The 72,089-nt window shown below is 35.6% G+C and overlaps 4 protein-coding genes across 5 annotated transcripts; all 4 read left to right on the top strand.

The window, feature by feature from the left end:
• Nucleotides 1-42,533: 42,533 nt before the first annotated feature.
• On the top strand, nucleotides 42,534-48,551 carry LOC145587392 (centromere/kinetochore protein zw10 homolog). Its single transcript, XM_081644129.1, has 14 exons — nucleotides 42,534-43,207; nucleotides 43,346-43,483; nucleotides 43,758-43,931; nucleotides 44,564-44,725; nucleotides 44,830-45,063; nucleotides 45,137-45,274; nucleotides 45,661-45,753; nucleotides 46,555-46,650; nucleotides 46,874-47,002; nucleotides 47,110-47,187; nucleotides 47,276-47,434; nucleotides 47,543-47,693; nucleotides 48,004-48,086; nucleotides 48,173-48,551. The coding sequence occupies exons 1-14, from the start codon at nucleotides 42,647-42,649 to the stop codon at nucleotides 48,254-48,256; spliced, it is 2,280 nt and encodes a 759-aa protein (XP_081500255.1). The 5' UTR covers nucleotides 42,534-42,646; the 3' UTR covers nucleotides 48,257-48,551.
• A 1,653-nt stretch (nucleotides 48,552-50,204) lies between these two features.
• Nucleotides 50,205-54,911, top strand: LOC145587391 (protein disulfide isomerase-like 2-3). Its single transcript, XM_081644128.1, has 9 exons — nucleotides 50,205-50,419; nucleotides 50,774-50,932; nucleotides 51,288-51,401; nucleotides 52,253-52,410; nucleotides 52,817-52,916; nucleotides 53,637-53,813; nucleotides 53,914-54,059; nucleotides 54,317-54,463; nucleotides 54,571-54,911. Exons 1-9 carry the CDS (start codon nucleotides 50,303-50,305, stop codon nucleotides 54,725-54,727), a joined length of 1,275 nt encoding a protein of 424 aa, XP_081500254.1. The 5' UTR covers nucleotides 50,205-50,302; the 3' UTR covers nucleotides 54,728-54,911.
• Nucleotides 54,912-56,335: 1,424 nt separating this feature from the next.
• Nucleotides 56,336-60,772, top strand: LOC145587390 (ribosome biogenesis protein BRX1 homolog 1-like). Of its 2 annotated transcripts, XM_081644125.1 has the most exons (8): nucleotides 56,336-56,709; nucleotides 56,824-56,965; nucleotides 58,244-58,322; nucleotides 58,408-58,532; nucleotides 59,190-59,291; nucleotides 59,874-59,942; nucleotides 60,025-60,123; nucleotides 60,292-60,772. In XM_081644125.1, exons 1-8 carry the CDS (start codon nucleotides 56,471-56,473, stop codon nucleotides 60,421-60,423), a joined length of 987 nt encoding a protein of 328 aa, XP_081500251.1. In that variant the 5' UTR covers nucleotides 56,336-56,470; the 3' UTR covers nucleotides 60,424-60,772. The 2 variants fall into 2 exon arrangements, with proteins under 2 accessions (XP_081500251.1, XP_081500252.1); XM_081644126.1 differs by lacking the exon at nucleotides 59,190-59,291.
• A 5,438-nt stretch (nucleotides 60,773-66,210) lies between these two features.
• LOC145589384 (protein SEEDLING PLASTID DEVELOPMENT 1-like) lies at nucleotides 66,211-70,396 on the top strand. Its single transcript, XM_081645926.1, has 9 exons — nucleotides 66,211-66,852; nucleotides 67,236-67,450; nucleotides 67,809-67,959; nucleotides 68,063-68,254; nucleotides 68,362-68,524; nucleotides 68,617-68,852; nucleotides 69,235-69,411; nucleotides 69,494-69,655; nucleotides 69,985-70,396. The coding sequence occupies exons 1-9, from the start codon at nucleotides 66,337-66,339 to the stop codon at nucleotides 70,285-70,287; spliced, it is 2,115 nt and encodes a 704-aa protein (XP_081502052.1). The 5' UTR covers nucleotides 66,211-66,336; the 3' UTR covers nucleotides 70,288-70,396.
• The last annotated feature ends 1,693 nt before the right edge of the window (nucleotides 70,397-72,089 follow it).

Below are 72,089 nucleotides of genomic sequence, written 5' to 3'. Positions count from 1 at the left end.
ACTACCTTATACTCCTTGCATATACTTTGATTATCAAAGCCAATAAGGTAGTTTTTTAATAAGTACTTAGGGCTAGTTTAATTCACCTTATTTTCGTTTAACTGAACTTATCTGATCTGGTCTGATTTGGTTTAATCTTATCCGATCTACTCTGATCTGATCAAATTTGATCTAATCTGACTGTCTGATTTGACCAAATATTGACTCTAAGTGTACGATAATCTATAAGGAAAAAAACATTTCAAGTGGGATCTTGTTAGATTCGCAATAATGTGTGTTTTATTAATATGTAACTAGATTAGTCTCGTGCGATGCACGATTCAAACAAATAAAATATTTTAAATTTGGTCAATTTCTTACATCATAATTAAAAAAAATCCCAAATTAATAATACATACATCAAATATTTTTTTAAAACATATAGAGCTTATAGAAAAATTGAATGATGAAAGGGTTATTAAGGAAGAGAAATTAAATTATTTAGATTGATTTTAATATACTGATACTAATAATAATAATAAATATATAGCTAATAAAAATTTTAATTAAATAAAATAAAATTTATAAAATAATGTGATCATGTATAATTTTGGAGGAAAAAAATTTAATAACAACTTGATATGTGTCTAGAAAGATGTCAACGGTTGTTATTTTAGTATTAATTATAGATAGATTATAGATTTTCATATTTTTTTTCATTACGAAATTAAAGGTTACCCATCCCAAGAGTACTCCCATCCAAGCACGCTTAACTGTGGAGTATCTTAGCAAATGAGCTCCCTAAAAGGAAGATGCACATTGTTGATATGAGTAGTATATCAAACTCCTTTAAAGCAATCATGAGGGGTATTACATACACCCCCACTTGAGAACGGCAACGCCCTCGTTGCGCCTGGAAGCTTGAGGACTCCAGTATTACGCCTAATGACAACTGGGTAGCCAAAGTGTTACATCCAGTCAAAAACTTCCCTGGAAATTACCCATCCCAAGACCACTCCCATCCAAGCACGCTTAACTGTTTGGCAAATGAGCTCCCTAAAAAGAAGATGCACCTTGTTGATATGAGTAGTATATCAAACTCCGTAAAACAATCATGAAGGGTATTACATTAGCGATAAAAAACTGCACATGAAACGATGATTTGATATAAACTTATTTGAAATTATTTTTTTTCTGATTTGATCTGATATGAACTTATTTTTTCTAAAATAAGTTGAACTAAACAAGATCTTAGTATCTACATACTATAATTAATTTTTTATATATAAAAAATACAAACATTAATTAAAGCGGTATATCCATATATATATATGTGTGTGTGTGTGTGTGAGATTCCATGTTATTTTTTTTACTTGCAACCACACTTCCCATAATATATATGCTTACTGTACTGTCAATGGATTTTTTTTTTAATTATTATTTTTTTTACATCAACAAATTTTCAGAGAGATTGTTATATATATCCGCGTGTACGATGCATCAAAGGTATTTATTTGTTTATTTGATAATAAAATAAGCAATAATCATCGAAATGAGCAAACGATACCCTTAGGTACACCAAGCACCCGGGTGTATACAATAATTTCTAGAATTTTTATTACTTATATCTCTTAATACTCCATTTGTTACAGAATCAATGTTTATTTCAATTTGACTTTTGCACTTTTCACGTATAATCTCTTAGACCTTCATTGGTGCTTTATACATAAGATCAAGCATAGTTGGACATATGGGTACATATATTAATTAGAATCGTCTCAATATATATATAGTATTTTAATATCAAGTTTTTATAATTTATATCTATTGACATTCACTGGTATAATGGGTCAAAGTTTCATGTTGAATTGGTAAATGTGTCCGTCAAATTAAATTGAGGGAGTATTATCAATGGTTAAAAAAAAAATTAATACTTAATATATATTACAAAAGTATAAATCAAGGTGAATCTAACAAAACCTTATCAAATGAGTATTTTTTTTCTTACCTATAAATCATTAAAGATAGTCAAAGTAACATATATATGTGAAAAATGTTAAATTCAAAGTGTAGAAAGCAACACTAGTAGAAATTTATAAATGGGTACCGAGTAATGTCCACCGGTTTTAAAAAACTGGTGGGGAAAAATGGGTGGGATTGGGTAAGAGCTAATTGGCACCGGTTCAAACAAAACCGTTGCCATATTCATTAAAGGCCACCGGTTCAAACCGGTGGCAATTCAAAAAAAAAAAACAAAAACAACCCCGCCCTTAGCTTCTCCCCCCTTTCCTTCCTTGTCTTCGTTCGTTCCCCATTTTCATTTTCATTTCTTTCCCTCCTTCGACCTTTCACCACTGCCCTCCTTTATTCCACCACTGACGTCGACCCTTCACCGGCGGCCACCCTCCTTCTATTTCTCTTTCACTTTATTTGGTGTTGAAAACACCATCCAGTAGGCCCCTCCACCACTGTGCGCGAGTTCAGTAGCCTCCGCCACCTGCACAGCCGCGTCGACGACTGAGCGCAAATACAGACGCCTCCACCACTCCGCCACTTGTCCAGCAATCCTCCGCGTCCTCTGCCCTCCAACTCTCTACCACTTTCACCTCTAATTTCAGTGCTCTTCCATGTAGGGTTAGTGTTAAATTTTGTAGGCATTTTGAACAATTATTTTGAATTCTATACCTATATTTTAATTTGCATTTTGAACAATTATTTTGAATTCTATACCTATATTTTAATTTGCATTTTGAACAATTATTGGGCATATATGAGTAAACTAAAGTTAGCTAGGGTTTGAATATAATTTAACCTCAATTTTGATTTTTGGCTGTAAATTGTCTAAATTGTGTGTGTGTGTGTGTTTTTTTTTTTTTTTTTTTTTTTTTTTTTTTTTTTTTTTTGGTGAATTTTAGGTGGTTTTAATGGGAATTTTTTTTTAAAAAAAATTAGAGATTAGTAGGCTTGTTAGTTAGTTGAATTTTGGTACTTAAAATATATTGTGGTTGAATCAGTGATTAGCAAAGGTGTTATAAATTAGTGAATAAATATACTTGAGCAATGTATGTGATTTCATTTGATAAGGATTAGGAAATGTGTTATAAAATTTGGTAGTTAGAGATTAGTGGTTGAATTTTGGTAAATTAGTGAATAAATATACTTGAGAAATGTATGTGTTATAAATTAGTGAATAAATATACTTGAGCAATGTATGTCATATAGGCCTTATTTGAGCTATTTAGGATAAAAATACTCCAAACTTAATAAAATGCTCTTTTGATGTGATTTTAAGCCTTAGACACCTAAGACTAGGTAATATTGACATGTTATGAGAAAAAAAATAGTTCATTTGATAAAAAATATAGAAAATGGGCAAAGTAGAAGTCATATAGGCCATATTTGGGCCATTTTGGATAAAATGCATCCTAAAACTTAATAAAATGCTATTTTGATGTCATTTCAAGCCTTAGACACTTAAGACTAGGTAATATTGACATGTTATGAGAAAGAACGAAGGTGTCTAAGGCTTGAGATTAGTGGTTGAATTTTGGTTGAATTAGAGATTAGTGGTTGAATTAGTGATTAGTGGTTGAATTTTGGTAGTTAGAGATTAGTGGTTTAATTAGTGGTTGTGTTTTGGTAATTAGAGATTAGTGGTAGAATTAATGATTAGCAATGTATGTAGGTATTAGATAATTACTAACTTTTAATTTTTTTTTTGTTTTATTTTTTTTATTTTTATAGATTCATATGTATTGAAGCACGAGTTTAGCTTGAAGACTACATATTTAGCTCAAGTGGGAAGTTCAAAAGTGTACATCCATTGTACTTGCTTTATTGGTTTGAATTATAAACTTTACTAAGCAATATTTCTTTCTATTTATCCATTTAATAAAAGTTTTTTCATGATATTACAACTTGTGTATTATTGTTTAATTACAAATATCTACAACAATATATAGAATGCTTGCATCATCATATGCCTAGATACCCGTTCAAGGCTTCCTCATTAGGAGAAAGTCTTGAATAGTGTCTTGAATAGTCCCCGGTTGGGATTGTTCTTGAATGTTTACTCTCACTTAGGTGGTGAATGTATGTCTTCTTTTTGATTTTAAGGAACATCTTGGCTTACCATTTCCTCACCATGTTCTCTGGGTACATATGTGGGTAAGTAATTATCTACATTGTGTACTTGGAGAACTAGGGGGAAATGCTGCCGGATTTTCCTTAAAACTGGAAAGTTGATATACATTCACTAGTTACAGAAGACATTCAAGGATGGGTTAGGTTGGAGTGATAAGGACCCTATGGAAACATGCATTTTTTCACTATATGAATGGTATATTCACGATGTGTACTTGAATTTGATTTACATAAAAAATGTAGCAATTACACATTATTCATAATATGTTGCTATATATATGTTTAGAGACAATTTACTAAATGGAGAAGGATCGTGGTTGGATGTATGGTAGACGTGATACATTGGAATTCTTTAATGGGGTTCAAGAGTTTTGCAAGAGGGCTTTATCTTATCAGCGCAAAATGGGTGTCGATTGCCTTTACTGTCCTTGTGTTGATTATAATGATGTGAAGGTCGTCAATAGTGGGGATCTTGATGGGAATGATTTACATGATAGAAGCAATGAGATTCATGTGGACGAGGAATACGAGAATGATGAATATATTATTGATAATGGTGAGGATGGAGCTGAAGATAATCAGGTGGATGAGGTTGAGGATGAAGACGTGGATGAGATGTTGCATATTGTTGAAGGTGGCGTGTTTGAGTTATTATTGGAGGCTTCCAAAAATCTTTTGTATCCTGGGTGCAAAAAATACTCCAAAATATCAGCCGTACTAACACTTTTTAATATTAAGTCGAAGTAGGGGTGGACAGACATTAGTTTTACTTCTTTGTTGACCGCATTAAGTGAGATGTAGCCTAATGGGAATGAAATTCCTAAGTCTTACTATTATGCAAAGAAGTTGATGTGTCCATTTGGTTTGGAGTATAAAAAGATACATGCATGTCCTAATGATTGTATTCTTTATCAAAATGAGTATGAGAAATTGAAGGAGTGTCCACGATGTAAGTGGTTGCGCTACAATGAGTTGCAATCTTGGTACGGAGGGACCTCCGGCTAAGATATTGTGGTATCTTCCTATTATTCCAAGGTTTAAGCGTCTATTCTCAACACCAAAAGACGCTAAATACTTGAGGTGACATGCAGAGGGAAGAAAGAAAAACAGAATGCTGAAGCATCCAGTTGACTCCTCACAATGGAAGAACATTGATTTGAAGTTTGGGAAATTTGGTGATGAAGTCAGAAATTTAAGGCTTGGGTTGTGCGATCAATCCATTTGGCACTCTTAGTACCCAACACAGCACATGGCCAATACTTTTAGTGATCTACAATTTGCCTCCTTAGTTGTGCATGAAACGTAAGTATGTAACGCTTTCACTGCTAATAACAGGGCCTAGGCAACCTGAAAACGACATAGATGTTTACCTTGCGCCACTTATTGACGATTTGAGAAAGATGTGGGACGAAGGGGTTTCTGTTTTTGATGCTCATAAGAACGAGATGTTCACATTGCGTGCAACCCTTATGTGGACCATGAATGACTTCCCTGCATATGGAACCTTGTGTGGGTACAAGGTAAAAGGAAAAAAAGCATGCCCCATATGTATTGATGACACATCAAGCATATACCTTAAGAATTCTCGCAAATACGTCTACGTGCGGACTTGAAGGTTCCTTAGGCGTGATCACCTGTATCGTAGGCATAAAAGGCTTTCGATGGGACAGTGGAAGAGGAGACTGCGCCTAGGCCATTGACCGGTGAGGAGGTTTATGCTCGAGTTAAGGGTATACGAACGGTGTTTGGAAAATCAGAAAAAGTTACAGTCTCAACTGCTCTCTTTAAAAAAGAATCAATCTTTTGGAAGCTTCCGTACTGGAAAGAACATGACGTTAGGCACTGTCTTGATGTGATGCATATAGGGAGGAATTTGTGTGATGCTCTTGTGGGAACGCTGATGGAAAGGGTGCACAGTTATATTTGCAAGAGATGGGGGTTCGTCCAGAATTGTGGCCTTAGGATAAGGTTAGAAAGGGAAAGGAACCGGAAAAGGAAAATATAAATGTTTCGAAAAAAGTAAAGGGGAAGAGCAAGGGAAAGGGAAAGGCCACAGATGTGTCAAAGAAGAAAGATGAGGGTAAAGGCAAGGATGAAAAGACTTATTTACCACCGAATTGCTACACATTGTCAAGGGTAGAAAAACGGATGTTTTGTGCATGTCTGTACGGCATTAAGGTTCTATCAGGGTACGCATCTAACATGAAAAGATTTGTATCCTTAAATGAAGAATTGAAGCTGACAAGTATGAAATCCCATGATTGTCACATTATGATGCAAGTATTCCTACTGATTGCAATACGTGGCATTTTACCGAAGCACGTGAGGGAAGCTATTACAAGCCTTTGTTCGTTTTTCAATACAATATGCAGTAAAGTGCTTAATCCTTGTACACTTGATGCTTTGCAAATGGATGTGGTTGTGACTTTGTGCAAATTTGAGATGTATTTCCCGCCCTCATTTTTTGACATAATGGTGCATCTAATTCTTCATTTGGTGTGCGAGATTAAGTTGTGCGGTCCAGTGTTCATGAGGTGGTGATATCCTTTTGAAAGACACATGGGCAGCTTACAAGATAAAGTAAGGAACCCGGCTCACCCGGAAGGAAGTATGATTCAAGGGACCGTGAGTGAGGAGATTTGTAATTTTGTGGCTGACTATATAGCTGTTGCTAAACCTATTGGTTTCTACTTCTCGACATGAAGGGAGACTTGATGGTCATGGCACAATTGGGTCGAAACGAATGTCACCCGACCGAGATCAGTTCTTACAAGCACACCTTTATGTGTTGCACCATGTTGCAGATGTTCACCCATATTTAGACGAGCACATGGCTAGTTTGCGTGATTAATTTCCATCGAAAGGTGAAAGGGCACTGATGCAGTTGCATAATAAGAGGTTTGTTAGTTGGTGTAGACACCTAAAAATGTCTCCCTAAAACCAAACCCGATGATGAACAACCTTTCACCGTCATTATTGGTCGGGCTGAGTATTTAACCTTTAGAGTGCTTAAATCCATATTCATTCCCAATACATTTCATGAACCAACCCAATTTTTAGCCCATTTCTCCAAACCATAACTCACTTTCCACTTTTGGTGTACACATCACAAAACTGAGCTGAACTGATTGTGTGGCCCTATAATTTTGATCCAATTATTATTTCTTTGGATAGGCCTTGAAATAAGCTTTCCAACGATATATCATAAGCCCAATTCTGATTTAAAACGAAGAAGATATGAGCAAAATACAAAACTCGGCCCAAAACCGACACCCTTTCACTAAAACGGAAATATATTAAAATCTACAAATGATTTTGACCTGATTACAATTGGGTTGTAAAGTAGACTTGATAAGCTTTCCAATTATATATTATATGCCTTATTCCGAGCTATGGATCAAAAGTTATCATAGTTTTAAAAACGCGTAATAAACTGGAATTACCGCGCAATAACTAAATTGCCGCGTCACGGCAATTTCTGACGTGTCATGGTGCTTGCTACCGTGACACGGTGCTTTCCCGTGTCTATTCCGCATTTTTTATCACGCGTTTATGAATCTGGACGTAATTTTAGGTAGGCTGTGCACCATGACACGGCGCCACAGTGGACATTGTCGCGTCGCGACATCCTTTGCCGTGTCACGGTACACATACCGTGACACGGGATTTTTTTGTGTCTTCTCAGCATACACAACTGCACAACCTTATCATTTTGGGGAAAATTCTACACCGTGCCACGGTGTAACATACCGTGTCACGACATCCTGTGACCGTGTCACGGCAGACACTGATCGTGTCACGTTACCCCAGATTAGGGTTTTTATCTTTTCTAGGGTTCCGTGTGATCCCCTACTCATTTCCTCTATACATACCCCCCTCCTTTCTGTAGTTCGGGGCACCAAATCATTCTCTCTTCCTCTCTTCTACACCAAAAATCATTTTCTTCTCTCTCTCTCATATTCTAAGCCTTAAACCTGTAATCCTAATTACATCATTTCTTCCTTAAGCACTCTAAGGAGTCCATACTTGACCCGAGGTTCCGTCCTTAAAGTAAGGCGTGAACGGTAGAATTAACTGAGGGTTTGGACCAAATCAAATCTACTTTTTAATTTAATTGTTTCAATTTAATTTTTATTATTTATTAAAGTTACTAACAGTTTATTCATGATGTAGCAATTCAAGGAAACGCAAAAAGTGAGTAATTAATTCACTTAAGTACTCTTATTATTTTTATTGCTAGCATCATGATTAGGTTTATTTATATTTGATTTGACTAACAATTTATTGTTGAATCGCTTCCTATATTAATGTTGATTTTTACTATTTTTGTTAATCACTATATTGCATGTTTCAAGGGAATATGTAATCGAAAATCACGTCTAATAAGATAATTTGGACAACCGATTTAGGTTCCTTTTTAATCTTGTTATTTAATTAAGTGATCACAAAAATTTTAGAATTATGTGTGTGCATTAATATTCAACCAATTTAGCATAATTATAGTTTGGAGCAAATTGAATCTTTGTTTGCATGCCTTTGAGATCGCAGGAATCACTTTTTGTTATAAGAATTGAGTAGAGGCCAATACGTGCGAATTTGACTCCATGACTCACTTCATACCATCATCTCCAATCCTCCTTTCGTGGCTCCGAACCATGTGGAGTTAGTAATCTCATGGATTATGAATGGGGTGTAACCTTCACGGGTCAATTGTTGTCCCTTAATCGTGGTTGCCTTAAATGATCCGTGAACGGTTTACAAGTTCCTTAAAAACTTGTTGGCGGCTCCCTACTTTCCTCGTCCCTAATCGTATATGTCAATTCCCACTTCCTAAGAGTGCCAAACATATTCACAACATTTTTAACGTAGGCGCGCTTCAAACGACACCTACAGTTGGTTTCGTGATCGAGTGATGGGTCGATTGGATGATAGTGTCACCGATACAGTAAGGTGGCTTGCTTATGGTCCTAGGGACGATGTTCGCTCATTTGAGGGATATGACATCAATGGGTACATGTTTTGGATAGAGGGTCGGGATTTGAAATCTTCCTCAACCCAAAACAATGGTGTAACGCTTGTGGCATCGTCAAGGGAGTTTGCAAGTGCTAAGGATAAATCACCTGTCGATGCAAAGTTGTGATACTACGGTTGAATTCAAGAAATATGGAAGCTTGATTATTGTAACTTCACAGTTGCTCTTTTCAAGTGTAAGTGGGTTGATAATATCAGGCGTAACGTCAAATATGATGACTTTACTCTTGTAGATCTTGGTCACTTGAATGATAGTGCAGAACCATTCATCCTAGCATCTCAAGCTAAGCAAGTGGTCTATGTAACCGACCCAATCGATTCAAAATGGTCTATTGTGCTAGCCGGCAAAAGAAGAATCCTAGGCATTGGAGATGTTGAGGATGAGGACTGTAGACACCCAAACGTGTCTCCCCAAAACCAAACCCAGTGATGAATACCTTTTGCGTCGAATGATTATCGAATGAGGTAAAAGTGTGAAAGGTCAAGTGTTGCGGTTAGTTTTTATTAAATTCTTTCTTCCTGTTTTCGAAAACAACTCTATTTTATGAAAACAGCCAATCCAGTTTAGTTTGGTCCACGACAAGGGTCCAATAATAGTGTAGTTGGATGGGTCTTTCAAAGAGCTTTCCAACGATATATTATAAACCCAATTCCGATGAATAATGACGAAATTATGGCCAAAATACTAAACTGGGCCCAGTTTGATCTTTACATGCGGCCCGATGATCCAGGGGAGGGCCCAATGTTAATTATTTTTCCTAAAGTTATTAGAATTGATTATAGTCTTCTAGATTTCTTTAGAAGGTTCTCTTTAAATTCTAATAGAATTAGAATTAATAATTATATTTTGATAAGTTTTATTTGGAATAAAATATTATTTTATGAAAAATACGATTTCAGTTTTCATACGGACTTTACGAATCGATTTTGATTGATAAGTGGACTCCGTGTTTGAAAGCGCGTAGGAATCCAGGCTGTCGCCACGCGACACATCCTTTCGCCACGCAACAAGGTCGGTTTTGCATCGACAGAGTGGAGTTTTATTCCTTATCAAATTCTACCTATTTCCGGACTGTTTTCTTATAGATAGGGTCCTGAACCTCCGTTTTCATCAACGATCAACATCCATCATCAATCATCAATTCTCATCTATTCTCTAAATCCTCTCTAAGCTCTCATCTCTTTAGCTTTTCACAAACAAAATTCCGCATACACGAGATCTAGATACACCTAGCCGAGTTCGAAGTTGCCTTCGCCCTAGACGTGAAAGGTTATAATTTCTGAGGGTTTAGTCCCAAATCTCTACTTCAATTATTTGATTTAATTGTCTTGTTTTATATTTTCCTTGAAGTTACTAACACGTGTATTTTGTTATTAGAAAGAGGTACGAGGCATCAAAGTATGTAATCTTATTGCTCTATTCTTGTAGAAAGCATGTTTAAATTTGTTTAATTCCTAGTATCATGTTAGGATGTCTTTATTGCTTTCTAGTATCATGTTTAGGGTGCCTTTTACTCTTTTCTAATATCATGTTAGTATCATGCTAGGTCTAAAGCTTTGATCTTTATTGCTTAGTGACATGCTAGGGTTTGTTATTAATCATGTTAGTATCATGCCTAGGATCTTGCTATTATATTTAAGCTTTATTATTAACATGATTATTATTGTTATAATTATTGTTATGATTATTATGATGATTATTATGTTGCTTGATATATATTATTGTTATTGCTTGATCACACCTTTTATGCATGTTTAAAGGGAATTTGTACTTGTAATCACGCTTAATAAGATAATTAATAATCTTATTTAGGGCTAATATGATTATAATTCAAGTGATCACCAATAATAGTTTTATTTGTGCATTAATATTCAACCAACATAGATAAACAGGTTTAGGGTTAATCTGTTGTTTGCATGCTAGTCAGAAAGCGCACATGAATACGAGAAGAATGAAGTAGAGGCCTATTATTAGGGCAGGTTCAATCTCTTTTAGGTTGGATTTGTACCTTCATCCCCGAACCCTATTTGGTTCAAGACCTTTTGGAGTTAACGATCTCCTGGATCATTAAGGGGTGTAATCTTCACCTTGTGAACGGTTTACAAGTTCCTAAAACTTGTTGGCGACTCTTTTGCTCTAGCTTCCTTCCCTTTGGACGCCACCATGCTTAAGTGTATGATCACAGTGGGGTTCAAGTTTGGGGTAATGCTTGAAATATTCCCTACAATTTTTGGCGACTCCACTGGGGAGGATTTCTATTTTAATTCCTGAAATTTATTTCGGCAATGATTTAGAATGAGTGGATGAGACTCGAAAAGTTCTAAGTATTTCATGTGCGTAATTTTGATTAGCATTATTGTCATATGCATAAAAAAGGTCCTCATTGGATAGACCATCCGAAATGAGTCAAACATAGGATTTTTACACGTAGGAAACTTGAGAAATATCTTTCACAACTAGAATTGAAATAATACTGCGAAATCTGGAAAATTCTAAGAACGTAGATACCTGCTGAGGCATGTAAGAACTAGCGCCTAGAAAACAGGGCTTGTCGCCTGTAAAGTGCTTCTGTCGCCTGGCGACAGTTCTGTTGCTTAGCGACAGGGGCACTTTTGCGGCGACAGTCCCTGTAGTCTGGCGCCAAGTTCTTCCAATACCGAGCTAGAACTCTGCCTTCTTGTTTTGACCATTTCTAGCATTGTTGGCTCGATTCTACTTCCTGATTGAGTTTTTCTCACTTTTCTAAAACCCATATGTGTTCTACATATGGACATAACCCTCTGGGGGTTCACGCTCCATCTACCCAATCGAACGCTCCTGGCAACGACGGGTACATCCGAGTTTGTGAATCTACCAAACCGTGGAAGCAAGTTTTTAACTTGCGGGGTCCCATCCACTCGCGCCAACCCTTCCAAAGGTAAGGCTTCCGCGCGGTGCATTCGGACTCATAACCATGGACCCTCTTTGACTAACCTATATCCTTGAACTTTAGAGAACTAGAGCCATGGTTAGGTTGCAAACTCATTGCATCATGTTGTGACTACTTGACTATTTGTGCATTCTTTGCTTGTGTATACTTTATATGTGCTAACCGTTTGTTTGACTTGTGTTTAAGTCTAAATAAACTAATTAATGACTAAAAAGGACTTTGTCTAATTAATTAATTAATTTGACTAATTAAAGACTAATAAAGTAATTAATCTGACTTAGTACGACTTTAGGCATGTCCCCTTAAAGTAAGCTTACTGGAAACAGTCCCATATTAATGTTCCAGCAATGGTGCAGGAGTTTGGGCTGTGGCGCCAGAGTTTACTGCCTGTCGCCTGGCGACAAGCTTTAAACTATGGCGACAGTTCTGTTGTTTCGGCGACAGTCCAAATTCTTACTCGAGTCATCACGACGAGTCTAATTAAACAGTCTGCTAATCAGTTTAACCAATTTATTAATGGCTTTAGCCATGTCTAAGTCCTTAATTGAGTCTAGGCACTTAGTCCCATGGTCATACACAAGAGTCAAAGCATGTCACGTACACTCGCTAGTGTTAGCACTCACTTTATATAGTCACCATGACCATGTCTTAGGTTCATGCATGAGTCGGTTTTTTCCGTCATTTGAGTTGGGGGTACCTTCTATTCCTAATTTTTTCATATCTCTCCATCCACATCATCTTTCCATTCTCTACATGCTTTCCCCATATCACAATATTCATTCTTCCTACCTCCTTCCATCTACTGCATGTTGAATAGAGTTGAGTCGAATAATTGACAATGAATATCCCTTAATTTCCCTTTCCACAGTACTTGGTCAAGGAGAGAAGGACGATTAATCAAAGACAACACCTTTATTAAAATTCAACTTTTTGATAAGCCAATCGGTCGAAAAAGGAAAGCTAAGAAGATAATGGCAAGTCAGGAAGAAGTCAACGAACTCAAGGGACAAGTGGCTAACATTGCTGAAATGTTGAAGAATTTGACTCTTCAAATCAATGACCCTGTGAGACAGCAGCAAATGGAGCTCATCCAGGAAAATTTGAGCAAATTATCCAATGACTATAGATTCCAGGGCATTAGCTCACAAGGGGTCTCGGTGGACAAGGATCTTCTTCCGCAGAAGTTCAATGCCAACGACATCCCGAAATTCAAGACAATGGATAACCCTTATTTTCATTTAAGAGCCTTTGAAACTGTAGTGAATATTAAGGGAATAGATAAGAAAGCTTTTCATTCTGTGTTTTCTCTATCTTTAGAAACCGTTTGTCAGCAATGGTACTTTTCTCTCGATAAAGAGAAAACCTCTACTTGGGATGCTATTGTAAACGCTTTCATTGATAGATATAAATGTAATATTCAAGTCGAAACCGATTATAGACAACTTGAGATGCTAAGACAAAAAGAGAATGAAGGCTTTACTTCTTTGTTTAATAAGTGGAGGGAAACTTCCTCTAAGATGATTGAGGTGCCCTCCGAAAAAGAATCTGTGAGGATGTTGATCAAGAACCTCCAAGAGAAGTATTCAAAACATTTAAAGTATCAACATAATTTGAATACTTTCAAGGCCGTCTATGATATCGGTATTGAAATCGAAGATGACCTCGCAAAGCAAAAAGCTACTAACGATAGTAACCACAGTGGCTGGAAAGGAAAGAAGAACGACAATCCTTCTTCTTCTGGAAACGCCCACTCTAGTAACAATGTTAGCACATTTGACAATAACGGTGTCTTAGCTACGGATAATCAAGGATATAAAAAGAAATCCAGGAGAGAGATCACACCCATTGGAGTGACCTACGATGCTGCTTTCGATCGTCTCTACGATCGAGGATTAATCAAACCCATTGGCCCTACCGAGGATCCAACGCCAGAAAAGCGATCTTCAAGATGGGATCCCAATTCCTATTGCAAGTACCATCAAGGAAATGGTCATACCACTGATGAATGCTACAGGTTTCAAAATCTCATTCAAGATCTCATAGAAGCAAACAAGATCCCATTGCCTCTAGTTAGCGAAAAGACTGGGTGATGATTGAAGCAAACGACACAAGACAAGAGGCGGGCGTCAACGACAAGATTTCATGACCTCTTTTTCTATTTCTTTTTCATTTTTCCTTTCTCTAATAAGTCTAGCAATAGGTAGGGGTCCGACAACAAGTTTTAAGAAACCTACCGGTCCCATGGTCCTAGAGTATGAAAACAGAGGCCAACCTACGGGCAAATGGCTTCGGCAATATGGAAACCAAGTTGGCATGTGTGCGCGCAAAACCCCCATTACACTTGGTTGGCGGCTAGTACCTCCAGGCTTGATTGAAACATCTTGGGATGTGTAGGGAATATTTCAAACATCCCACACTTGGGCCCCACTATGATCATACACTTAAGCATGGTGGCGTCCAAAGGGAAGGAAGCTAGAGTAAAAGAGTCGCCAACAAGTTTTAGGAACTTGTAAACTGTTCACAGGGTGAACGTTACACCCTTCACGATCCATGAGATCGCTAACTCCGCAGTGGTCTGGAACCATGACTGGATATTCGGGGATGAAGGTACAAATCCAACCTAAAAGAGATTGAACCTGCCCTAAAAATAGGCCTTTACTTTATTCTTCTCATATTCATGTGCGCTTTCTGACTAACATACAATCAATATATTGCCCTAAACCTGTTTAATCTATGTTGGTTGAATATTAATGCACAAACAAAACTATTATTAGCGATCACTTGAATTAAAATCACATTAGCCTAAACAAGATTATTAATTATCTTATTAAGCGTGATTTCAAGTACAAATTCCTTTTAAACATGCATAAAAGGCGTGATCAAGCAATAACAATAAAAATATATAATATCAAGCAACAATAAATAATCATCATCATAATATTCAATAAAGCATAATAATATTAGCAAGATCCTAGGCATGATACTAACAAGATTAATAACAAATCCTAGCATGTCACTAAACAATAAAAATCAAAGCTTTATCCCTAACATGATACTAACATGATAGAAGAAATAGGAAGCAACCTAAACATGATACTAGAAAACATACATGATATTAGAAATCTTAGTTAATACCCTAAACATGATACTAGGAATCATAAAGACATCCTAACATGATACTAGGAATTAAAATAATTAAAGCATGATTTCAATATCAAAAGAATAACAAAGTAATTAAATTACTTACTTGGATGCCTCGTATCTCTTTCTAATAACAAAATACACACGTTAGTAACTTCAAGGAAAATATTAAATCAAAAAATTAATTTAAATAATTGAAATAGAGATTTGGAACCAAACCCTCAGAAATAATCAACCTTTCATGTCTAGGCTGAAGGCAACTTCGAACTTGGCTAGGTGTGTCTAGAACTTGTGAGTGTGAAATTTTGTAAAAGGGGAGGTTTAGAAAGAGGGAGAAAGAATAAGCTTCTAGATTTTAGAAAGAGAAAGAATAAAATTAGATCGATGTGAATGAATAAAAACGGGGAAATACGACCCCTATTTATAAGAAAATAGTCCGGAATCAATAGAAACAAATCAAAATTTGAATCGGAATAAAATTGACCCCTGTCGCCAGCGACTGATCCTAGCGCGAAACGACAAGGATCACGCATGGAAATAGGCCCTGTCGTTTGGCGCCGGTTCAAGATAAAACGCGCTTTTGTACGGAATCCTCTTCTTAATATAATTAAGCAATTAAAACTCCGCTTTAATTAATTTTAAATCAGGTTTTATCATAATAAAACACTTGTTTAATTTCAAATCAAAATCTTTATTTTTCTAAAAAATAATTATCAATCCTAATGCCATAAAAACTCAAAATAACCTTCTAGACTATTCTAGAAAATTAGAATCAACCCTGATAATTTTAGGAATAATAATTAATGGACCCTCCACTAGATCATTGGGCCATAAAACCATTTCAGATCCAATTTAGTATTTGGACCACAAATTCCTCATTATTCATCAGAATTGGGCTTATAATATATCATTGGAAAGCTCTTTACAAGCTCGACCCAACTACACTATTATTGGACCCTTGTCACGGACCAAGCTAAATTGGACTAGCTATTTTCATAAAATGGGGAAGTTTTCGAAAACAGAAAGAAAGATTTTATTAAAACAACCGCATCACAAGACTTTTCACATTTTCACTCCATTCGAAAATTAAGCGACGTGAAATAGTATTCATCACTGGGTTTGGTTTTTAGGGAGACACATTTGGGTGTCTACAGGATGACACAAGGGCAAGTGTTTTATTGGCACATTTACACAATTATAAATACCTTCACCTTAGGGTTGTTTGTAAGGAGAAACTAATAATCACTTTTATTTGTGCTTACAGAAGCTGTTTAATATTCCTAATGATGACGCCAAGAAAAGGGTATTTGAATCTTTAGTAGCAGAAAGATTAAGAGGCTTCAAGACCTTATTAGTTAACAGATGGATCCATAAGAAGAAGAAACCAAATAAGAAGAAAGCTTGCAAGGGAAAGGATAATGAAGGTGGAAATGACGAAGCTGTTGAGAAAGACCAACTCCCATGGCAAAAATGGCCAAGCGTGACGGAGGATCAGTGGAAATTTTTCGTTGTTCAAAAAAGTCAGCCAGAAGCAATTGTAAGTTTGGGTAAATGTATTGACAATTGTATAATATATTGACTCTTTTTGAAGTAATGATACTAACATTTCTATTTATGTAGGAACTTCGAGAGCAAAATACAAAAAATGCATTGCAGAAGGAGTATACCCATCGTATGGGGGCCAAGACATTTGGTGAATGGAGGGAAACTTGGGTCAAGGAGGGAGTATACCCCACTTCGCTTCTAGAGTCATCCAAAGAACCCTCTAACTCCACGATCACTACGTTGGTGAGTCGTGCTGGCGATTTCTTTTGTTCTCTCCATGCATTTGATAAGGAAACCAGAAAATGGGTCATCAAGGGTTCGGAAACCAAAAACATGGCAGATAAACTTGTAAGCTAACTCTGAACTTGTGAACTTTATGAAGCTTTTGCATAATTATCACTATACAAAAACATTAACTATATTCATGTTACCTTTTTCTTTTTGCTACAGCTTGAGTACACTGCAGAACTTGTTGAAGGCAAGCTGGTCCCAAATGTAGAGAAAGACCCTTTCACCCTTGCTTTGGGAAAGCCCTACCATCCAGGATGGGTAGTAGGTTCGAGAGGGACATTTCTAGGATGGAAAAAGGTGATGGGCCCGGAATACACAAAATCAAGAAGATCTCGAGCAAGTGTTAACTCACCGGATGACTTAGATGCCAAGGTGGCATCAATTAAGGAACAAGTACGCAACAAGATAGTAAGTGAATTCAATGCTTGGGCAAAGCAGATGAACTTACCGAGCTTGTCGTTCCCCTCAACTACACCGGTCGACTCATGTAGTCACCCACAAGGACAAGGAGAAGATGAGAGACATGGAGAAGATGAGATACATGGAGAAGATGTGATACATGAGGTAGTTTTAAATCTATTAGTTTTGAAATATTGAGTTACGTGAGATCTAAGGTGGCATTATTGATTAACTATTGCAGGTTGCTACTCCTACACATACGGACTTGAGGGAGCTTGAAAATCTAACACCGCATGAATTTCCAGATTTACAGGTGATTTGTTTGGTTCTAGCGTATTGAATTTTGTTATATTATCAATTGTGTAGAAAAAAAACCTCTTTTGATAAGTTCTGTTTTTACAAATGAATTTCGTTATTGCTGTAGGAAGACACCCGGTGTGCACTTCTAGGCCCCGGGCTATCAAATAGTGGAGAATTGCATTTGGTAGCGTATGGTAGTGCACAAACGACGACAAGTGACACGGTCCATTTTCGATCGCTGAGGCCACAACATTACTTGGTTGGGATCAATTTTGTGATTGCGGGGTTCGAAGACATCCCACTACCGGTGCCCATAGAGGAGGTTGGGATAACTAAACTTTGGCAAGCACAAGGTAGCTTTGTGGAATGGCCACGTGCTTGGGTAAGATTAATCAACGAGGTAATTTTTTTTGTGTTAAATAACCAATCTGCACTAACTCACTTGTTCTCTTAAAAAAAAATCCAAAACAACACTCACTCATGACTCCCCGGCCCCCATCTCCGCTGCCAAGGCTGCGGCGGCAGCTGCCCTGGGCTGCTGCGGCCTGGACAACTCCTGCCTCAGCTGCTGAGGCCTGGGTAGGTGCTGCCTGGGCTGCAGTAGCCTCGGAAGGTGCTGCCTCGGCAGATGCTGCTTGGGCAGGTGCTGCCGTGGCTGCTGTGGCCTGGGCAGCTGCTGCCTGGGTTGTTGCGGCCTTAGCAGCTGCTGCCTCGGCTGCTACGGCCTTGGCAGCTGCTTCCTGATGGTTTTTTTTTTTTTTTTTTCACTCACTTGTGAATGTTTTATCAGATTTTGAATAAAAGCCAAACTTTAAAGAAAAGGCGGGTGGAGAAGCCTAAAAGCATTGATCAACCTACAAAGAAGATGAGTGAACAACGGTCCATGAGTGAACAAGCATCGAAGAAGAACTCGTCGAGAGGTTCACCCATGCAACCTACTTCACTTGTTGAAGACATTGTACTTCAATCGCTCTCTAAGGATTTAACATTTTTACACAATCGTGTTAGTCATTTGGTCGATCCCATTGATGTTGCACTTCCTAAGGCAATGTTCCAATGTGATGAGGATGCAGTAACATGGATTAACAAAGAAGATGTGAAGGAATTTCTATGTGGTTCAATGCTTAAGATTTCCCTCATTCAAACATTCATGAGGTACTTCAATGCTACTTAAATTATATTATTTAGATTAGTGGTTATTATCCTTCATATTTCCATTAATTTTTTAATGTTCATGCACGCAGAGCACTACATGAGCACTTAAGTGACACTGATTCTCCTTGTAAAGTTGGGTGGTTATACCTCGAGCAAATATCCACTACTAGAATCTTAGGCAACCACCTTGACGTGATGTATTATGTTGAACAGAGTATCAAGGAATCAGTGCGTGCGGGAGACAAGTTCATATTCGCCCCATGTTATTTTGAGTACGTCTAACCATGTCAAATTTAATCGTTTCCCCTTATTATATGTTGACTCCTAATTATTGATTTGTTTGTGTATTGTGAATTTATGTAGGTTGCATTGGACCCTCATGGTGATTTGTTTTTCCAATAACACAATCTTTCACCTTAATTCAGCTCGATCAACAAAGAATTTGCTCGTGAAGGCTATACTGCAAAATTAAATATAGTTACCTAGTGTTGATTATCATTACCCAACTCATTTAGACGTCAGACAACTAATCAAATTTGAATTTACTTTCCTACAGTGTTATGAAGAAGCTACATTATCGTGCTCCTCAGGGTCCTACATGGAAATCACCGATGGTAATGCCACACGATATTGTGATTATCTTAATAAACATTGTGTAAATTATTGCTAATTTTCTATGCATGTTTGAATCATGTGATTTGTTCCTATGCTAGTGCTCACAACAAGATAATGGAGTTGATTGTGGCCTGTATGTGATGAGATTCACGCTTGACATAGTGACTCATTGTACGGATAGTCTACATCTTGATGAGGTACGTCTTAAAAATTATTTGGGCCATTTTGGATAATGAAATAGTTCATTTGATAAGAAATGTAGAAAATGGGCAAAGTAGAAGTCATATAGGCCATATTTAGGCCATTTTGGATAAAATGCATCCTAAAACTTAGTATAATGCTATTTTGATGTCATTTCAAGCCTTAGACACCTAAGACTAGGTAAAATTGACATTTTATGAGAAAAAAATAGTTCATTTGATAAGAAATGTAGAAAATGGGCAAAGTAGAAGTCATATAGGCCATATTTGGGCCATTTTTTATAAAATGCGTCTTAAAACTTAATCAAATGCTCTTTTGATGTGATTTCAAGCCTTAGACACCTAAGACTAGGTAAAATTGACATTTTATGAGAAAAAAATAGTTCATTTGATAAGAAATGTAGAAAATGGGCAAAGTAGAAGTCATATAGGCCATATTTGGGCCATTTTGGATAAAATGCATCCTAAAACTTAGTAAAATGCTCTTTTGGTGTCATTTCAAGACTTAGACACCTAATACTAGGTAATATTGACATGTTATGAGAAGCAAATAGTTCATTTGATAAGAAATATAGAAATCATTTATTACATTATTTAGAAAATGAGCAGAAGTGAAAGCGAGAGAGAAAAAAGTTTATCGAGCGAAGAAAACAATCTCCTCTAGAGATCGAATAAAAAATATAAACATAATCAACCAGATGCATCTCAGGTGCTTATTGGTGCTTCTATGGAAAATGGGGATGATGCAATGATGGAAGAGGTATCCTTCGTTGCCGAGACTGATGGTATAAGGCTTTGAAATTCAATAGGATTGTCTTATAGCCTAACGGCTCAAGGATTTGAGAAGAAGGCAAACCCTCTTTATGAGGGTATGGTTGAGGATGAAGATCCTGCCTCTGATGATGATATTTCGTTGGATTGTGAGTCAGATGATGAAAGCTTCCCAATAATCTATCTTACGAAAGAGGAAAAGAGAAGGCTACGCAATCCTTGGAAGTCAGCCCTGATAATTAAGCTATTTGATAAGAGGTTGAGTTATGAAGTTCTTATCAAGAGACTAAGGGTTAAATGGAGTTTGGAAGGAGAAATTGCTCTTACTGATGTACGACATGCGTATTATGTGGCCAGGTTTAATAATTGTGAAGATTATGAGTATGTCTTGATAGAGGGGCCTTGGATGATAGGGGATATGTAGGGAATATTTCAAGCATCCCACACTTGAGCCCCACTGTGATCATACACTTAAGTATGGTGGCGTCCAAAGGGAAGGAAGCTAGAGCAAAAGAGTCGCCAACAAGTTTTAGGAACTTGTAAACCGTTAACAGGGTGAAGGTTACACCCCTTAACAATCCATGAGATCATTAACTCCAATAGGTCTGGAACCATGACTGGAAGTTCGGGGGAAGGTACAAATCCAACCTAAAAGAGATTGAACCTACCCTAAATAGGCCTCTACTTTATTCTTCTCGTATTCATGTGCGCTTTCTGACTAACATGAAACCAATAAATTAACCCTAAACCTGTTTAACTATGTTAGTTGAATTTAATGCACAAACAAAACTATTATTGGCGATCACTTGAATTATAATCAAATTAGCCTAAACAAATTCCCTTTAATCCTGCAAGAGAGGCGTGATCAAGCAATAACAATAAAAATAATATATATCAAGCAACAATAATAATCATCATCATAATCAAAGCTTAATAATAATAGCAAGATCCTAACAAGATTAATAACAAACCCTAGCATGTCATTAAACATTAAAGATCCAATCTTCATCCCTAACATGATACTAACATGATATTAGGAAAGAAATAGGAAGCATCATAGAAACATGCATGATATCAAAAATATTAGTTAACCCTAAACGTGATAATACGAAGCAATAAAACATCCTAACATGATACTAGGAATTAACAAAATAATCTAAGCATGATTTCTATATCAAAAGAATAACATTAAAACAATTAAAGTACTTACTTGGATGCCTCGTACCTCTTTCTAATAACAAAATACACACGTTAGTAACTTCAAGGAAAAATAATAAAATCAAACAATTAAATTAAATATTTGAAATAAAGATTTGGGACCAAACCCTCAAAATTATTAAACCTTTCACGTCTAGGGCGAAGGCAACTTCGAACTTGGCTAGGTGTGTCTAGAGCTAATGTATGTGGAATTTTGTAAAAGGGAAGGTTTAAAAAAAGAATAGAGAGAAAGCTTCTAACTTTTTTAGAGAGAGAATAGAGAGAGATGATTGTTGTGAATGATTATTGATAGATGAAAACAGGGAAATTTGACCCCTATTTATAGGAAAGCACGGGATCAAAGAAAATCATATTCGGAATAAAATACCTCCTGTCGCCAACGACGGGAGTCAGCGCCAGACGACAAGCTCGTCGCCAGGCAACGAAGGTCAGCGCTAGGCGGCGACTCTGTCATCTCGCGCTGGTTCAAAAATACAATGGGCTTTTACACGTGGAATCACCTTTTAAACCGGTTACAGGTAATTCTACGTCCAAACAGATTTAAAATCAGATTTGATATATTTTATTCGAAATAAAACATCTTTTTTAAAAAAATATAATTATCAATCTTAATCTTATTAGAATTAAAGAGAACCTTCTAGATATTCCTAAAAGATCAAAATCAATCCTAATTACTTTAAGAATAATAATTAATAGACCCTCCTCTAGATCATTGGGCCACATTTAAAATCATTAGGCCCCTAATTTAATTTAATCCATAACTTCCTCATAATTCATCGAAATTGGGCTTATAATATATCATTGGAAAGCTCTTTTCAAGCCCAATCCAACTACACTATTATTGGACCCTTATCATGAACCAAACCAAATTGGACTGGCTATTTTTATATAAATAGAGTAAGAAAAGTAATATTTTTGAAAACAGAAAGAGAAATATTTTAATAAAAACATCCTCATCACTAGACTTTCCACACTTTCACTTCGTTCGATAATCAAATGACGTGAAAGGTATTCATCACTAGGTTTGGTTTTGGGGAGACACATTTGGGTGTCTACAGGATAGAGCTACTTGACAATTAGAAAATGGGTTCCTAATTTTGTCTCGGATGAAGAACCTATCAAAAAATTAACAGCTTGGGTTAGGATCCCACAACTTTCTGTAGAATACTTTGATAAAGAATTCTTGTTCAAGGTGGGATCGAGAATTGGTAAAGTCATAAAGATTGATCAAAATACTGAGTCCAAAGATCGAGGCCAATATGTTCGATTTTGTATTGAAGTGGATCTCACCAAACCTTTGTTATCTAAATTTAGGATGAATGATAGGTGTAGGGAATATTTCAAGCATTACCCCAAACTTGAACCCCACTGTGATCATACACTTAAGTATGGTGGCGTCCAAAGGGAAGGAAGCTGGAGCAAAAGAGTCGCCAACAAGTTTTAGGAACTTGTAAACCGTTCACAGGGTGAAGGTTACACCCCTTAACGATCCAGGAGATCGTCAACTCCAAAAGGTCTTGAACCAAATAAGGTTCGGGGATGAAGGTACAAATCCAACCTAAAAGAGATTGAACCTGCCCTAATAATAGGCCTCTACTTCATTCTTCTCGTATTCATGTGCGCTTTCTGACTAACATGCAAATAATAGATTAACCCTAAACCTGTTTATCTATGTTGGTTGAATTTAATACACAAGCAAAACTATTATTGGCGATCACTTGAATTATAATCATATTAGCCTAAACAAGATTATTAATTATCTTATTAAGCGTGATTTCAAGTACAAATTCCCTTTAAACATGCATAAAAGGCGTGATCAAGCAACAACAAATAATAATATATATCAAGCAACATAATAAAAATAAAAATAATAATCATTATAACAATCATAATAATCATAATTATCATAATCATGTTAAAGCATAATATTAATAGCAAGATCCTAGGCGTGATACTAACAAGATTAATAACAAACCCTAGCATGTCACTAAACAATAAAAATCAAAGCTTTAGCCCTAACATGATATTGATATGATATTAGAAAGCATAGGAAGCACCCTAAACATGATACTAGAAAGCAATAATAACATCCTAAGCATGATGCTAGGAATTAATAAATAATAAACATGCTTTCTACAAGAATAGAGCAATAAGACTACATACTTTGATGCCTCGTGCCTCTTTCTAATAACAAAATACACGCGTTAGTAACTTCAAGGAATATAAAATCAAACAATCAAATTAAATAATGGAAATAGAGAGATTAGGGACCAAGCCCTCAGAAATTATAACCTTTCACGTCTAGGGCGAAGGCAACTTCGAATTTGGCTAGGGGTTTCTAGATCTCGTGTATGCAGAATTTTGTTTGCGAAAAGCTAGAGAGATGAGAGCTTAGAGAGAATTTAGAGAATAGATGAGAATTGATGATTGATTATTGATGATTGATGATTAAGGTTCAAGACCCTATTTATAAGAAAACAGTCCGGAAATAGGTAGAATTTGATAAGGAATAAAACTCCACACTGTCGCCGCAAAACCAAACTTGTCGCTTGGCGACAAGGTCTGTCGCGTGGCGACAAGACTTGTCGCGTAGCGACAGGCCTGTCGTTTGGCGACAGCCTGGATTCCTACGCGCTTTCAAACACGGAGTCCACTTATCAATCAAAATTGACTTGTAAAGTCCGTATGATAACTGAAATCGTATTTTTCATAAAATAATATTTTATTCCAAGTAAAACTTATCAAAATATAATTATTAATTCTAATTTTATTAGGACTTAAAAGAACCTTCTAGAGAATTCTAGAAGAATATAATTAATTCTAATAACTTTAGGAATAATAATTAACATTGAGCCCTCCCCTAGATCATTGGGCCGCATGTAAAGATCAAACCGGGCCTAGTTTAGTATTTTGGCCATAACTTCCTCATTATTCATCGGAAATGGGCTTATAATATATCGTTGGAAAGGTCTTTGCAAGACCCATCCAACTACACTATTATTGGCCCCTTGTCGTGGACAAAACTAAACTGGATTGGCTGTTTTCATAAAATAGAGTTGTTTTTCGAAAACAGAAAGAAAGAATTTTAAAACTAACCGCAACACCTGACCTTTCACACTTTCACCTCGTTCGATAATCATTCGACGCAAAAGGCATTCATCACTGGGTTTGGTTTTGGGGAGACACAAATGGGTTTCTACAGTAGGGTATGGCGAATACAATACGAAGGATTGAGAATGATTTGCTTCAAATGTGGGAAATTAGGACATAAAGATCAAGATTTTCTAACATTTAGTACAGAGAATTAAGAGGACAGAGCTTCCATTGAAGCTAATAGAGTTGATCGTGGTATTTTTGAAAAAAGTCAAGCCAATACTCGGGTGGATAGACCAGAGGTCAAAGACAAATATGGGTCTTGGATGCTGGTTCAAAAACCAACTAGGAAATACTCTCCTAAGACTAAACAAGAGATGAACAAGAAACAACAGGGTGTTAACCAGGGTAAGCAAGCTCAAGTTGCTAAGACCCCATGAGGTGATAAACACGTAGGGAGACAGGGATCGTAGAGTGCTAGCTCGAGTGGTTCAAGATTTGCCATTCTTACTAATGATGAGGACCAAGGTGAACCAGTATGTGAAGACTTGGACCAGAATGCTGTTAAGAAAGGAAGCGCGGGTCAAGATGAACAAGGACATATGCCAACTGGCAGTAGGGACAAATTAAGGAAGGGAACACGACTTGAGGAAGGAGCTATTGTAGCTAAGGAAGTTAGTCGAATGGAAGAGGATATTGTGGAAGAAAATATTCCCAGAATGAATTTGGAAGATAATAATATGGAAGGAGATAATGATATGGAAGGAAATCAGCTTGATTCAAGGATCGATTTAATAAACAAGGAAAATCATATTGATTTAGTTAAGGATAGAATTTTAAGTAACAATAAGATCTTGGAAGTTATTTCCCAAAGTCAACCAAAAAATAATTCCCTACCTATTTCTAGTGGGAATAATCTTGGAAAAATTACTAGATCTCCTTTAACTGCTAAAAATAGAAATTATTCTGTTTTAAAGGGGTCTAGTAGAAAAGAGAATAGATTGCAGACAAAGTTGGTGTCCTCTGGGAGTGTCCATCATGAATCCGAATCAGATCCCAATCACAATGGAATTGAAGATTCCTCCAAGCTTTAAGATGTTTGTGGATTATCCGACGGAGGGGCCATACCAAATTATAGTGCATCCCTTATCGAAGAGGGCAGTGATCGAGTTCAACACATATATCCAGCCAGAACACAATCCCCCTTGTATGTTGGTGAACTTCTCCCTGCCAATGGAAATAAGGGGGTCGATGACAACCCTTCGTCAGCCTTCCTAAGCTTGATGCTTGTGGTTCAGTTGAACCATCAAGATAGTTATCCCAATTTCCCGATGTTTAATATGTTAATAAAGTTTTTTGTTTGGAATGTTCAGGGTGTTGGAAATAAGATGGAGATTATTAAGGAGCTTGTGCGCATTAATGATCCCATTATCTTAGTCTTAGTTGAAACTCACATGAGTGGTGTTCAAGCTGATCAAATTTGTAACAAAATAAATTTCACGGGACAATGATGAGTTGAAGCCCAAGGATTTAGTGGTGGCATTTGGATGTTCTGGAGAACAAAACAAGTTTGTGTGACTGTGTATGACGAACACATACAACATCTTACTGTAGAGATAAATAGAGGTGGTGAAGATCCGTGGCTCTTCTCTGCTATATATGCTAGTCCTAACAGCAATTTGAGAAGAAAACTTTGGGAGGAGTTAGAAAAAATCAAAGATTCTTACTCTGGCCCATGGCTCTTAGTAGGAGATTTCAATGATACCATGAGTATGGAGGAAAGAAATGGCAATGGAGGCTCGGAGATGCAACGAAGGTGTAGAGAGTTCTCTAATTGGATCGAAAATAACGATTTAATTGACTTAGGGTGTTCAGGGCCTGCTCACACATGGTTTAGAGGCTTAACTCCATCTACTTTCAAGTTGGCTAGGCTGGATAGGGGGTTAGCTAATGATGCTTGGCGCCTAAATTTCGAAGAGGGGGCAGTGAGAAACTTACCAAAGTCAATTTCTGACCACTGTCCTATTCTAAAAAGCTGCTCTGGTTTTGCTCCAATTCCATCAAGCATTAAACCTTTTCTCTTTAAAGCGACCTGGTTGACTCACCTAAAATTTGAGAGTTTTGTCCACTCGAATTGGAGGTGTGATGTCCCTGTGGTGCCTTTCCTCAAAGAGTTTGCGGAAAAATTAAAGATGTGGAATAGAGAAGAGTTTTACAATATATTCAGAAAGAAATCAGAGTTATGGGGTAGATTGGAAGGTATCCAAGTTGAATTGTCAAAGGGTATCCAGCCTCACCTGCTGAAATTAGAGGCTAAACTTCGAAAACATATGGAGGATGTACTCAATGCTGAAGAGTTATTATGGTTTCAAAAATCCAGAATGGCGGTTATTTGTGATGGTGATCGTAATCCTCATTATTTCCATTTGTCTACGTTTATAAGGAGAAAACAAAATCACATCGAGACGCTGAAAAATAATCAAGGAGAGTGGGTTTGTGAACCGAATGAAGTCCAATGCTTAGTACTTGATTACTGGAAATCCCTTTTCCAGGAGGAAGGATCTACTCATGATAATTATTCACTCTTAAAAGACTATTTCCCTGAAAATTCTAGGAATGATTTGGAGAGATTATCGAGACCTTTTGGTAGCAGCGAAGTTTAGGTGGCACTTAAGAGTATGCAACCATATAAGGCTCCAGGGCCCGATGGGTTCCAACCACTATTTTTTCAAAAAATTTGGGAGCTTGTCAATCCGAGTCTGGGGTGAGTATGGTGAAGGATGTATTGGAGGGCAGAGATTTTCCAAAAGGCTTAAATGATGCTTTTCTTGTTCTCATACCAAAGGTAGATACGCCAAAGAAAGCTAATCAGTTTCGACCGATTGGTATATGCAACATAGTCTATAAGATTGTAACAAAGGTGATTGTAAATCGACTAAAACCTGTGTTACCTTCTTTGATATCTCCAACCCAATGTAGCTTCGTGCTGAAATGTCAAATCACAAATAATGTGATAATAGTCCAAGAGATGCTACACATTATGAGAAGCAAGCAAGGAAAAACGGGAATCATAGCTATTAAAATTGATTTCAAAAGAGCCTATGATAGGCGTAGATGGAAGTTTATTAGAGATTCACTCATGAAGTTGCGTGTTCCACAGAATATGGTTGAATTAGTCATGCAATGTATTGCATCAGAAAAGCTAAAGGTTTTGTGGAATGGTAAACTGATGGAAGTTTTCTCCCCAACAAGAGGAATTAGACAAGGAGACCCTCTTTCTCCTTATATTTATGTAATTTGTATGGAAATATTGGCCCATTTGATTGATTGAGAGGTGAAATTGGGGGATGGAAACCTGTGAGAGCCAGCCGAAATGGTCCAGCCATATCAAATCTTGCGTTCGCGGATGATCTCATTCTTTTTAGTGAAGCTTCGGAAGATCAAGCTAACTTGATAAACCATTGCTTGAAGCAATTTTGTGATGCCTTGGGTAGCAAGGTTAATGTGGAAAAATCGAAAGTTTATTTTTCAAGCAACACCAACTTAGAAAATAGAGAAAGAATCTATCAATGCTTGAGAATGGAACAAACTGACGATTTTGAAAAATACTTGGGTGTTTCTACCATCAATGGTCGTACCTCAAAAAGAGAGTACCAATACTTTGTGGAGAAAGTGAATGGAAAACTTGCTGGTTGGAAGACCAAAACTCTTTCGATGGCCAGTAGAGCGACTCTCATTCAATCGACCCTAAGTACGATCCCGGCTTACACTATGCAATCCACAAAACTTCCTCGATCAACTTGTGACGAAATTGATAGAATAAATAGGAAGTTTATGTGGGGTGAAAGTGAAGGTAAAAGAAAAATTCATTCGGTCTCTTGGTAAAATATCACCAGGCCTAAAGAAAAAGGGGGACTTGGGTTTAACTCTATGAGAGATGCGAACAAAGCTTTTCTTGAAAAATTAGGGTGGAGGCTACTAGCCGAACCTACTGCTTTGCGGTCTCGACTATTAAGAGCCAAATATTGTGATAGTAGATGTGACTTAGACATGTTTCAAGGGAAACATAACATGTCAAGTACTTGGAGAGGTATACTAAGCAACATCGACATTGTAAGGAAAGGAATCAATATGGCCGTAGGAAATGGATCTCGCACCTTTTTCTGGCATCGTAGATGGGCAACTGATCAGCCACTTATTTCTCTAGCGAATAGAGAACCTCCGATCCAAGTACAAGATATGACAATCAAAGAGATGTGGGATCATAATGTAGGCTGGAAACTCGAGCTGTTTGTTGATTACTTCTCTAAGCAAGTTCTGGGAGAGATTGCATCACATTATGTGATTGAGGATGAGGATACAGTGGATGAAGTGTATTGGAAGGGAATATTTCAAGCATCCCACACTTGAGACCCACTGTGATCATACACTTAAGCATGTTGGCGTCCAAAGGGAAGGAAGCTAGAGCAAAAGAGTCGCCAACAAGTTTTAGGAACTTGTAAACCGTTAACAGGGTGAAGGTTACAGCCCTTCATGATCTATGAGATCGCTAATTCCATAGTGGTCCGGAACCATGACTGGATATTCGGGATGAAGGTACAATCTAACTTAAAAGAGATTGAACCTGCCCTAAATAGGCCTCTACTTTATTCTTCTCGTATTCATGTGTGCTTTCTGACTAACATACAATCAATATATTAATCCTAAACCTGTTTAATCTATGTTGGTTGAATATTAATGCACAAACTAATCTATTATTGGCGATCACTTGAATTAAAATCATATTAGCCTAAATAAAATATTTAATTATCTTATTAAGCGTGATTTCAAGTACAAATTCCCTTTAAACCTACAAGAGAGGGCGTGATTAAGCAATAACAATTATATCAAGCAACATATAAATTATTAATATAACAAATCATCATCACCATAAAAAATCTCAATAAAGCATAATAATATTATCAGCAAGATCCTAGGCATTATACTAATAAGATTAATAACAAATCTTAGCATGTCACTATACAATAAAATCAAAGCTTTAGCTCTAACATGATACTAACATGATAGAAGAAATAGGAAGCAACCTAAACATGATACTAGAAAGAAATAAAAGCATCCTAACATGATACTAGAAATCAAAAAGATATCCTAACATGATACTAGAAATTAAAATAATCTAAACATGCTTTCTAAAGAAATAGAGCAATAAAACAACTTACTTTGTTGCCTCGTACCTCTTTCTATCAAAACAATACATACGTTAGTAACTTCAATAAAAATATTAAATTAAACAATTAATTTAAATAATTGAAATAGAGATTTGGGACCAAACCCTCAGAAATTATCAACCTTTCACGTCTAAGGTGAAGGCAACTTCGAGCTTGGCTATGTGTATCTAAGTCTCGTGAATGCGGTATTGTATTTCAAAAAGGTAAGGCTTAGAAAGAGGGAGAAAGAACAAGCTTCTAGCTTTGAAAAGAGAAAGAGAATAGAATTAGATGTTTGTTGATGATTGAAAACGGGGAAATAATGCCCCTATTTATAGAGAAACATCCGGAACTCTTCGAAAAGAGTCAGAATTTGACTTGAAGTAAAACAGACCTTATCGCGACGCGATAGGCTCTCCGCAGAGCGGTGACTTGATCAGGATAAAAATCCCGTACGGAGTCCTTTCCTAATATAATTAGGTAATTAGACTCCGTAATTATCTTAATTAAAATCAGTTTTATCTTTTAAAACACTTGTTTTATTTCAAATTGAATTTTTCATCTTTTTTAAATAATATAAAAATATAATTATTAATCCTAACTCTATTAGAATTTAAAATAACCTTCTAGATTTCTCTTGAAAATTAAAGTAATTCCTTATAACTTTAGGAATGATAAATAATGAGCCCTCCACTTGATCATTGGGCCATGTAAAACCATTTTGGGCCTAATTTAGTATTTTGGCCATAACTTCCTCATTATTCATCGGAATTTGGCTTATAATATATCGTTGGAAATCTCTTTTCAAACCTCATCCAACTACACAATTATTGTACCCCTATCATGGACCAAACTAAATTGGACTGGACATTTTCCATAAATAAGGTACGAAAAGAAATATTTTCGAAAACAGAAATAAGTATTCTTATTAAAAACAGACGCATCACGAGACTCTTTCACATTTCACCTCGTTCGATAATCAATGATGTGAAAGATATTCATCACTGGTTTTGGTTTTTGGGGAGACACAATCAGGTGTCTACAGGAAGGGTACACCTTCAAGAGGTTTTACAATCAAGTCGGCAATTTCAATCTTGAAGGAAGAAGAGAGCCCTGCGCCTACTGTGTTTCAAGATTGGAAGGTGGTATAGAGACTTCCTGTCCCGCAAAGAATTCGATTCTTTCTATAGTTAGCAATTCAAGAACGCCTCATGTCAAACAAGAATAGATTTATTCAAAATCTGACAGAGGATCCTCGATGTGAAGCATGTGGTGCTGTTGAAGAGACGGTTGTTCATATTTTAAAGGATTGTCTTGTTTCTTTGGATATATGGAAAAGGTTAGGAGTAAGATCAGATCCTCGTTTTGTGAATTTCTCTTTATAGGAATGGGTTTGGGATAATATTATAGGTGGAGATGCTACTAGAGGAGAGGAATGGCCTGGGGTGTTTGTGGTTTATTGTTGGTGGCTGTGGAGATGGCGCAACGAGAGGGCATTTAATGCTGATTCGAGAATTCCTATTGATCAGATTAACTTCATCTTCGCAAGAGTTGGTCTAATCAAGCTAGCAATGGAAAGGGATGTTCTGTTTCTGCAGCAGGGAGGCAAAAGAAAAAGAGAAGAGATTTATATCAGGTGGATTCAACTTATCATTGGCTGGGTGAAACTAAACACCGACGGTGCAGCAAAAGGAAACCCTAGCAGAGTAGGGGATGGTGGCTTGATTAGAGGTAGCAGTGGAGAAGTGTTTGAATGCTTTGCTATGAAGTGCGGGATTTGTTCTTGTACAAGGGCTAAGTTATTGGCTGTCATGAGGGGACTGATGGTGGCTTGGGAGGGTGGACATCGCAAAATTCAACTCGCCATTGACTCTGAAGTGGTGGCTCATATGTTAGTGGATGACATTCCCACTAACTCTCCTTATATTCATGTGTTACGAAAATGCAAGGTGCAGATCAGTGAGAGAGATTGGGAGGTTGAGATTTCGCATTGTTACCGGGAAGCAAATCGGGTTGCCGATTGGCTTGCCAACTATGGAGTAACGGCGGAACAAAATCTTGTCTTGTTTGAGGCGATCCCGAGGGATCGTCATGTAGTTTTATTGGAGGACTTGGGGGGAGTGGCTCTTCTTCGTCGTGTGCCGACTAATAAGCTAGTCTAGCTCTGTGCCTCTATGACATTTTTTTAGTTTTTTATTTTATCTATTTGTTTTCTTAGCATTTTGTTTTCCAGCTTTTATTTTATTTTGTTCTGTTTCTAGGGGCTTGCCCCTCTCCTTCACCAAAAAAAAAAAAAGAAAGAAATGTAGAAAATGGGTAAAGTAGAAGTCATATAAGCCATATTTTGGCCATTTTTGATAAATTAAAACTTAGTAAAATGCTCTGTTGATGTGATTTCAAGCCTTAGACATCTAAGACTAGGTAACATTGACATGTTATGAGAAAGAAATAGCTCATACATAATGTTTAACCTAATTAATTAATTCTAACATAATTTTTATGTATTCCAAGTTTTGCAAGGTACAAAAGGAAGGTCCGTTGACAAGTAAGGAACTTAATGAAGTTCGAGACATGTTGGCGTCTTTCATCACCTTTAATTTGTAAATGTCACTTCTGTTTGAATTTATATTTTGTTAACTTTTTAACTACATTATTAAATAATTAGTATTGTTTGTATATATGTATATGACACTTTTTATTTATTGTATTGCATTTGAGATTATTAATATCTATATATATATATATATATATATATATATATATATATATATATATATATATATATATATATATGTATATGTATTATTGTTCTTATTTCAATTTAGAAATTATTCTTATTATAATTATTATTAATTACAATTAATTATAGTTAATTATAATTATTATTAATAATTATATAATGGTGGAATTAATATCAATATTAATGGAAAAATTAATATCCGATTTACAGGGTTTTTATTATTATTATTATTATTATTATTATTATTATTATTATTGAAGGAAAAAAATACATGTAATGGCACCGGTTAACCGGTCCTAATTAAATTTAATACCAAAAAAATACCCGAGAAGATTTTTGCCATCGGTTAACCAGGCAATGTAATTTATTCCCACCGGTTAACCGGTGGCAATGTGTGTTAATGCCACCGATTTTGAACTGATGGCTTTTTATTGAAGAATTGCCATCCTTCAAATGCTCAACGGTTCAAAACCGGTGGCATTGAGGGGTTTTGAACCGGTGTCAATCTTCTTTTTTCTACTAGTGTAAAGAATAGATTGAAGTAGTTTATACAATTGATATTAATGAATTGATAATTAAAAAAAATACAACTGATACCAACGTGAAACTTTGACCAATTATACTAGTAAAGGAAGAGAAGAAATGGAAGGCTGGGGAATTGCCACCCCGAGTAACCCTTTGTTTAGTTCACTTTATTTTTGCTTATCTGAATTATCTGATCTAGTCTGATCTGATATGATCTTATTGTCTGATTTGACCAAACTTTGACCTTAAGTGTACGATAATATGTAAGGAAAAAAAATATCAAGTGAGATCTTGTTAGATTCGTAATAATGTGTATTTTATTAATGTAATTTTCATAATTTTTTTCATTACAAAATTAAGATATATAGTGATAAAAAATTGCATATAAAACGATGATCTAGTTTGAACTTCTTTTTTCTGTTCTGAACTGAATTTTTTTTTTTTCTGAAATAAGTAAAAATAAGGTGAACTAAATAAGGCCTAAGTATAATACTCATTTTTTTTTTTTTGTTTATGTTTATACTATAATTATTGATAAATATACTATTGTTGTTGGTATGAACCACACCTGATAGTGGTCCATCACGCCTCACCTTATAAAGTGTTTAACTTTTTTTTCTTTTGTCAATGTGAATTACTTACATGTGTTGTTAGGAAAGTTTATACTGTTGGAAGTTCTTGAAGTAAAACCAAGAAAGTTACAATGTTTATTCTTTTGACGGTTGGGATTTAATGGCTATTGGAATCCCTTAATTTTAGCTTCCTTTTATTGCTAATTTAATGGGCATTATTGCTGATTAATGTTGTTACTTAAAGACTAGCCGTTACCCTTTTAATGTTGATTAAAGGTAGCTCTTATTGGGGATTAATGGGTGGATGTTACACCACTTGATTGATGACCATTTCCCCTTAATTGCTGGTTGTTTTTACTCCCTCCATTGTCTTATAAATCAACATTATTCACCTCCGAAAGATATGACAAAAAAAACCATCCATCTTTAACTTCTTACCTTCTCTTAAAAATATATCCCTTCGGTTTTTGGGCAAGTATTCTGAATTCCAGTCGGGTTTGTGAGTGCACACAAATTCCGGCGTCGTGCTTATCCTGGAGGGCGACCGCTTGATGTCTACTGCACCGGGGTAGCGCGGAATCGTCTTTTAGGTCAGTGGTTTACCACGACGCGGCAATTGTCAATTGGTCTACACAACATTGAGATAAGTATTTTCGTTTAATTTGCTTATCTACTAACATATACTTCAACAAACACTTATTTCATTAAAACTAGTCTTTTGACCCGTCCAACATACGAGTTTTTTATGGAAATAATTTCAATAGATATGTATGTTTTTGAACATTGAGTATAATGAAAATGATAGAGTACGTAAGACACTTAGATGGATTAAGGAAAATGGTAATAATATTCACTCCTTATGTTCTATTGTTAAATAGTAGTATGAACATATATGGTTGAGTATTGGTCAATAGTTAGTTTGTGAGTAAGAATAATTTCACCCCTCCTACAATTGATCAGTATTGAATTCTAAATGATTAAAAAAGTTATTTTTTGAAATATTAAGTTTACATAAGGCTATTAATGATGGGAGAAGAAGATTGACAGACTAAAATTGAAAGCTAAATGGGCAATTAATTTGATTAAAGGTTGAATTGATGAAGAGGGGGAGATGAAGGTGAACTATATGTGATAAATGAAAAGTTTAGGAACCATAATGAAACAGTTAAGAAAATTAAGAAGCTTAGCCACGTGGCTTTTTTAGGTTGAAAAAGTGATCTGAAGATGCGGAAGTGACAAAATGATGCCACGTGTAATTTATGGTTTGAGTTTTTAAATATTAGGTATAGATAGATTATATTTTGAGTATTAATTATACTATGTTGCAATAGCAATTATGAAGAAAAAGGGTAGCAATGAAAGTATAAAAGAAGGGAAATTAATTAAAGAAATGAAGGGGATACGGATAGAACTTCCATATTTCAATGTAGGAAAGATTTGAGTTATCATAGAAGCAGGAGAATTAATAGATATTTTAATTTTGTCTCATCCCCTCTTTTCATATGTTATCCAACTATTAGATATGGGTCTATACTTTTTCTTATAAGGCTAAGAGGCTATTCCTCTTTTTGCCTTATAGTTTTTGGATATAATCTCTTTTGGACTTATGAAGAGGGCTCTCTCTCTCTCTCTCTAAGTTGCGGGTGCGGCTCAAAATTGTATTAAACAAATAGAAAATGATTTTATCACTATAAAAATCGATTTCACTCATCTATTATTAATATTTTTTGGGTGTTTAGAGAGCCACAAGAACGGGTGATGAGAATCGATTCCAAAATATCATGAAATCGGGAGAGGAGCAGTGAGCGCTAATCACTTGAATTATACCTCACTCTCATTTCACACCTTTATTATGATCTGAAAACACAATATAGTTTTTATTTTTTTTATTTTTTTGTAAGAAAGATAAGTGAGTAAGCTAGCTAGTGTGTCATCACACTAAGTTTCATGAGTTAGAAGTGAATTATTGTTGATTTAGTTGAGCCAATTGAGCATCACAATCAAGCCAAGGCCGAGAATGCAATGTCAAGGCACTGTAACCTCGCTTTGCCACGTGAATACGTGATCTCCCATCTCCCATGCATGCTAGTTAGACTCAGAAAACAATGTCCAACTTTTAGTCAGTAGCTCTACATTTATTTGTTTTGTTTTTTAGTTTAAATGACTTTGAATTTAACTCAACCAATATCTTGTTTTAGAAGACAAACCATGTCCATATATTATAAAATACTTGGTACATCGTATGTGTATCTATATACTACTGTAATTATTCTATAGTCATCCTCAAAATATGTAAGATATTATTTAAGTTGTTAAATAATAAAATGAACCGTGAAAGCCTTTATATTTTATAAACATGTCACTTGATATGATAACTTTATTTTTTAAATTTAATGTCTCGGTCATTATATACATAGACATGTCGTATATATTGGATTGAATCTAAGCTACTTCAATTCTCTAAAAGTAATTTAATTGTTTTATACTTTTTTTCTTTCGTTTTATTCAATTTATGTATCTTAGCTCTAATAAATGAGCAAGCTCCAATGTACCACTTCGATAAACTAAAATTGCTAATCAAATGGACTATCTTGTAAATAAGTCAGCAAATTAAAATACCTGATTTGTATGACAATTTTTGTTATTAAATCAACAAGTGTAAGCCTTACAAGTTACACCCACACCTTACCTTTAGTGAAAATTTGTTGATTCTTTTACAGGATTGTAATTTGATTTGTGTTTTAAGTTGCAAGGTGATAAATAGAATTTTGTCTCAAAAAAGTGTACAAATTATGGGTGCTGTTTGAGACTTCAAGTTTGTTTCCATTACAGTATTATCCCATACAATTTTAGTTCTACCCCATACAATTTTCAATTGGTATTACATACATCATGGTGCACCTAGAAATAGGTGCACCAGGCCCAATACGCGCCCAGTCCAGAAGAATCCGCGCCCAACATAAAGAAGCCCACGCCCAATAGTAAGAAGCCCGGCCATTTTTTTTTGTTTTCACCATTGAATTTTGATATTATCTTTTTTCTTTGAAAATCTAAATTAAAACTTTCAACAACCTTTTTCGATTTTAATCTCTCTTTTTTTTTTTTTTTTTGAATATTATTTTTTGTTTCCCTCATTAACAATTTTGATTCTCCCTTTTTTTTTACCTCTAAATTACTAGAAGCTCTAAAATTTTCACTACTTTTTCTATCCACTTTAATATAAAGTTTCTTGTATTTTGTAAAATAAAAAATGGATATTTGTTTTTTTTTCTTTTTTTTTTTGAGCTTTTTGACCAATTTTGGTGGATTGTGTTATAAAATTAGCAAATCTAATGTTAATTGTTCCATATTCATTACCTTCATATTTTTGTTTATATATTCCTGTTTGATGTTCATATACGTTGTCTTTTATGTCCATATATATGTGTTGTATGAAGCAATAATTTGTGTATAAATTTATCAAATATTTTGGTATGAAATAATAATTTATTTGGATGTTGTGTATTTCCTTCTTTTGTTGTTTAATATTTAATTATAGACCAATTACTGAACACCTTCAAAAAACTTCTGGACATCCCCCAGAAACTTCTGATAAAACACTAGAAGCAACACAAAAGCCCCCATAAACTTCTGATAAGCCCCAAGAATTTTTTGATAAGCCACCAGAATACACTAAACCAACCTCAAAAAGCTCTAAACCCCCTACATAAATTTCTGAACCCAATTACAAACCACTGAACACCCTTCAAAAATATTTTAACCACCTTCAAAAACCTCTTAACCCCAAGCACAAACCACTAAACACCCTACCAAAACCTCTAAACCCCCTATAAAAACTTCTGAACCCCCTACAAAACTTCTGAACCCCAACCACAAACCACTGAACACCCTACAAAAACTTCCAAACCTCAACCACGAAGTACTGAACACCTTACGGAAACCTTTGAGCCCCCTATAAAAACTTTTGAACCACAACCACAAACCACAAACCACTAAATACCCTACAAAAAATTCTAAACCCCAACCACAAACCATTGAACATCCTACAAAAAGTCTGAACCCCAACCACAAACCACTTGACACCCTACAAAAACCTCGAAACCCCTTACAAAAACTTCTGAACCCCAACCACAAACCACTGAACACCCTACAAAAACCTCTGAACCCCCTACAAAAACTTTTGAACCCCAACCACAAACCACTGAACACCCTACAAAAACCTTTGAACCCCCTACAAAAACTTCTGAACCCCAACCACAAACCACTGAACACCCTTCAAAAACTTCTGCACCTGAAAACACTTCTCGGAATGTTGCTCAGCCTTCAGACTTTCCTTATAAACAACTTCATACGTTCTAACTGCAATAAACAAACACAGTTCATAATTACCATTAATGGAGTTCAAAAATAAAGCAACAAAGTTCAAATACAGAAAAAAAAATGTTCATAATTACGTGTACAATTATTCTTTAAAAAGCATATATACATACTCAAGGAATTATGTAAAACGTAAAGGTTCATTAAAGTAACCTAAATGTTCATAAAAATAGAAACAATGTTCATAATACGATACTGCTAATAACAATTTTGATAATAAATACAATGGAAAGTGCGAATTATATGAACAAATAAAATGTTCAAAAACATGATATAAACAAATTATATTCATAAAATACAAATTAAAGCATCAATTCAACAATTAAATTATAAATGAAACTGAAAATCATAAAAAATTAAGCAATTAAAATAAAAAAGAATAACCATTATAGCTCAAAAGTCTTATTTATTAGTTCTGATTTCTGACTTGTTTCTTCATAGAGTTAGAATAGATTTCTTCTTCAAATAAAATGTTCATAATTTTAACAAAAAATGTTCAAAATACCAAATTATGAACAGACATTCATAATCATACTAAAAGCAAACAAAACTCATCAATCCTTAGATCAAAGCTTAATTGATTGTAAAAATGAATTATAAGAAAGTAGACCAAATTACAACTAATAATTGAAAGAGTACGTAGTTCAGATTGCCAAATCATCAAAACCTCAATCAAATCCATTTCAATTTCAAAATCATTAAAATGCATTAAGAACATATGACCTAATTAGAAATTAATATCAATTGTAATAAAAAAAATCTGAAATACATTGTCGATCTCGTCAGGTATGTATAAGAATGCCATCCATGGTGCTCAGTATTTTAATGGCGATGAACGAATTCATACAAGCAGAGTGATCAACTTATTGAGTTTACAAAGTGATGAAGGAATTCAATCAAAGCAGAGGGAGAAAAATAGAGGAGAGAGAAAGTGGAAGAAATTTTAAGAAGAAAGAAGACAGAGAATCAGAAAATTAGACAAATTTAATTAAGGAAATAGACGAGCTAGGAAGACGCGCAAAATACAAAAGGAAAAGAAGAACATTGAAGTTTTGTGAATTACCCAATCAAACGCATCGTTTAATTAATGGTTCACACAGAACTACATGCACAAGGGTGCATGTTATAATTTGCGTACAATTTTAGTTCTACCCAAGCTACAATAGTAGATCCAAAGCCCATACAATTTTAGTTCAACCCAAGAAATAAGTTAAAACTTAAGACTTTTACGGTTGTAAGACTCTTGTACCAAATAAAGGGAGCTATTAGATTTTTCATGATAACAATCTTGAACGGAAACTATACATAAACACGCCCACATTCACTTACTTGCATTAAATGCATGCACAACTAATATTTGTGATTCATCTTGCTTTCATACGCCGTGATCCGGAGTCCAGACCCACGGGCGCTTACATCATAATCAAGACCCTTCTTGTTTAAATCCGAAACAATAATCACAAGTGACTCGTCCATTAAAATGTTGATAAGTGAGTTGGACTTTTTCTAATAAGAAGGGGATTCCTTTTTTTTTTCCAAATAAGAAGGGGGGATTCGTAAATGCCTTAGCTTTTATTGAGTTGATGACTTATAGAGATTATCACCTTTAATTAAAATATTTTGAATGTTACATGAACCGCTAATTGGACTTCTTTATGAAGAACTATAACTTTTACTATGTCTAAATGCTTTGGTGATGTAAAGATTGAACGTATATGTCTTAATTCCGCTGCTATCTTTGATGATGACTCTTAGTTAGCTTGTTGTTATTGCATTGCTGCGAACCGAACCATCAAAATTGTCCACAATATACTAATTGCCAATTTGAGGGCTTCAGGGTGCATATTATGCTTTAGGGTGTTGTAATAATCGAGTGCGCCATGTGTGTTTAAATTTAAGTATAAGCGGCATCAAATAATATTTATGATAATATATTACTGGAAATTAAAGGACAAACTCATCTTGTTAAGGCAGGGTTTCCATGGTGGTGATATTGCCAGAATAACGTTGGCACTACGATGGTACTATTCATAATAGACAATGGTAAAATGGTAAATTGATAAGTGGTACTATCGCCTACATCAGCACTCCCATGGTAAAAATTTTCATAACAAAAAAAGACCTCTCATCTTCATATAAGACATTTACAATGTCGTTTTGGCATTGGGCAACAATTGGCATCAAGAAGCAGCTCATGTTGAGAGTGGGCCGCTAAGAAGTCACCAGTGGGCCCCAAGCAGAGGTGGTTTTGTGCGGTGATGGCTAGCTAGATTAGACAAGAGACAAGTCAACATAAAAAGAAAAAGGCTAAGGGCCTGTTCTTTTCAGCTTAATTTCAATTCAGTTCACTTCATTTCAGTTCAATTTAGCTCAGCTCCAATCAGTTCAGTTCAATTCAGCTCCTAATTTCCTTCTCTCATAAACAATTCATTTCATCTCTATTCAGTTCAGCTCCAATCAGTTAAATTAAGTTTAGCTCAGTTCTGTAAATCAGATGGGGCCCTAAGTAAGGATATATACGTCATTTAACCTCATAAATACGTGAATTCTCAAGTAAAAGCGAATGACAAATAGTGCGCCAGTTGACCAGATTGGTAAATAAAAAACACCCTTAGCGACAATTTGGTAAAAAAAACTTACTTTGGCGACAATTAGGTAAAAACAATAAACTCAAGCAACGTTTAGACCAAAATTTTTATTTTTTTTGACAAACTCTTTAAAAACCCTACTTTATTTCGTTTTTGTATTTTTTTTTTAATTTAATTTTCCCATAAAATTTTGCTAAATTCATATACCAAATTTAATTCCACCCTTTTTTTTAAAAAAAAAAAAAAAATTGTTTATAAGGGGTAGGAAAATTAAGTAAAAAATAATATTTAAACATTTTTTTCTTCAAATTGTAATTTCCTTAAGAAAGTTTGGAAAATTAGGTAAAAAAAAATATATATATATATATATATATATATATATTTTGTGCATCGATTTGGAAATTAATTCCGGAGATACCGTCCACGTAGGATCGGTGTTGGATGTAATTTTTTTTTTGATTTGGTTCAGCCTAAAACCGCTAATGGCAATAGCGGTTATAGCTTTAAAATCGCTGTTGTTATTAGCAGTTTCAGAAAAGAGACCACCTTTTTCAATTAACAGGTCTCTTTTCTTCCTTGCCTTTGTAGAAAAAAAGTAAGGAGGCAAAGAAACCTGTCAACAAAAAAGGAGGTCTTTTTCTGAAACCATGCCTTAGCCAAAAGCAGGAAAGAGAGCGCCCACATTATTGCTGTTAAGTTCAAAGAGACCAGATTTCATTAATAACTGGTCTCTTTGCTTTCTTTAAAAAAAAAAACCACTAATGTTGCTAGCGGTTTTAAGCCAAACCAAATACCAATCCTACATGGACGGTATTTTGGGAATTTGTTTTTAAATGGGTGCATAATGAGAATTTGTTTTTGTTTCAACATTATTGAGGGAAATCGCTCCAAAACAAACTAAATTAAATATTTGTGGGTAGATTGTCAGAAATTTATGTATTTTTTTGGGTTAAGGTCTTGTTTGGAAAAAGTAGCGGTAGCGGGTAGCTTTTAGCGATCGAGTAGCGGGTAGCTGTTAAGGTAGCGAGTAGCGGTCAAATAGTGGTGGGTAGAGGTTAGCTGTCCAGGTAATGGTTGATAGCATGAGTGTTTGGAAAAAGTAGCGGTTGCAATACTAAAATATATCAAAATAGACATAATTATTGTTTTAAAAGTAGGGGTGGCAATTCGGGTCAGTGGGTCGGGTTCGGGTCAGATTTCGGGTCAATTTCGGGTTATGCTTAGAAACAACCAAAAATAGTGTAAAACTTGATATTATTACGAAATATGATATTTTGGTCAAATCGGGTCAAATTCGGGTTATTCGGGTTCGGATCGGGTCGGGTTCGGGTTTCTCTCAGTAACTTCGGGTCGGGTTCGTTCGGGTTATCGGGTCGGGTCAGGGATTGCCAGCCCTATTTAAAAGTATAAAAAATTGTCAAACGCTACCCGCTACTTCTAAACGCTACTCTTTTTAACGTTTGAGAAGAGCTATCTAAATGTTACCTTTATCGCTAAGTGCTACTAGAATCGCTACCTTACCAAACACTCTCAAATTTTTTCTGGTACTGTTTTGACTGGTCAAAACGCTAATCGCTACCTCAAACGCTACTACCAAATAGAGCCTAATTGTTGTTTGAAATTATTTATTTTACTAAAGGGCAGTCGGAGTTAATTTTTTTTTATTAAATTATCGCTTAGGCTCAAAAATATCGAACTGATTCGAGTTTGTCTGTTTTAAAAAACAAAGTAAGAAACCGAGCAACAAGAAATAAGAATTGATCAATCCTCCACCCATTTTCTCTCTTCTCACTCGTCATCGTCGTAAACCAGCAACTACGGCAGCCATGGACGCCGTATTCAAGTCCGTCGATGTGCGCGATCTTCTCTCCGCATCAGACCTCGACGACCCATCATCGCCGCTCTCTGCGCCGGACCTCCGCCTACTAATCCACCGCCTCGACGCCCATTCACACCACATCAAATCCAAAGTTCAATCCTACATTCTCTCTCATCATACCCACTTCGCCGACCTCCTTTCTCTCTCCTCCTCCACTTTCTCCGACTCCCTTTCTCTCTCCTCCAATCTCCACTCCCTTCTCTCTCTCCTCTCCCACAACGATGATCATCGTCAGATTCTGGCGATTTTGAAGGAGATTCAATCTGGGGTTTCTGAGTTGGAAGCCACGAAGAAGAAAGCGTCGATTGTGAGGGTGATTGTGAGATTGAGTGGGAATTTGGGGGATGTTAAGGAGTTGATGAGAAATGGGGATTTTGTTGAAGCGGCAAAAGGGGTTAGGGATTTGAAATTGGCGTTGAGGGTTGGTGATGTTGATGAGGAGAGAGAAAATGAGGAGGTTGTTGTTTATGGGTTGCTCAGGAAGCAATGGTTGCTCTGCTTTGAGGAGGTAAAATTTGTGTAATTGATTGTAATTTTTGTTGATTAGGGTTTTGATTTTTATTTTGTTTGATTTTGGTTTTTGGGGTTTTTATTAGGTGTTGTGATGATTGGTCTTTTTATGGATGAATTGCATTTGGGTTTGTAGATTCAAGATTTGCTTGTCAAGTTTATGAGCAATGTGGTGAGTTTTGACCCTCAATTGGGTGGAATTCGGGTTGTTTATCGCTCCAGCATCGGTGATGCTCATGGCGTCGAGCTTCGTACAGTTTTGGAAGCCATGGATGTAAGTTCTTGTCTTGTTGCAATGTAGTGAAATCTTAGTAAGCTTTGTAAATCCTCATTGTTGATTTGATTGAGTTTATGATGATATTCGCGATAAAATTCGTTATTTTATAGTATAATGCAGTACTTTGTTTATAAATGTACTGAATAAAACTCCTATTTATACGAAGATTTACTTAGTTGTCATGATAACTTCAATTACTTGTGTTAATTTTTGTGGCAAATTACTTGTGAAGGGAATTTCAACTAGTATATTATCTTGTTCTGTCTTCCAGGTGTTGGGAATACTTGATTATGGCCTTGCAAAGACCGCTGACTTGTTTATCAAGCATGCCATTGCTCCTGCAGTGAATTTTAAGTCCCCCATTTCATTTCTGGAGAAATCTTGTGGTAGCCTGGAAGAGACCAGTGATACAATCTTGAAAATAATCTCAAGTTCAGAGTCGAAGGTAATATCAGTGATATAGCTTTTACTATTGTGAGTTTGGTCTCTTTTGGCTCCTCAAATTGTATTTTTGTTGTGTGCCAACTGCCAAGCAGTCACGCTTAGATATGAGAAAACAGAAAGTGTGTTAATGAACTTGGTTATTGGTAATACTCCCTCTGTTCCATAAAATAGTGCCCATTTCTATTTGTTCCATAAAATAGTGCCCATTTCTATTTTTTCACGTGAATGAAGGGTAGTGGAGGGTGTTTGTAATACTGTTAAAAGTAGAGGTATTTTTTATGAAAAAAAGTAAGAGAGTAAATATGACATGTTATGAACCTTTGGATATAGGGTTATTTTATATGGAAGAAATAATAAAGTAAATAATGACACAAAATTTTGGGGAAATGATAGGGTTTATTTTACATAGGAAAGGTAAAAAAGTTGGTGTATTACACAAAATTATGTAAAATAAAATTAGAAAGATTGAAAACAGGCAAAACATATTGGTACACCAAAAATGGAACATAGGCACTATATTATGGGACAGAGGGACTAGTAAGTTGATAATTCACTAAACATTAATATGCATTCTACAGGGTAAAGATCGCCACATGCTATACACTGTTAGACTGACCCTTCTTCTTGGTGTAGACAGAAGACATGGATTGCAACGCTTTGTTTTCAAGAATGATGAAAGTTGTTAAATTCATCTACCACAATGTATGTCTTGAAAATGGACCTTGGATGCGCTGTTTCGGCAAATTGACGTGGCCGAGGATGTCCGAGCTTATCATTTCAAACTTCCTCTCGAAGGTTTGCTTACAAACACTTCACTTTTATTGGTCAGATTTATTTTTCTTTACACTTTGATCTGACTTCGGTTTGCTGTGCTGACTCTTTTGTATCTATTTCCCCAGGTTGTCCCTGATGATGCTTCAAAGTTGGCTGATTTTCAGAAAGTTATGAACTCTTCTTCTGAATTTGAGACTGTTTTGAAGGATATTATGTTCATTTCCGAGTCCGATAAGAATGATGAAAGACTCAGCAACTTTGCTGATAATGTGGAGGTGCACTTTGCTGTGAGGAAGAAGACGGAAATGTTGGCAAATGCTAGACAGTTGATTCTGAAATGTGACTTTACTGTTCCTGAAGTAAGTTTCATGAAAGCTGTCTTGTATCCTTGTGTTCACCGGCTGGATTAACATACTAACAATTAGCTATCAGGAGTTTGGCAGCAAAGGACATAAATTCAGAAATAACAGACACAGCGACTGCGCTGTCAATTTGCTTTTTTCGTCAGAGAGGTGTATAGTGTCTTATGCTTCTAGCCAGTTGATGAAGTTGGTGCATCAAACACTTAAAGTAAGATAATTATTTATGCAGACATCGCCTCACTCATTGCTCATTATTATGATTTTCATGGCACTAAGCTTTCTGTTTGGGTAACTTTTGAACTTATGATGGAATTATTCGTAGCTGTGGTTTGTATAATGTTAATGATATCACAACTATTTTGATTTTTCGTGTTCAATTGGACCACATGGATGATTCTGATTAGCTGATAAGCCCTTTGAATTATCAAAACTGCCACACTTAGAGTAACTTCACATGAAACATTTGTTCCTCCATTATCTCAGTTATACCAACTCTCCAGAATTTTGAATTTTTGTCATTTCACTATTTGTTTTGCATGTTTGTGATTTCATGTTAATAGATAGAATTGATGACTTGTTTATGAATCTCTGTAGGATGTTTGTTTGTCATCCCCAAGAGTGGCGTTGGAATTCTATCATGCGGCACGAGATGCTCTATTGCTTTATGAAGCTATTATTCCAATTAAGGTATTCATGTTGAGGAGTTTTTACATCAATATTTTGAATATGAATTCCTGCATTATTATTACATGCTTACTAGATACATAACTCATTGCCATTAGTATCTGCCTATCTGGCACCTTTTCAATGTTAGAGAGATGTCTATGGTATTCTGAATTTAAATTTGCATGGTTGTTAATAACTTGTTCAGAAAGTAAGAGTTGCTGGCTTTTGATATTTATTTATTTACATTTTTACTATGCCAAATGTTTAGTTATGCTATGCAAGATTTAGGTGCTTCTTTAATTAGTATTTACAATCAGGGTGATTTTGTACTCATAAAATGTTTTACTTACCCCACCAATTTATTTGGTTAGAAGACACTTTTTTCCAAAACAGAATCATATACACACATACAAATTCTAGATAATTATGCGTCATCTGAAATTCCGCCATCTAAGTTACGGTCACACTTTAATTTTGGTGTGAACATTAAGGAGTAACATTTGTTTAGAATAATTATTCATTGAGTCTAAAACTTTTTCCATTATATGCTGTTATTTTTTCCTTAAAACTGTTTTTCAGTAATTTTGATTTTATTTACCAATTTCTGGATTTCATTTCCAAGAAAAACCAGTAGGTTTTTGGGAGTGTAGGTGGTGATAGAGGCAGCATCCTTAAATATTAGTGTGGGTGTTATTTTGACAATAGTTCATTGCATTAGTACTAAACATTTCATTTTTTTCATAAAGTGATGTATAATAATACCTGGTATACAGACTGTCACATTCTAATTATCTTAACATAACTAGTTTCTCATTTTCGAAGTTAGAGCGACAGCGTGATAGCATCAACCAGGCGGCTGTTCTGATGCACAATGACTGTCTGTATGTCTCTCAAGAAATCCTGGGCCTGGCATTCGAGGTATGATGAATTGTTTGCTATTGTAAGTCCTGAATATGTGCTCCTGGCTACCTGCTTAAAATCTGTAATTTCTGATTGATAAATTTTTGTGTGACAAAACCTGTTGTCTAGATTTAGCATTCAGAATAACCGTTTATTTGACCACCAGTCAACCGCTATGAACTGAGAATTGGAATATCTAAAATTCTTTTTTAGCTTACACGTCTATCATTATTGTATTCAGTACCGGCCAGACTTTCCTAGCTTCATAAAAGAGCATGCCATATTTGTTGATATAGCTCCTAGATTGCAGCTGTTGGGAGAAGACATTCTTCAGCAGCACATTCAAGTTACTATATCCAACTTGAAGGAGGTATGGATTACTTTAATATTGATATGAGTTGTTTTGACATATTATGTATCTGCTTTCTATTGATGCTACCAATTTATGGTTTTTCTTTTCCACTATTATGAATTCAGGCTGTTGATGGCGCTGATGGATTTCAGAATACTCATCAAATGCCACAATACGAGTCTGTGAAGTTTAGTTTAGAGCGGGTGAACCATATAACTGTATCTTTTTGGTTTGGAAAACCCTTCTGCCTATATTGCTGTTGTTGTATGTCATATCAATTTTCTTTATCAGGTTATTTTTATCATTGAAAAAGTTCGAATTCTATGGGAGCCTGTCTTACTGCCTTCGACTTACAAAAGGTGTATGTGCATGGCTCTGGAATCAGTTTTTTTAAGAATCACGCAAGACATACTACTCTTAGATGATATAGCTGCTGAAGAGTCTCTTCAAGTGCGTAAAAACTTGATTATGTATATTATTCCCCCACCCCCCCCCCCCCCCCTCTGCCGGAAATGACTGCGTTCAAATGTATTGATTCCTTTATCCTTGTATCTTCAGCTTCAAAGATTGATTCAATTGTTGCTGGAGAGTCTGGCACCATTGCTTGAGACCCTGAGCACTATTCAAAATGATAAGAATTCAGATCAGAGCTTTTCACGTCCACTTGAAGCAGACATTCCATCTTTGGGAAAAATCAGAAAACTAGCAGGTATTATATCTCCCCCCCCCCCCCCCCCCCCCCCAACCTCCTTTTTCTCAATTGAAATCTTGTTAACCCCATTGCAGAGATGGGCAAAAAATCCAATCTTCTGGGTTTTTAGTCCAAGAATTTGCTCTATTGAATCAAATTGCTCCAGTTTATGTTGGGAATTTTGATAAAATGCCCATGGATTGGATTTTGCCTATCTCTGAGATGAATTATTATCCAACAATCCCCCCTGCCCCGAAACAACTTACATACTAAAAGGGTTAATTGAACTGTCTGGTCTGTTGTTTGATTGTTTTCTCTTTTATGGTAGAACTTCTTGACATGCCACTGAAGTCCATCACCGAAGCGTGGGAGTTTGGAGACTTGTATGGTTGTGGATTTATTTTAACAGAGGTATGCTAGTTCTTGTGAAATGGAAACTTAGAATTCGATATGTTTTTTGGAGGTTTATAGTTTTTACAAGATGCTAATTGTTGCAGGTTGTAGATTTTATCAAAGCCCTATTTACCGACTCGCCATTGCGAAAAGATTGCCTGGCTAGAATATACAGAATCAACTTTTAGAAAGGATATCGGTTATGTCATCTTGTACAAGCCACAGAGTTCCATTATTTCTTACAGTCTGCTCAATACCGGAACTACAGAGGATAGCAATCACAGCACTATAGTCTTCTCTTTTTCACCCCTTCATTTCCTTAATTGTTCACTTCCTTCCAATTTCTAGGGCTCGTTTTAATGTAAATTCCCTGTAAAATGTGCATTTTGAAGAAAATTTTGTCCGAGGATAAAATGTCTAAAGCTTGCAGAAAGCACTAGTGTAATGTTGTTGCCTTTTCAACAAGTAATTAAAATTTTTTTCCTTTTTTTTATTTTATTTTTTTTGACAAAATTAATTTTTTTTTCTTCCTAATGTTCCTTTTTTTTTAAAAAAAAAAAAAGAAACTAAGAAAATTTTTAAATACTGAAGCTAATAGATATTGTTATTACATAAATTACTCTGTATTATTATTATTGGATTTAATTCCATGTTTTTTGTTCACAATAATATTAACTATTACCGAGTATGAGCTATACTACTCGGTGATCATTATTTGTAGCTATATATAATCAAAGTTGTGCATTGGTGAATGTTAATGCCAAAATGTTACGGGGTGGCCTCAAAAAATCTCAACATAACAAATGAAGACATCGCTTGAGGAAAGCTAACCTAGCATTAGCATAATAGCATATGACTTGAGTTTTAACATTTCCTGAATAAAATGCACCACAATTTTTTTTTTTTGAAAGAAGTCCCAAATGACACTAAATTTCATTAATATAAGCCATACGGCATCTACAATTGACAATGAACGATAATGAAAACGAATTTAACAAAATCAAACAAGAATTAATCGGGGAAGGGCTAAGAATCCAAATACATAAATATAACAATTCGGCATATTCTCGATTCGTTGTCTCATACAACTTTTTGAGTGGATTCGTCGTCGCTTCACAATTTTGTAAGAAAGTTAATTCTTGTGCTGATTCCGTAACCCGAATCCGAGCCCTAATCAATAGTAGCCCCGCACAACCGGAGACCAAATTAAGCACAAATAAAACCTTGTCTTTCGAAGGAGTACGAAAAACCTTGTCTTTCGAATGAGATCGAAAAAACCTTGTCTTTCGAAGGAGATAAACCCTTTCTTTCGAGGGAGACATTATTGTAACCTAAAACAAAAGGCTTAAAAGAAAATAAAGATTGGGGCTTTCCACCGGTGAAATCCGATGGAAGCCCCTTGAAAATTGACAATGGAGACTAGGTTTAGGAGAGAGAAGAGAGAAAAGGAGGCTAGGGTTTATGTTTTCTTCTTTAAAACCACAATTATTATAACAAGAATATATATATTTTTGATTTTTTTTTATTTAATTATGTATAAGCTTGCCATGAAAGATATAGAAAAATATTTTAAGTTGGTTGATTATTGAGGAAAAAAAAATAGGGCCTTAGAGAGAGAATTAAATCAATTAATAGTGTATTAAGAAAAATATTTTATGGATTAAATACATAGTTTTAAGATATTCATTTTGTTAGCAAGAAGAAAATAATATGGAGCATTTTTTTTTTTGGGGTAAATAAAGAAGAAAATAAGAAAATAATATTTCGTATAAGTTTGTTGGTGATATTGTGATATATACAAAAAATATACATGCGTATTTTGAAATAATAGTTTTTTTCCTACAGTGTATTAATTTATTATACGAAATTGTATTTAGATAGATGTATTTTTTTATAAGTAAAATTGAATGTATTTAAAAATAGTTATAAAAAAAAACTGTGAGCCGGCATGAGACCTAATCTAGTTTTGCAATTTAAATTAGGTCCAATTTGCAAAAATTTACCAATGAAAAACTAGATTAACAAAACGACCAGTCACTGGTCCGACGTGTAAAACCGTGATTGGGTATCACACGTATCCGTGGGTCCTCCGAAGGGTTTTTCTTCTTCTTTCACTGCGTCGTGAAGCTTCTTCCTCAGATCATCTTCTTCCACTCTCTGAAACAAACACTCCCATCTCATTCTAAAGAGAGAAAAACTCTGAAAATTTTGAGTGAGAATCATAAAGAAATCAAATGCAGAAATCAGCAATCATCTTGTTAACATTATGTTTATTTTGCGCGCATACTAATGCATTGTACAGCGCTTCATCACCCGTTCTTCAGCTCACTCCCTCCAATTTCAAGTCTAAGGTTTGTTCTTTTTTCAAATTTTGGTTAAGATCTGATTTGGGAAATCATTAGATTTTTGATTTAATGTCGATTTTTCGAGTGATTTTATCATGGGTATTGAGTAATTAGTTCAAATGTTTCTTCTGCTTTCTGGGGTTTTGATGATTTAATAATTAGATTCAATTTACATTTTCTGGGTTAGTAATTGCTAGCTCAATGCATTTATCTAGGTTTTGATTGAAACTTTGATCTGATTGTTAGTGATATAGATTGTGTTTTGCTCTGAAATGGGTGTTGATTGGTGTGGATGTAATTGGTTTGCAATTCAATTAGTAGGAATAAGAAGAATTCTGATATAATTGGTATTTATGGCAGGTTTTGAATGCAAATGGGGTTGTTTTAGTGGAGTTTTATGCGCCATGGTGTGGCCACTGTAAAGCTTTAACTCCGATATGGGAAAAGGCGGCCGGTGTCTTGAAAGGCATGGCGACGGTAGCAGCACTTGATGCTGATGCCCACCAATCTCTGGCTCAGGTTGGCCTTTTGATACTAATCTCAGATTTTATTGCCATATAGTGTCAAGGAGTTCGACGAAATGCTAATTAAACTTTGATGTTCCTTACTATTATAAAATAATGTGATCATTAGGAAGCCATCTTATCTGTGGGTTTAATTGGTGCCTGAATGATCAAGGTTGGTTTGCTGTGTGCTAATCATTTAGAGGTGAAGAAGGAATGTGAAAAATAGGAAAGGCCGAAATTTTGAAATTTTTTGTGTATTTGCAAGAAAAGTTGCTGATGGTTTCAGTTCTTTTATCCACTCAGAATTGTCCATCTTTATTCTGGATGATTATTTAAACTTCTAATGTAATGATTTTTGAATTGTGAAGGAATATGGCATCAAAGGATTCCCAACGATAAAGGTATTTGTACCTGGAAAGGGTCCTGTTGATTACATGGGAGCAAGGGATGTCAAACCTATTGCAGAATTTGCTCTCCAACAGGTTAGTGATCTTTGTTAGTAGTTCATTCTCTTTTGTCTGCTATGTACACTCAGTTCTACTACTCAGGGTTTATGTATTTTGTGCTAATGGAGGAAAGAGGAGCCCTCAAACTCAAAAGGATTTGTAATTTTACCTTTTGAATTCTTATACTTTTTTGTTTCCTTTGTACTTAATGTCGTGAGAGATTTGTCACCTAATCAATTAATCATCTATTTGTTCATATATCAAAGTGAATATTTCTGTTAACACAATTCAGGAAAATGTCATTTCTTAGCATGAGGTAATGGCAATGTAGGATGACTATTAATTTACCATTCACTGTGCTCTAATGTATGATCAATCTTACCAAATGGTTGCCACCAATAATAATCTGATATTGCAAACATGGAATACAACATCCACAATCAACATGTTATAAATTAGTGGTTTGTGTGTTGAGTGTTGATGTAGGCTCATTATTTATATTTCTGCCTTAGGTGGTTTGTCTGTTGAAGGTCTCTACACTATCTATTTTTTTCATGGTATGTATGTACTTGAGAATTAAAAAGATTGTACTATTAAAGTGGCATCCAACTTGGTGGTTTAGCTAAAACTACATGTCCTAGGTTGTTTGACATAAGAGGTTTTCATACCAATTTATTAGGGATCTTGCCTTCATCCAGTACAGTGTCGATGTTAATACTTAGTGTCTTGGTTAGCAAGCTGTTCTCATGAAGCAGTCTGAAACTATTTGCAAAGTGTGCTTTGATGTTTCTTTTTCTTTGATTGGCTTTGGCAGTTTGGCCAACATAGTCTGGCTTATTTTTTGGAAAGAGAATACACAAATGCTGAGATGTGCGAGTTGTGTGCAGGTAAAGGCACTTTTGAAGGATCGTTTGAATGGAAAAGCAGGAGGATCAAGTGAGAAGAAGTCTGAGCCTAGTGCATCAGTTGAGCTGAACTCACGTAACTTTGATGAATTAGTGCTAAAAAGCAAAGATCTTTGGGTTGTAGAGTTCTTTGCACCTTGGTACGTTTTTGTACGGCTTTTTTGTTTGAATTGTCAATTTGTATTCTGATGCTCAAGATGTTTATACTATAATGCATCAATTGTCACGGGGGAAAAATCATCATAGTGATCTGCTTCTACCTATTATATTATCTTGTCTTAATAAATACTGTGCTTGAAAATGTTTTTCAGGGAGGTGCATTGGATTATGTAAAAGTTTGTAGAACAGAATCACTATTCTTGTCAACCATGTCTCTTATTATTGGCTGTAGGACATGATAGCTGCACTTAAAGATGAAATTCTCAAAATATAATGTTGTTATTTCTGATTAAAATCATTGCTATTGCTAATATACTCCTCAATTGGCTTGACGTTCTTTTTTTTCTTTTCCGGATTGTGTTTTGACCAATGCTTTTTTATATTCAGGTGTGGTCACTGCAAAAAACTAGCCCCAGAATGGAAGAAAGCAGCAAGTAACTTGAAGGGTAAAGTTAAGCTTGGTCATGTCAACTGTGATGAAGATAAGGTAAATTTACCTTGCAAATACTGGTTTGTACCATGTTTATGTGTCTTGTTAGTCTCTGTAAAAACGTTTTTATTGTAGGATATAACATAAGGCTTATGTAGGTTGATGTGTTGGTCTTTTGTTCCTGTAGAAAATTAAACCCACCCCACCCTAAAAAAAAGAGTTTTTTTTTTTTTTTTTTTTTTTTTTTTTTTTTTTTTTTTTTCTATTCATAATTTTTTATTTTAAGCCCACTAGTGTTTTATGAACTGTATTGTTTTCCTGTGCTATAGATTTTTACTCCAACATATAACCACTCCTTAAAAACTTTCTTGAATTTTATTCTTGGTTCTCTTTAGAAGTCCCTTAATTTTTCTTGAATGCTCTTTCGTTTTCTGTTCACCTTCTTCAAACTCTTTCAATGATTATTTTGTTATGTCCTTTCTTTACATCGTATGATTCCTCATGATGATTCATGTTAGCCGACCCCAAATCATTTTGGGACTAAGGATTTGTTGTTGTAGTTGTACAAATTTATCTCATGGAAAATCAAACATTAAAATTTTTTTTTTTAAAAAAAATGGTAACTCCCTTTTCCTGTATAAAAACAAAATGTTTTAGTTATTAAACCTAACTCGGTGTCCCTTGCTGGATAGAAAGGGTGCTGCTGAACTTTTTGTTTCTTTGTTGAACGTATATAACACAGCAGGTGGCTTAATTCTAATTTTGTTGGTTTTTCAGTCTTTGATGAGCAGGTTCAAAGTGCAAGGATTCCCAACCATCTTAGTGTTTGGTGCTGACAAAGACAGCCCATTCCCGTATGAAGGTGCACGAACTGCTTCTGGAATTGAGTCATTTGCTCTTGAACAGTTGGAAACAAACACAGCTCCTCCTGAGGTTATTGAGCTGACTAGCCCGGTATGTTTATTACTACCTAGTTGCTTGTGGACCTTTCCAGATTTCATGAAAGTATACCGTAGTACTATACTAATAATACTGACTTGTTCTTTTTGAGTAGGATGTCATGGAAGAGAAGTGTGGTTCTGCTGCCATATGCTTTGTTTCTTTCCTACCAGACATCTTGGACTCCAAGGCTGAGGGAAGGAACAAGTACTTAGAGATGCTGCTAGCAGTAGCAGAGAAATTCAAAAGAAGTCCTTACAGGTAATATATCATTTTGCTTATTTTGTATAGATTCAGGATCTTTAGAAAGCTCCTTCTCAAAGCATTCTGTTATTTGGGGAAATCTAGGACACAAATTCCCTTACCTCTTTCTAAACCGCGGTACCCTGTGCGACTTAAGTTTGGTATTATATACTCTGTTGTACCCCCATGGATGAGTGAGTGAGGATATCTGGTGAATTCCTGATAGGATCCTACTACCATGCTGAGCCCAAATTGATAAAATTATTGTCTTGCAGCTTTGTCTGGGCGGCTGCAGGTAAACAGCCAGATCTCGAGAAAAATGTCGGTGTTGGTGGGTATGGCTATCCCGCTATGGTGGCTCTTAACGCCAAGAAAGGGGCCTATGCTCCACTTAAGGCTGCATTTGAGCTTGATCATATAGTGTAAGCCTATCTATACTCTGTACTTATAAAATATGTTACTTTTCACCAAGCTATTCTATCCTGTCTTTGGTAAATCTATTTATAAAATCATGAATATGGTGATGCAGGGAATTTGTAAAGGAAGCAGGGCGTGGTGGAAAGGGTAATCTCCCAATGAGTAGCACTCCTAAGATTGAGAATGTTGAACCTTGGGATGGTAAAGATGGTGAAGTGATTGAAGAGGATGAGTTTTCTCTTGACGAACTCATGAAAGATGACCTGTGAACTGTTTAAATTTATAGAATAGGATACTCACTTTGGCTTAAGAGATTTTTTTTTTTTTTTTTCATTTCTCCTCTAAAATTAGCATTTTGGCCAACCACATTTACGTTGTATTTTATGGAGAACCCCATGTACTGTCAAAGGGATGTCTAATAACTTCCTGAGTTTTATTTAATGCTCCATTTGATGGTGTTTTGGCGAGTGGAAATGAATTGATCTACAGTTTATATCAACCAGCTTTATTTACATGCAGCTGAAACTATAAAATTTCTAATTATAGCCTCTAGGTGACTACAGATAATGGAAATGGATCAATCTAACTTGGTTGGAAGATCTCTTTGTTGAATTGAAATATTGATGAATATCATGATTCTTAAACTTGGACACTCCTTTAGGTGTTAAGAGGATATGTTCTACGGCTTTGAGGCGAAGGATCCTTGGGTGATTGTACAAACTATGTAATTGAACTATATATCCGTACCTGTAAGATGATGTAAATCAGCTAAACAATCAATCTCCTCTGTTTATACCCACGGCTGTCTCTAGTTCTGTGAGAATTGAGACTATTGGGAGGGCAGCTTGGGAAGCTCCAGATCTGTCACTGCGAGATCATTCTGTGGTCCTTTTCGAAGATGTTACTCCCAATCACAAACAATAAGAAGACCTTGCTGCAACAAAGAATTGCAGGGAAGAAAAGGCATGGGAGCTTTAAATAGGGCCTATGATATGCATGTAGAGATACACTTGTTATCTTAGGGCCTATTATGATTTACTGAACTGAACTGATTATTTTATGAAAGAAGGAAATTAGGAATTGAACTGAACTGATTGGAGCTGAATTGAAATGAAAATAAGCTGAAGAGAACAGGCCTTTAGAGCCTTGATAAGCTCAAATCTCAAAAGGAATATAGCAATATCAAATATTCATGCAAGAAAAGGGAGCAAAGGAATTGTGCTTGGCCATAATCGACAACCAAGTTTGAGTTTAGATTGACTAAGGGATGTTCCCTTGTGATATTTGACATTTTTGATAGGTCTTACTAACAAACAAGTAAATATTGACCATTTCCTAAGGAAAAAAGAAATAGTGAAGAATAATGGTTACAAAATGTTAACAAGAAATTCAAAATAACAAATGAATTGAAAAATATAAATTAAGTTATTAGGCTGAACAATTATAGTATGACATGATAGAAATTATCTCCATTACCAGTTCACGATATTACAATTGGAAATGGAGGATTTCATATGCTTAAGTAGTTATGTCCAATTCATTCAGCTCATGTCCTTCAAAATCTTTCTAATATATAAACCCTTTATTCAATTACACATCTATTATTAGTAAGAACTACCCTATGAATATATGATAATCATAAATAGTAAGAGTTACTTGAGTCAGGGGTTACTCGAGTTACTCTTGACCGAGTAACCCCTAATCAAGTTAGAGCCTTTTCTCTCTTCTTTACTGTTGCATTTTTTTAGAAAAAAAAAAAAAAAAATTTAATATTTTATAGTAGCTAATTTCCATCATAAAAAAAAAAAAAGTTTACAAGCTGAAAGGCCCAGTAGCCCTTAGTTTCTTACAATAGCCCATTACAACCCAATTCCATATCTGATATTTCTTTCATCTTACTTCGTAAAACCCTCGTCACCAAATTCTGCAACAAAATTAGGGTTTTAGCAAAACCCTAACTATACCTCAAAAACTCCATTAAAGGAGAGAGAAAAAGCTCTAAGAAATTGCTGATGGGTAAGAAGAGAAAGCATTCCGAAACCCAAGCTGCTGCCGCAGCAGCAGCCGCAGAGGCAGAAGCGAAGAAGAACGCCGTCGCACCAGAGAGGCCGAAGAGGACTTTGTTAGGGTGGAAGACCAAACCTCTGGAGGAAGATGGTGAGGAGAGAGAAAATAGTGACGCTGTTCATGCTCCTATTTTCCGTAACAAAGAGAAGGTTCTTATTACTTGTTCTCGTCGGATTAATTTCAGGTATTTGATTGAAATTTTGTGAAAGGAATTTAGGTTTTTCTGTTTTGTTGTTGAAATTTGTTTGATTTTTGGGGGATATTGTTGGTTAAGGTTGTTTGATTGTTGAATTATTAGGTATCGACATTTGATGTTGAATGTGGCGTCGCTTTTGCCGCATTCGAAGAGGGATAGTAAGGTCGAATCGAAGGAGAGTAAAGGTGCCACTTTGAATGAGCTTGTTGAGCTCAAGAACTGCTCTTCCTGCATGTTTTTTGAGGTATTATTAGCTGTCAGTGTTTGAGTGTACATTAGTATGCTGTGTATATTACTAAATTGAAATAGGTAATGTAAAATCATTTGATTGAAATTCGTGCGAAACTGAAGCCATCAATGATTATGCATAAGAACATGTGATGGAAATTATAGAAATACAAAACCATCAATAATAGGTGTGTGATAATCTTAAATACTATACGGCTTTGATTCTAGAACTTTTAGCTGTCCATGACTTTCAGAATTGATATCAGCATATCAGGACAGAATAAATTCATAAACTCTATAGGATGGAAGGTATAATTTTTGTGGTGCATTATCATATTGAAAGAGCTTCATTATTGCTTAGGCTTTTTGTTGGATGTAGGAGTATGTGTTTGAAGCATAATTTGATTTCAATACTGTTATTATATAGCCAACAATAATCCCAAGATTCACGATGTGGCCTATCTTCAATTGTTGCGCTTAATATGAAACTTTGGGATTTTTCTTATATGTCCTTTTATTAGTCTAAAGTCTTGTTCATTAGGGATTAAGAGACCATACTGTCACCCCCTCTGTCTCTATTTGTTGCCCCATTTGTTTGTTCACAATCTTCGAGACACGACTTAAAACATGAATATCTCCTATTTTGTAGTTGTAAAAATTATAAAGATATGATTTTTAAAGCAAACATTATAATGAATCTAACCAAGATTTCACATGACTATATTATTTCTTATAAGTTGGTGAGAATTTGTGGAGTAAGATTTTAAAGTCTGACCCCAAGGAATACAATGGGCAAACAAATAGGGATGGAGGGAGTATTATAAAAGCTGCAAACTTCTAATGTTCGATCACTCAAGTAACTATGGTAACTTGAAATGTAACAAAAATATAAAAAATATTCTTTAAGTATATGGACTTCTATCTTCTTAGTTCATTTGTATGTATCATATTTTGAAATAATCTGTTTCTTTTTTGACTTTTAATTAAAATTCCATCAGGGATTCAGAAAATGTCTCATTATGCTTCTTATTTCTCTTTTCAGCTGTAATTATTCATTTAAAATGAGAATTTTGTAATAACATGCACATTTTGAGATTAAAAGTTATTTACCATTTGTCGTAGAAATGTTGATTTGATGCTAATCTGGGCCATCTGGCCATGCTACATTGCTACCATGAAATTTAAGTTAATTTTCTACAGAAAGTTATTCAATTTTTTATTTATTTATTTTTTTTTTAAGTTAATATTTTTCTGGTTCCTTTACTGATTGGTGGTTCTCTGTTATATCTGCCAGTGTAGGAAACATAAAGATCTTTACTTGTGGATGGCCAAGAGTCCAGATGGTCCATCAGTTAAATTTTTGGTTAATGCAGGTGACTTTTATTGAAAAGTTAGTGGAGAATATGTGTGCTTATGGTTGGAATTATCCTAATGAATTAATTTCATTTTCCTGTTCAGTGCATACAATGGAAGAATTAAAGCTCACTGGGAACCATTTGAAAGGTTCACGTCCTTTATTGACATTCTCGGCTAATTTTGACAAGGAACCGCACTGGATGCTTTTGAAGGAGTTGATGTTGCAGGTAACTTAATTTGTTCATCCATATATGTGGTTCTAGTAAATGTGTCTGCCTGTTTGATAAAGTTGATAAAAAAAGGTGATACTTTAGTGTTGAATTTATGAATCTTTAGTTGAACTATTGGTTTCATATTGTCTACATACTTCGATAATTTATGTCCTTGCTTTCATGAGGACAACCTTATATCAGATATTCTTTCCAGTATCACTTTGATTTTACTTCTCATTTTTATTTAATAAAATGTCTTGTAGAGTCGCTATACTATTTGTAAATGTGATTATATGGCCTTTTATAGCCTGCTCAAAGGTGGTTATATGACCTTTGTTAGCATGCTGACAGGCAAGGCAGAAAACTGTTCTTTTTTTGAAAAAATCATTTGTGTACCTTCTTTGACTGGTAGTCTAGGCATGTTTGTAATAATGTATGTGTATGTGTTATTTAGTATTTCTCTTTGTAGCTAGAGGGATGTTACATGTGGTTCAATTACTCTCTTGCAATCTTTTGGCCCACTAATCGAATAATCAATAAGTGTAAATTACTGCTGGTTTGTTGTGCAATTGTTGTTTAATGATGATGTGCATGCTTACATTTGTATACCCTTGGCCCTTGGGTGCTTTATCACTATATTGCATTCGTTAATAATTTCTTCCTTCATTTCAGATATTCCAGATTCCAAAGGATCACAGGAAATCAAAGCCTTTTCATGATCATGTCTTTGCCTTTTCAATTGTTGATGATCATATCTGGTTTAGAAACTACCAGGTTTGTATAACAAAATCATCTGCGAATGACTATCATACATCTTGGTTATGCTTTATTATGGATCATCATTAACACAAATGATTCCTTCGTCACTTGGTCCAGTAATTGTGTCGGTTATTGTGAATTTGTCGCTGTTGCATTTGTACAACTTGGTAAAACGATAGGACTCATTTTGTTACTTCTGGTGCATCAATGATCCGGGCACTGTTCTCTCTGTCCTTGCTGTATAGTAGAGCATAATTAGCGAATCTTTGCTATAAACTCATAATCTCATATATCCAAAAGCATATGGATGAATTTTCTTTTGGATTTATGTTATGCTACAACCAACTTCTTGCATTGAAATTGAAGGGTGAATATATATTTTGTATGACTGTAGACTAATTTAGATTAATGAACAAATTGACTATACTTCCTGCGGACGGATATTCTTAACATCTGATTTCTACCTTGATTATCACTTGAATAACTTCGGTGTGCTTTCAATGTCATTTTGTGCTCTGTTTCACTGTAGATTTTGCTCTTGGATTGATGGTTTAACTTTGTTTTTTCTTTTGTCAAAATTCTCCTCTTTCTCAACAGATTACTGTTCCGCATAATGAACCAACAAAAATGGACAGAGGTGGCTTGGACAAGATGACCCTTACAGAGGTTCAAATTCTGAACTACATTGTTAATTAGATACTCTCTTTTCATGACTATCTGATTAATTTGTGGCTTGGTCAATTGGTAGGTTGGCCCAAGGTTCTGTTTAAATCCCATCAAAATATTTGGTGGGAGCTTTGGCGGTCCAACTTTGTATGAGAATCCCTTCTATATTTCACCAAATCAGGTAGATGATTTATTGCCACTATTTTCTTTTGACCTTGATATCTTTTATTTATTCTTGTAAACCATACTTGCATTTCATTACAAAATCAAGCAAATAAATAGACTCTTGGATGCCTCCCATTTACACATGTTTTTCCTGAGATTTGATGACGTTTTTTTGTGCTTGTAGATACGGTCTCTGCAGAAGAAAAAGAAGGCTGGCAAATATGTTAAGAAGGTTAAAGCAAAGACTAGGAGGAAAATGCATGAGTTGTCAAACCCAATGGAGCGTGATGAGCTGGCAGATATGTGGAAAGAGTGACAATCTGCTGCAGATCAGTTTTGATGGGGTCTTAGATAAGCAAAAATCATCTTAAATACAGGCAAATGGCAATTCTTCCCTTGTCATCGTTTTACTGGAACATTGGAGCATGTTGACATAGTTGGTAGCTCATAACCGTATTGTGTTGTACTGCCTTTAGATGGATGAGTGGGGAGAGTTTTTTCAGATACATCAGTGAGGAAAGAATGTAGAGGCGTGCTGTTGAGTTAGCTTCTGCAATCTGTGTACCGAAATCACTACAGTTTTGTAACAATATTTCAACTTTTGTGTAGCAACTCTAGCAAGTGATATTATATTCTCGTTTGATATATGTTCGGAGTTTTTCTATTCCTATCTGTGCCAAAACTGCCAATATCATGACAAATCCTGTTATCTGCCCTATTTGGGCCTCCCTCTTTTTGAGTAGTAAATGAAGGCAAAATTTTGATGTTCTGTTAGTTATCACACTCTTTACCTTTGTTGTGACACAGCCCATGATATCTGGGCCTCTTTCTCTCCCTCTGTCACTAATATTGTGTGGAAGGTAGCTGAAACTCGTGAATTGGGCGAAGGGCTCTGTTTAAAATGTGTTAGTTAGCACTTTTGCCAAGAGAGTACCAATAGTGAATGAGCTTTAGTTCATAGCTCATTGTGTCCTACCGAGTATGAAGTATAAACATAGTGCAGAAGCCCACTGAAGAAGTGAAGATGGTTGTGAAATTCAATGAAATGAAGAAGAGACTTACAAAAATGGTGACTCGATTAACTCTTGAAAGATTTCTGTTGATGATCAAGCAACTCCTGCAGTTGTGCTGTCCATGAGTGATTTTATTCACTGTGATGATCTCTTTGAGAGTATGGTAAAAAATAATGATACTGAAGCAGATGCCAATTCACTTATAGCTGCTCATATGGTTGCTCAGAAGCATTTCTGTTACAGGCGGAATATCTTCGTGTGAATTCTGAAAGGTCTTTTATCAGATTTTGGTTGCTTCACATATTAAAATTTACTCACTCTTTCTAAAATCCAAATATTGTAAGTTGAGTGGGTTTTGATTTTTAAGGAAGTCATCATAGAATGCTTGCTTTGCTTGTATATCTTTTATACAGTTTAAACTACAATTCATCACTATAATATTAAGCAGACAAGAAGACCCTTTCTCTCTCTAACCCCCATCCTTATCTTCCACTGCCTCCACCGCCCCCCTTTTTCCCAAGCCTTGCTCGCCGGCGACTAGCGTGTTTCGCTAGCCGTCGCCGGCAAGCCTAGTCTGTATGTCAGTTCTCTTTTCTGGTGGTTTATTTTTCGCTTTTTAGGGTCCGTAGGTGAAGAATTCAGGGGAGAGTCCTCTTCGGTGGGTTCGTGGTTTTTGGTAAATCGTCAAGTTTTTTGCGGCTAGTTTTAGTGACTCAAGAACCAAAGGCTACTCTTAACGCCGCTGTCGAAAGCAATTTCGTTAATTAATTTCCCGACAGTAAAGGTGAAGTCAAGGCTAGGGTTTCCTCGTGTATCCAAGGTTAGGTTCAACGAGGGGTTCTTGCTGCGTTGCCGTTGACGATTTTCTTGGTGTTAGTTTGGGTTGTTGTCGGTGAGGTTTGTCCGGTTCTTGTAGCCTTTTCCTATGTTCTCACATTGTTTGTGTGCTTGTTTTTGTTTAGTTGTTGTTATTGGTTTGCTTTAGCTTTATTATGTTGTTCTTGTATAAGTTGCTTGTTTTGTTGTTTGGGTACTTGTTTTTAAATAATTTTCTTTCTCTGCTTGGTCATGAGTTAGAAATCTGTAGATACTTGATTGTGTCTCCCCAAAACCAAACCCAGTGATGAGTATCTTTCACGTCATTGATTATCGAATGAGGTGAAAAGTGGAAGAGTCTTGTGATTTCTCTGTTTTTGATAAAAATAGTTCTTTCTATTTTCGAAAATCCTTCTTTTCGTATCCTATTTATGAAAAAATGTCCAATCTAATTTATTTTGGTCTTTAATATAGGTCCAATAATTGTGTAGTTGGATGGGGTTCGAAAAGAGCTTTCCAACGATATATTATAGGCCCAATTCCGATGAACAATGAGGAAGTTATAGCCAAAATACTAAATTAGATCTTAAATGAGTTTTATGGACGACCCAATGATCAAGTGAAGGGTCCATTAATCATTATTTCTAAAGTCATTAGGAATTACTTTAATTTTCTGGAATAATCTAGAAGGTTATTTTAAGTTCTAAAGAGATTAGGATTAATAATTATATTTTTGTTTGATTTAGAAAGGATAAAGGATTTTAGTTGGAATAAAACAAGTGTTTTAAAAAGATTTAATCTGTTTTTAATAATAAAATACGAACTCTAATTACCTAATTATATTGGGAAAAGGTCTCCATACGGTAATATTTATCATGCAGCACCATCGCACTGCGACAGGCCCATCGCGTCGCGATAGGCCTATCGCACGCGACACGATAGGCCTATTGCATCGCGACAAAACCATCGTGTCGCGATATCCCTGTTGCGTCGCGATGGGAGCGCTTTTACTCTAATTGAAATTCGATCTTTTCTGATCGCTTCCGGACGATTTTTTTCTCTATAAATAGGGTCGTATTTCCCTGTTTTCGATCATCTTCTTATTCTTTCTCTCTCTTCTTATTCTTTCTCTCTCTTCTAAGCCTTGCCTTTTCCAAAAACACCATACGTCCATCACGAGACTTAGACATACATAACCGAGCTCGAAGTTGTCTTCGCCCTAGACGTGAAAGGTTGATAATTTTTGAGGATTTAGTCCCAAATCCCTATTTCAATTATTTAAATTAATTGTTTGATTTAATATTTCTTTGAAGTTACTGACGTGTGTATTGTTTTGATAGAAAGAGATACGAGCCAACAAAGTGAGTAATTCTATTGCTTTATTTCTTTAGGAATCATGCATAGATTATTTTAATTCCTAATATCATATTATGATGTAATTATGATTCCTAGTATTATGTTAGGATGTTATTTATTGCTTTCAAGTATCATGTTTAGGTTGCTTTCTATTTCTTATATCATGTTAATATAGGAATAAAGCTTTGATTTTTATTGCTTAGCGACATGTTAGGATTTATTATTAATCATGTTAGTATCATGCCTAGGATCTTGCTAATAAAATTATGCTTTGATGAAAATATCGTTATGATGATGATTTGTTGTATCAATATTATTATGTTGCTTGATATATCATTGTTATTGCTTGATCATGCCCTTTCTTGCAGGTTTAAAGGGAATTTGTACTTGAAATCACGTTTAATAAGATAAGTAATAATTTTGTTTAGGCTAATGTGACTTTAATTCAAGTGATTGCCAATAATAGATTTGTCTGTGCATTAACAATCAACCAACATAGATTAAACATGTTTACGGTTAATATATTGTTTGTATGTTAGCCAGAAAGCGCACATGAATATGAGAAAAATAAAGTAGAGGCCTATTTTTTGTACCTTCATCCCCGAATATCCAGTCATGGTTCCGGACCACTATGGAGTTAGCGATCTCATGTATCATGAAGGGGTGTAACCTTCACCCTATGAACAGTTTACAAGTTCCTAAAACTTTTTGGCGACTCTTTTGCTCTAACTTCCTTCCCTTTGGACGCCACCATGCTTAAGTGTATGATTACAGTGGGACTCAAGTGTGGGATGCTTAAAATATTCCCTACAAGTTCTATATAGTAGTTCTAGTTTTGCGAGTTAACGAAGTGTTGACGTGGTTTTTTGAGCCTTGTTGGCTGGTTTTAGAGGTTATAAGCTTACACAATCGCTTGTTAGTTTGGTTGGTGGCCCTTCTAGTAGCCTTATCGGGGTGTGAATATGTTCCCCTGGTGGTTAAAACAAGTTTCGGGGGTGAAGTTATTAGCGCAAGTGGATAGGTTTCCCTACATATGGAGTTTGCAGGAGGAGTGTGGTTTTGACGGAAGAGTTTTGTTTGCAGGTCTTATTGTTTGGTTATGGGATGATATGGGCGTTCATACAATTGCTATCAATCCCTTTGTTAGTTTGGGTATGACAAGGTCAGTCATCGTTGTTATTCAAAATCTTGAAGGAGGCTACCCATCTTTGATGTTTGGGTTAAGCAAAGTCCTCCATTTTCTTGCATTCTCTGTTGGTAGAGTTGCAAGAAGAGAACCTGCATTTGGATGCACGATTTCTCATAGAGTCTTTAAAGTAAATGACTCTATAGGTTGTGTTCCCAGACTCCTAGGAAGCAATTGTGCTTTTCAACCCCTAGGAGTGGAATGGTGTCATAGGTCCGTTCTTCAACAACAAGATGCATATTTCAGGTTCTTCCGTCTCCCTTTTTTTTTCCATCATGAGTTTCCTTCGCCGTCAATACCAGTTCAGGTTCTCTTTAATGTTTATGATCTACGCTCTTAGTCCATCTCGATTGTTTTAGTTAATTTGGCTTCTCTTGGTCCATGGTAGGGATGTGGTTCCGTTTTTTGGTTGTCCGGGCTCCGCAGCTATCAGTTTGCTGCAAGACTCTTTCAGTGTTTTGTTCGCTTCGTTCTTCCTATAATGGTTATTAGTGTGTGTCTTTTAGGTTGTTTAGTATTCTATTTTAGGTTGTAATCCTGTTTTTCGTTAATAGAATCTTTTATCCAAAAAAAAAAAAAAAACTACAATTCATCATATTCCACATGTAATCTTTATATGATAATTGATAAAGTATACTCTGTAATTTAAACGTTTTTTTTTTCAAGGTTCCATTTGACTCAGGGCCTGTTCAATTTACTGAAGTGAACTGAACTGAATTGATTGGAGCTAAACTAAACTAAACTGATTGGAGCTGAACCGAACTGAACTGAACTGAACTGTACTGAACTAAGCTGAAATGAATATTTTATGAGAGAAGGAAATTAGGAGCTGAACTGAACTAAACTGAGTTGAAATGAATATTTTATGAGAGAAGGAAATTAGGAGCTGAACTGAACTGAACTGGAGTTGAACTGAACTGAACTGGAGTTGAACTGAACTGAAATTAAGTTGAAGTGAATAGACCCTCAGCTAAAACAAATTCAACGCATAAATTTAAGTACAGCGGACTCTATTTTAATCAATATAATTTCCATTATGATTTTATCTGAGATAAACTTATACTCCATATAACACTACTGTTAATCTATACTATATATTAAAAGGTGTTCATAAACAAGTTTAGATGTCATGTAACGCTCTCCTCATTTAATCGAGTTTTTAGCTTCATATGTATAAGCCATGTAACAATTCCTCATTTAATCCGATCTTTCACTCCATGTATTTAAAAATATGGATCTTAACATATTTAAACACACAACCTTAAGTTTATTTCTACGGTGTTAGCCACTAATCTATTACAATTTACTATATAACATGTCATTCAATCAAAATTAATTAATTATTAGTAAGGATTTTTATTGTGAAAATAATATAACAACTCGTGTTGGGATATTGCGCGAGCCTAAAAACTAGTTTAGCATTTAAATTGTCTTAATCAAAACGAGCCTTCTTCAAAAAGATCAAGAGAATTACTCTCACAGTCTCACATTATTAAATTAGTTAAGTGTACGTAATAACTTTTCATTTTTTCAAATTAGGCAGGTAGTTAAGAAAAATACCGATTTTAGTCTTTTGGATTACTCAGTTTCTTCTTTTGAGCTTGTGTGGAACAACGCCTCCACGTGTCTTCTCTTTAGAGTGTTCTTCAGGATGACAACTTCAGTTGACCCCACTTCTTCTCCAATCACAGAGGAGATTCTAACGAATCTTCTATTTTTATTTTTTAATTTTCTCTCTCCTCAAAATTTCATTTCTGGGTTGCCAAAAAAACCATAAAACTCAAGTAAAGAACAATTCTTTTTCAATATTTTCTAACAATTTTATTATTTTTTTTTTTAAAAATAAACCCAGAAAGATATGAAAGCATTAAATTATGGGTTTGAGCTGGTTGATCTTCAAACTTCATGGCAATCAGTAAATCAAACCCAAAAATCAACCTTTTCTTACTTAAACAATGCTAACTTTCTATCCCCGGTCTCTGCGGCATTTCGTCGAACAGGTGGTGGGCGTAAAGGAATTGCTCCGTCTAGATCCGCCGTATCATCTAACCGGTCGCCGGAGATCCGCCGGCCGGCAGACAGGCTGTTTCCCGGAAATGGGTTAACCCCAAATTCTCTTGTTCTAACTCCAACAACAACAAATTCTAATTTTAGTAATCATAGAGTGGAAGAATCAGCTTCAGAGCTGGAGTTGTTTCTTGAATTGGTTCCTTTTAGGATGAGAAACTCCTTGTCTTGTCATGATGAGATTGGGGATTTGATTGAAATTGTTCTTGATTTTGGAAGGAAACCTTTGGCGCGGTTTCCTTCTGGTGATTGGGTCATTTCTCAGGATCCTGTCAAGCTTGAGGATTTGCAGCATGCTATTTCTAAGGTAGTAGTTTGATTGAATTTTATGCATATAGTTTTATACAAATAGCTGGTTCATTTCTAATTCTATAAAATGTGATTATGTTATTGGTTAGGATGAAGTAGTGTTTGATCTGTTTGTTGATAAAATGATGGGATAGGAGAATTTTGCTTCTTCCAAATGGTCATTACACGAGGTGCCATTAATTCAAACAAATCGATTATTTGTTTATGTAATTAATGTAATCTATATTGAACTTGAAGAAGGAATTAAAACTTTGCTGTTATTGGTATGTCTTTGTGTGATAACAGCTAGATTTGAAAGCTTTTAATTTATCAGGGTGTTTGGTGTGGTGGAAAGTGGTGGAATTTAGATTGTTTTTTATATGAATTAGCTGCATTGTTCAGGTGGGTGATTTTTCGGATGACAATCGATCAGGAATTGATCGTTCACTGCATCGTATAAGTGCCATTCGGAATCGTAAGTTGCAAATAATTGGGCTTACTTGTCGGGTGGGTAGAGCGATTTCTGGGAGTGCAGAGATCATCCATGATTTGATTGAGGGGGGAGGATCTATCTTGGTTATAGGACCGCCTGGAGTTGGCAAAACCACCTTGATCAGGTAGATCCTTTAAAATGTTTCTATAGTTAGTAGCTTGTTATCAAAATTGCCCATTGATCAATACAAGTATCATTTTTTTTTTTGACATAAAAGCTCAGATCTTTGCATGTTTTGCTCTAGAAACTTCAAAAGCTTTTTTTGCTTTGCTTTGCTTTTCTTAGGTGGTCGGCATTATTCCTTCCTGCTATGTGTAGTCATGTGATGCATTTTCTATGCCGAAATAAAGTGAGGAAATGGAAAATGTAAAATTTACTTATTGCAAATTAAATGTTTGACTACATTATAGTCATCAAATTACTTCCTGTAAATAATAAATAAATAAAACAGAAGAATGAAAACTAAGTTGTTTTTCTTCCAGAGAAATTGCAAGAACACTAGCAGATGAGCACAATAAGCGAGTGGTAATTGTGGACACGTCGAATGAAATTGGAGGTGATGGTGATGTTCCACATTCAGGTATTGGTCGTGCAAGGAGGATGCAGGTGCCTAATGTCGATATGCAGCATAACGTGAGTATTACACATTGCTTCACTGTTAATTTAATAAACAAGAGATTATCGATGTAACTTTTAATCTTAGTCTCTAATTTCCTCTCTTTCTAAAATCGTGTAGGTGATGATTGAGGCTGTTGAAAATCACATGCCTGAGACAATAATAATTGATGAAATCGGAACAGAGCTTGAAGCTTTGGCTGCCAGTACCATTGCTCAAAGGGGAGTACAACTTGTCGGGACTGCTCACGGCATGACCATAGATAATATAATGAAAAATCCTTCTCTTCAGCTGCTGGTTGGTGGTATAGAGGTGCATCACTAAAATTCTTAACCCTATTGTTTTGCATTTCATAGTCATAAATTTTAATGAACAATAACTGATGTTTGGTTGCCTTTGAATTGTTATTTATTTGGTAGAGTGTTACCTTGGGTGATGAAGAAGCAAGGCGAAGAAAAGTGCAGAAGACAGTTCTTGAGAGAAAGGGACCTCCCACTTTTACATGTGCTGTTGAAATGATTTCTAGAACTGAATGTCGTGTCCATCACAGATTAGATGCAACAGTCGATGCTATACTTGCTGGTATTTTATATAAATTTATTAAAATAGATTAACATCAAAGTCTTTGCTTCAGGAGTTGAGGTGCTTACCTATGTTTATTCTTGATGTAACAGGAAAATCCCCTCTATTTGAAATCCGTCACATGGAACCTGAGGTGAAAAGCTCTGATAATTTGGCCAAGGTTCCTGAAAAGCAGCAGCAAGAAGAATCTGAGTTCATTAAGCCTGCTAAGAGAAGCACTGAAATAGAGTCTGAAAATGAAGACGTGGCTGTACCTCATCTTTCCAAGAGGAGAAACACCAAAGGTCCAAGAAAGAACAGCTTACCAATTTTTGTGTACACTTATAAGGTAAGATGAATGGAATGTTTATATGCCAATCTGCTTTGCACTATAGATTCCTTTGGCAAGCTGAACAAATGTGCATTAGTATTTCAGTGGGATTATCATTCAGGAAAGGAAATGAGAATATCCTGTTCCACAACATGCTTTTTGTTCATGCGAATTTATTTACATTAGCTACCAAAGAATTGATCTACATGTCACAAATAATGTTTGATGGACAAATCTGGCAAAATTTAAGATAGCAATTGAAGTAAATATGGGTTCTGAGTCTTTTGACCATAATCATGATATCTATCTGAGTATGATGGCGATGATGCCATTATGGCCTGTATATTTTAGAGGGAAAATATGTCAAGTCCCCTTACTTAAATCAATGTATGTGCTTTAGATATTGGAAGCTGATTTACTACAAGTAGCAGAAGTAATGGGGCTTGAGGAGGTAATTGATGCTACAGATGATATTGGAATAGCGCATGCAATCTTAGCCTCTAGTTCAGAGATGAAACAAAATCCATGGATCCGCGGTGTTGCTAAATTTCACCAAGTTCCTATTTTTGTTATCAAGGTAATTTTCTGATTTGACCAATAAATATCTTAAAATGTGTGCTACAACAATTATCTCTTAACTCCTCATCATGACACTGCAGTCAAATACCATGGCACAAATGGTAAAGGCAATTCGCATGATTCTTGGGATGGAAGCTTTTGGCCCAATGTCAAAGCTTCCTTCAAAAGATGTGCTTGACATTGAAATTGAAGATGATGCACCTGAACGGAAACCTTCGTTAGAAGAGCTTGATGCTTTAGAGGTAACGACATTCCATTCAAATTCATTGTCAATATCTTTACCTATCAGTACCAGGACAAAATAATAATATTGGGATATGCTGAAAGTCATGAAACCCACTTGAGACCAATTACTACTCAAATGACTTCTGTTTTGATTGAAATTCCTACCAAAGTATGTTTTTTTAACCTTTCGATTGAATCGATTTGAGGATGCTTCAAGTAGTTGGGTCACTTCATTTGCATATTTCATTAATGTTTTTGCCCCTGGTATATGCATGACTGTGGCATTGAATGCTTCGAGTTCTACGCATTTCTAATCGACTTTACTAACCTTTGATTGTGTCAATAGGAAGTTCGACTTGCGATTGAGTATATTGTGATTCCGGGTGGGGAAGCAGTAGAACTTCTTCCTCGACGTTCAGATATAATTGCCCGGCAACTTAAGCTTGTGGAAAGTTACCAGCTGGCTGCAGAGAACTCAGGTACAGAACAGAACCCTCGATTACAAATTCTTCCGATTAAATCAAAGAAGACAACTTCCTCAAAACATGCCAAACATGGTTCATCAAATGATGATGAAATAACCTCTGTATCACTAAAGGGTGGCAAAGAAGGTACCCCAGTTGCGCGGTTGCCCCTCCTGCCTGAATAGAAAATATTTACACTCCTGTAGGACAATACCTGTATTATATGTATCCTGTACAGTGTAAATATGAATAATCACTCTTGTATCTTCAATGATCAACAAATTTTTCATATTAGTTCATTATCAGTAAAATTTTAATTATTTTATCCATAAACTATTGTTGTGAATACACTACTGTATTGTCCAGAAGGACCAGAACCACCCGCAGAAACTTCTGATCCTTGCACCACCAATCGCCTGTTCCCTGCGTTTAATATATTTCACACATTGCAGTTTCTTTTCATCGCACATGTATCTTCAGACATGGCACTATCAAGTATTAATCTGTAAATATGGTGTACTTCCATTAAGAATTTCAGGACAGGAAATGAGCAAAATAACCACTCTGATAATCTTTATTGATTGATGTACCAGTATTGCATATGCTATATAGTAGGCTATATGATTTTGAGGATTCGAGGCTCCATTAAAGACTTAAAGTTCATATTAGTTGTCGGGACTCGGGGTAACATTTGGGTTGCTGGTGATCAACTTCGAACAATATACGAAGTTCATCACAAAAAGATTTCAAGAGGCAGTCCTTTGTAATAAAGAAGTACTCGTATACTCGTAAACAATATACTTCGTAATGCAGTTTAATATCCCTTCGTATCTAATTAAGTGTGACACATTAAAAAGGTCAAATTAGAATAAGTATGCTCCAAATTACTTCTTTATATAGAAATATCTCTCTATATTTTATTTCTCTTCCCTCCCACTAACCCGTCTTTTTTTTTAAAAAAAAAAAATCATTTCTCTCTTTCATACTCCTTACACATATTCACATTATCATTTCTTAATAATAAAATACTCTCCCACTCATCTTTTATCTACATACGAAGTATTTAATTCTCAATTTAACCCACTCACACATTAAAATACTCAATTTATTTCATTTGCATAAAACTTTGTACACAACCTAATGATACATTTAAATAGATACGAGGGAGTACGAAGTAAGCAACATTTACCACCATGACCTAAGGCATGCAAATGACACACTAGATTTGATCAGACATAAACTACACTTCAGAGTATAGAACACTACCGTAAGCCAGTAAGCACATTTATGACTTAGTGTCACGGTTCAGGAGTTTGGGTCCCAAAACGTGCGGCATGCTCTAGTCTTTTGGCGGCAAGAACGCTAGCGTTGATCGGAAGAGAGGCTTGTGAGCACAAAGCAACACAAGCGGGCAATTAAATCTCAGAAGCACTCATGTCTATTTGGGAGACGGAGTGCGGGTGGTTGGGGCTTGTGATGGCCGATACTTTGAGGTGGGCACAAGTGGGTCCGAACCACGAGTTCTTAGTGCATCAAGTTGGTTTGGAGGGGAGCTATTATGTAAGTAAGACACAATATCTATAAAGATCTAACAACAAACAAGCATAAAAGCAAGGCAGCACTTGGTAAAAGGCTTAAGATTTCATTAATCATTCACTCTTTAAAAAGCTTTAATTTGATTACAAGGAGAATCCCTAGTGAACACTGTATTGACAATAACACAATAATGGGACCTCATACCTAGAAAACATAAAGGAAACTCTATAAAAAGCATATAAAGAGAATCTAATACATCAAAAAGAGTCGGATTCTAACACTTAGGTATACAGGTCCCGCCTAATCAAATGGTTCCTTTCTTCCACAAACCCACCACTTCTTAGATAAGGCATTTGCTATTTACTTATCAGCAAGGTCTATATTCTTCTTACTTTGAAGTTCCGGTGTCAATTCCGGTGTCAAAAGACTAGGACCTTGACTCTAAGTCTAG

This window comes from Chenopodium album, chromosome 17 (genome assembly GCF_948465745.1).
Source record: "Chenopodium album chromosome 17, dcCheAlbu1.1, whole genome shotgun sequence".
Lineage (NCBI taxonomy): Eukaryota > Viridiplantae > Streptophyta > Magnoliopsida > Caryophyllales > Amaranthaceae > Chenopodium > Chenopodium album.
Note: the sequence above shows the minus strand (reverse complement) of the source record. Positions and strands in the feature narration are given on the sequence as shown.

Bases quoted from the DNA above. Each gene is read 5' to 3' on its own strand.
- LOC145587392 (XM_081644129.1), top strand. From the start codon at position 42,647: ATGGACGCCGTATTCAAGTCCGTCGATGTGCGCGATCTTCTCTCCGCA. The intron at 44,726-44,829 runs GTTTGCTTACAA...CTATTTCCCCAG, and splicing joins TTTCAAACTTCCTCTCGAAG to GTTGTCCCTGATGATGCTTC. The intron at 47,003-47,109 runs GTATGGATTACT...TTATGAATTCAG, and splicing joins CTATATCCAACTTGAAGGAG to GCTGTTGATGGCGCTGATGG.
- LOC145587391 (XM_081644128.1), top strand. From the start codon at position 50,303: ATGCAGAAATCAGCAATCATCTTGTTAACATTATGTTTATTTTGCGCG. The intron at 50,933-51,287 runs GTTGGCCTTTTG...TGAATTGTGAAG, and splicing joins CCCACCAATCTCTGGCTCAG to GAATATGGCATCAAAGGATT. The intron at 54,060-54,316 runs GTAATATATCAT...ATTGTCTTGCAG, and splicing joins TTCAAAAGAAGTCCTTACAG to CTTTGTCTGGGCGGCTGCAG.
- LOC145589384 (XM_081645926.1), top strand. From the start codon at position 66,337: ATGAAAGCATTAAATTATGGGTTTGAGCTGGTTGATCTTCAAACTTCA. The intron at 66,853-67,235 runs GTAGTAGTTTGA...TGCATTGTTCAG, and splicing joins TGCAGCATGCTATTTCTAAG to GTGGGTGATTTTTCGGATGA. The intron at 69,412-69,493 runs GTAATTTTCTGA...ATGACACTGCAG, and splicing joins TTCCTATTTTTGTTATCAAG to TCAAATACCATGGCACAAAT.
- LOC145587390 (XM_081644125.1), top strand. From the start codon at position 56,471: ATGGGTAAGAAGAGAAAGCATTCCGAAACCCAAGCTGCTGCCGCAGCA. The intron at 58,323-58,407 runs GTGACTTTTATT...TTTCCTGTTCAG, and splicing joins TAAATTTTTGGTTAATGCAG to TGCATACAATGGAAGAATTA. The intron at 58,533-59,189 runs GTAACTTAATTT...CCTTCATTTCAG, and splicing joins TGAAGGAGTTGATGTTGCAG to ATATTCCAGATTCCAAAGGA.